At 35.6% G+C, this 72,089-nt stretch overlaps 3 protein-coding genes across 13 annotated transcripts; 2 read left to right on the top strand and 1 right to left on the bottom strand.

The window, feature by feature from the left end:
* The first annotated feature begins 31,949 nt into the window (after positions 1 to 31,949).
* On the top strand, positions 31,950 to 38,799 carry LOC110798537 (F-box protein At2g26160-like). Of its 5 annotated transcripts, none has more exons than XM_056836415.1 (3): positions 31,956 to 32,166; positions 32,738 to 32,817; positions 36,072 to 38,799. In XM_056836415.1, the coding sequence occupies exon 3, from the start codon at positions 37,431 to 37,433 to the stop codon at positions 38,658 to 38,660; it is 1,230 nt and encodes a 409-aa protein (XP_056692393.1). In that variant the 5' UTR covers positions 31,956 to 32,166; positions 32,738 to 32,817; positions 36,072 to 37,430; the 3' UTR covers positions 38,661 to 38,799. The 5 variants fall into 5 exon arrangements, with proteins under 5 accessions (XP_056692394.1, XP_056692393.1, XP_056692396.1 ...); XM_056836418.1 differs by having other exon boundaries at positions 32,723 to 32,817; XM_056836416.1 differs by having other exon boundaries at positions 31,950 to 32,166; positions 32,738 to 38,799.
* Positions 38,800 to 39,240: 441 nt separating this feature from the next.
* On the bottom strand, positions 39,241 to 50,521 carry LOC110798531 (protein FAR1-RELATED SEQUENCE 5). 3 transcript variants are annotated; one of them, XM_022003711.2, is made up of 7 exons: positions 50,373 to 50,521; positions 47,559 to 47,647; positions 46,649 to 46,762; positions 46,132 to 46,239; positions 43,637 to 44,661; positions 41,475 to 42,276; positions 39,241 to 40,660 (listed from the first exon to the last, which is right to left on the bottom strand). In XM_022003711.2, exons 2-7 carry the CDS (start codon positions 47,632 to 47,634, stop codon positions 40,488 to 40,490), a joined length of 2,298 nt encoding a protein of 765 aa, XP_021859403.1. In that variant the 5' UTR covers positions 47,635 to 47,647; positions 50,373 to 50,521; the 3' UTR covers positions 39,241 to 40,487. The 3 variants fall into 3 exon arrangements, with proteins under 3 accessions (XP_021859403.1, XP_021859405.1, XP_056692392.1); XM_022003713.2 differs by having other exon boundaries at positions 47,559 to 47,678; positions 50,373 to 50,498; XM_056836414.1 differs by lacking the exon at positions 50,373 to 50,521 and adding an exon at positions 46,875 to 47,386.
* Positions 50,522 to 56,463: 5,942 nt separating this feature from the next.
* LOC110798528 (zinc finger CCCH domain-containing protein 64) lies at positions 56,464 to 69,037 on the top strand. Of its 5 annotated transcripts, XM_022003708.2 has the most exons (10): positions 56,473 to 56,633; positions 56,752 to 57,025; positions 58,519 to 58,648; positions 58,764 to 58,883; positions 59,088 to 59,205; positions 64,469 to 64,911; positions 65,101 to 65,386; positions 66,434 to 66,527; positions 68,056 to 68,201; positions 68,641 to 69,037. In XM_022003708.2, the coding sequence occupies exons 1-10, from the start codon at positions 56,559 to 56,561 to the stop codon at positions 68,773 to 68,775; spliced, it is 1,821 nt and encodes a 606-aa protein (XP_021859400.1). In that variant the 5' UTR covers positions 56,473 to 56,558; the 3' UTR covers positions 68,776 to 69,037. The 5 variants fall into 5 exon arrangements, 3 of the variants coding, with proteins under 3 accessions (XP_021859402.1, XP_021859400.1, XP_056692391.1); XR_008927447.1 differs by lacking the exon at positions 66,434 to 66,527 and having other exon boundaries at positions 56,465 to 56,633; positions 68,641 to 68,779; XR_008927448.1 differs by lacking the exon at positions 68,641 to 69,037 and having other exon boundaries at positions 56,465 to 56,633; positions 66,438 to 66,527; positions 68,056 to 68,195.
* Positions 69,038 to 72,089: the final 3,052 nt, after the last annotated feature.

Raw genomic sequence — 72,089 nt, 5'->3', positions numbered from 1 at the left:
TTGTTCGTATCGGAAATGAATTCCGGAATCGGAAAATTTAATCGGAAGCGCATCGTACGAATAAGCATCGGACGAGGCCTGCCGGACGAGGCCCAACACGAAGCCAGGCCATCGCCCAGCAAGCCAAGCGCGCCGCACAAACAGCCACGCCAGGCCCAGCAGGCTGCGCAGCGCGCACAGCGCGCACAGCACGCGCAGCGCGCAGCGCGCGCGGGCGCTGCGTGGGCTGCTGCTCGCGCGCACGCATGGGGGGCCATCGTGGCTGCCGTGCGTGTGTGTGCAAGTGTTTGTGTTCGTGCACGTTTCCTAAAACATGCAGAGTTCGGTTAATGATTAAATTCCTAATTCTATTTGATAAATTAATTAAATTAGAGTTCTTGTAGGATTCTAGGTTTAATTAATTTGTATCTGAATAGGATTCCAATTCCCTTTCCATAACCCTATAAATATGTGGCCTGGGTTCACAATTTATAACGAGTTTTCAAAGTATTCAAAAAGTGAGTTTTTGAGAGAAAATTAAAACACACATCTTGCTCATAAAAGTGCCGAAATTTTCTAGTACCTTAAGGGCGATTCTAGTTGGTCAATCTTAAGGCGGATCCGGACGTACTGTGGACTATCTACGGAGGGACGACACTTGGAGTCCTAAAGACTTGTTCTTGTTCGGTTCGGGCGCAGCTAGGGAAGGCACGCAACAAAGAGTATGCATCTAAATTATGCTATATGATTATGTGTAAATAATATGTTGTCCTGGGTTAATGGTTGTTTCCGCATGATCTATGTAATGTCATATGTATCATAACCTAACAGTGGTATCACGAGCCCCTTATTATTTTCATAATCTAAATTGCATGAACATGGTTAAATATTACAAATTTGCAAGAATTAAAAGGGGTGATTAATTTTCGTAATTGTTAATTAATTGCAAATTGCGTTTATTTAATTATACGTACGCAGTTTTTTGGCAGTTTCTTCGTTACTCATCCGAATTGAGTGATTTTTGTGTCAATTCCGCATGTAAAAGGCATTCTAAAATTTCGACAAAAATATTTTTTTTCTTCCGAACCCAGAATTCTCAAATTCGAAGCCTAACTATGACATTTCGAAGGTTTTAGTTTTTCGAATGCAAAATTTCGTAAATTTAAGATGTTAAATTAAATATTTGCGATTCTTGTTGATAAATCTTGAATTTTTGATTGACCTACTGCATATGTTTAACAAGTTTGAATGCCTAGTCTTGTTAATTATGCAATCTAATTTGTAATTATGATTAATTTGTTGAAAATTAGAATAATTTAGAATTAATTTGATTTTCATAATTAATTGTAATTTAATTAGAAACCTATGATTAAAAACTACCATAAAAATTGTAAATTTATGATAAATTTTAAATTTTTATGACCTAGACTTGAATCCATAACAATCGGAAATCAATTGGATAATAAATTTTCGATTTTTTCGCCCTAAAATTATGAAATTAATATTATTTATTAATTTGTCATTAATTTTAAATATAAATTTTAAATTTTTATGCGATTCGTTCATAAAACTTGCACGCACGAAGCAATGGACGCTTCGTGTTACCCTTAAGGGGTGTTGTATAATGCGGGCATGCGACGACGAGCAAGGGAGCTCGTCGCCCGTGCGGCACGAATGCAATGAGCAAGGGCGTAGTGCACGAGCACAAGGCAGCAGCCCTGCCTTGTGTCGTGTGCCACGAGCAATGGACGAATGGGCATGGGCGAAGGGCGAGCCAAGGCAGTCGCGTGTGGGCAGCAAGCGAGCTGCGCCACAACGCGCGCTGCCTCGCACAAGAGCGCGCAGCCTCGCGCGCAGCGAGCGCAAGCTCGCGTGCCACGAGCGCTGCGCCCAGCATTGCTCGCGCGCACAGCGAGCGATGTCGCCCGCACAGCGAGCGATGTCGCCCGCCCAGCGAGCGATGTCGCGCGCCCAGCGAGCGATGTCGCCCGCCCAGCGAGCGATGTCGCGCGCCCAGCGAGCGATGTCGCGCGCCCAGCGAGCGATGTCGCGCGCCCAGCGAGCGATGTCGCGCGCGCACTGCGAGCGATAGCTCGCGTGCGATGAGCGCTGGCGCGCGCAGCGAGCACCAATGCGTGCGGAGGCTTGCGATGGGGGTGCAGCAGCTATGCGACGAGCGCATGGGCTGTGCGCACATGGCCAGCAATGGCTGTGTGCGTGCGGCCCATGGGCGTGCAACGCGTAGGGTGTTTGCGTTACGATTAAAGATCGTTTTGAATGTTTAATTTGAAAATTTCAGTTCACGTAATTTTAATTAATTTTAAAATTAATAATTTAAATTATTTTCTTGGATTTTAATTTTGAATATTGTAATTATAATAAATGTTATTTATTCTAATTATTTTACTAAAATTAAAATCATGAATTAATTTAAATACGACTGAAATTAAATTAAACTTTTTGGATTCAATTATAAATTGATATGAGCTTTAAATTTTAATTAAATTTGTATGTTTCCGGTTGGACTAGAAATACATTTTTATGTTTAAAATTAGTAAAGCATATAAATTTATTGGTTTAAGTGGGAGCGCTTTTAGTCATAAACTCTTGATTAGGTCTACAAATCCTTAAGGTTAAAACAACTTGATTAGAATTAATAAGGACTGAATAATTGGTAGATTATTGGTGCCCTTGATTAATTGCTGCAAATGTTTACGTGATGCATAATGTGTTTTACTAACCAGCTATGTGGGCCATTCATGATAATGAATGGGTGAATGGTATATATTGTATATGTACTGTTTTGCAGGTTATGAAGTGACTAGTATGGCCCAAATAGGATAGAAAATATGGTCTGCGTACCATTAATTTGAATGTAATTGGTCTAAAGTACCAAAGTTATTTTTCAATTCAAATATGGTCTGCGAACCATCAAATAGTTGTAATTAGTTATAGCTTATCCTATTTGAAGAAAATGGTGCCTCCCACGGAGATTTTCAAGACGGACTTTGAAGTCAAAGCTTCAAGATGAAGTCGGGCCATACTAGATCACATTTATCTTATGCATGTTTTAAGTTATTTATTGTTTTAAATATGTCTTAAAATGCATGAGATCAAAAGCTTGATTATGTTGCATGATTAAGGATTTTAGTTCACTTAAAATCTAACCAACATAGTAAGAGCCTTAAGTTCCAAACTTAAAAATTGAGTTAAAAGGTGCCATGCCAAAATATACACTTGCTTGGATATCCTTTACATCAATCTAGTAATAGTTTTCGCTCAGCGAGGTGTTACTTATTGGTCCTAAAGGGGCAAGGTACACAAATAATTGTGAGTACACGTTAGTTTTGGTGAAACTCAACGATATAAGTAAGGAGTCCTTTTATGTCGTGGCAAAATCGATAGGTTTACCTAATAAGTTCTTAGACGTACCTATCAACCAAGAGTAGTTTCTAGACTATTAGCAAAAGGCTTTTGCTTACCTAAAATGTTTTAGGATTAAGTCGACAAACTGTGCTTAGTTCTTCAATGATTTTAGGATCTTGGAATCATTTTATTCACACCTGCCGGAACAATAAAATCGAATAAAATGCTAATAACTTGTTTGAATTGCATGGTTGCTTTAATTTCAAGTTATTATTCATGATAAATGTTTAGACTTTGCATGCTTCAATGTATGTTTTAATTATTGTTTATAATTAAATATCTTGCACTGCAATAAATCCTTTTAGAAAGGTAACAGTAAATTTCCTCGATTGGTAGTGAATCCAAGAACGATTCACGGAAATGAGAGAAAGTGAGCAATTTAAAATGTACGTTTCTTATAGCGACTTTTATGGTTGTTTTCGAATATCAAAATCGAATGGCAAACCAATTGGTGCTTGTGAATTCAAAATACACTGTAGTTTTGAGATCATAAAGCATTGAGTTTAATACGCTCAGCTTTACCAATGGTTAACAACCTAATATCTTTGTCCATTTAATTCTCGAATGAGTCTAGTCCCTAGACATTCGAATAGATCGATGCTTAGAGAACTTTAGAAGCTTCTGGTAAGATCATCTAGTTGAAACAAAATATTCAACATAAATGGTAAAGAACCTTGTTGGTGACATTGGACATGTCTAACAAAGTATAAAAGTCAACACTAAAGAATTCAATTCTTAAGACTATAAGAAAGGGTACAAGAAATAGGAAAACGAGGAACAATGAAAGGAATTTACGATTCCGTTTCTACCTATAAGTTTATGTTTAAAGAGAAGTGACCTAGCAATCAAACTTCCTTGGTATCATATACCGCTTGAGGTTCTTACTTTGGTAATAACTCAAACAATGGAAGCTAGGATACACTAATGACCTACAAGTGGGAAATGAAGCATGGCAATGCTACATTAATTGTAGGGTCATCTAAGTTTGTTTTAAGTCCTTTCAAAGGCTGGAACTTAATGGCTATTTTGTTCCATAATCAGCATACCTAAATTTCTGTATCAAACACAGAAAGACTCACATTCAAAGAAAAACAAAAACAATGTTTGTTTGTTTATTTGAATGAAATGGTCAATTACAGGTTGAGTCAATATGCTTGATTAAAACAAACAACTCTTTAAAGAACTTTACTAGGTTCAAATCAACCCCTTGATTTGAGTTCCACTAATCTTTGGCATTGTTGCTTAGACCATATCAACAAGTTAACATTCATAAGCTCTATTTAGATGGACTTTTTGAAAGTTGGTTGATTTCTAGATCAACTTAAGACAAGCCAGTCTTACTTGTTGAAAGTAACAAAGAATATGAACTATTGTTAGAACGCCTAGACGATAAAGTTCAAAGCTAAAGAAAGGTTTTATGACTTTATTATTTCACATGGATTTGAGTGAATATAGGTTTATTTACTCAAATGTGATATAAGTTGAATCTGTTTGGCTAGTTCAAAGATTCAGAAGTATAAAATCCACTTGGCAAGAAATCATAAAGATCTAGGTTAGATCATGTTGATGATTACTTGAGACCAAATATGATCATCAATGATTGTGTGTTGTAATTTCACAATCTAGGTCCATAAGATATGGCATATCTTAGTTGGAATAATCGACGTCAATTAGTACTTGATTCGATTAATGATGAATCATAAAAACTTTTCCTATAATTTCTAAAACAAAATGCTCAACTACCACCAAACTAAACCAAATTCGTCAAAGCTATTGAAAAAGTAATTTCGAATATCTTTTCAATTATATATATCTAAAGAGTTGCTAAACTCAGTGGGAGCTTAGTGTTTGTTATTCAACAAACTAAGGCCCAAGTCTAGATATATGTTTCATTGTGATTTATTCAAATGAGACACAAGGGTATTGTTTCTACCACGAATTTTTGAGAACATAATGTTTGTTTGCTCGAAATAATGTCCTTTTGGAGATTCGTTTCCAAAATGACAAGTGGGAGAAAATAGACCTCGAAAATCTTCGAGGCGAACAACAAACATAAACGGACATTCCGGAGGCTTTTCGAAGTGCTTCAGAAAATCCGAACTTATTCTGTAAAGACTTTACAAGTGGCTTTAAAGAATAAACATCTCTTAGAAGACTTTACAAGTGCTTCAAGGAGAACAGAATATTCAAAGGACTTTCAAGTGGCTATTGATATTCTATTGTTTGATGTTCTATACCCAAGTAGGCATAGAATTCAAGTCACTGAAACTATGAGATTCTTCTATTAGATAGTGAAGAAACATAGAGATCAGGTCAATGAAGCTATGAGATTCTTCTATTAAATAGTGAAGAAACCTACAACTTGCAGTCAAACTATTATCATGTAGATTAATGAGTTTGTGACTTGTAAGAAAGCTATGACGAAACCCAGATTCCCTAAAATGGTTAGAGGCCATATATAGACTCAAACGTTTTAAATGGTTAGAGGCCATAAACCATACTCAATGTTTTGATGACAAAATTGAAATTTTGTTGATTTGCAAGAATAGTTTCACACCTATTGGTTGCAAGTTTGTTTTAAGGATAAAAACCATCAAACAAGAAATTGTGTTCACAACACAAAGCTAGCTAGATTAGTTGCTAAAAGGTTACAAGCAAATTCATGGCATGGATTGTGTTGAAACTGAAGGAAATAATGCCCTTGGTCCAAGTATGCATTCTATGTTAAGTCTAATAAATGCGGTTCAGTATTAATTAACAAGTTAATAATTCAGTGAGATCAAGTGAGCTGAATGCCTAGCTAGAGGCCGCTTCAGTTCAAGTGGAATTAATGATATTAATCCACAGCTTACTCTTGACTGAACCCGTAGGGTCACACAAATAGTACGTAAACGGATCAAGTATTTAATGGCATTAAATACTCCATCTATGAATATTCGGAACCGACGGATCTTGGTTTCAGTGGGAGCTAAGATCGTCACAGGCAAGAAATGAATACTCCGGAAACGATGATATTGCCGGAAACGGAAATATGGATCGTATCGGAAATATGAATATTATCCAAGTCGTAGATGTTGCCGGAAACGGAAACATGGTACGTATCGGAAAATATTGTTGGAAACGGAAATATTGTCAGAATCGGAAATATTACCGGAATCGGAAAATAATTCCGGAAACGGAAATATTAAATATTTGTTCGAAACGGAAATTAATTCCGGAATCGGAAATATTAAATATTGTTCGTATCGGAAATAGATTCCGGAAATGGAAATTTAATCGGAAGCGTATCGTACGAATTAGCATCGGACGAGGCCTGCCGGACGAAGGCCCAGCACGAAGCCAGGCCATCGCCCAGCAAGCACGCACGCCACAGCCCAGCGCGCACAAGGCCGCGCATGCGTGGGCCGCGCTGCGTGGGCTGCTGCTCGCATGCGTGGGCAGCCCTTGTGGCTGCCGTGTGTGTGTGAGTTTGAGCTCATGCGAGATTCCTGAATCTGCAAGAGTCAGTGTATGATTAAATGTCTATTCCTATTGGATAAATTGATTAAGTAGAATTCATGTAGAATTCTAATTCCAATTAATTCGCATCCTACTAGGATTACGATTCCTTTTCCATAACTCTATAAATAAAGGCCTAGGGGTCATAATTTATATACAAGTTTCAAAGTATTCAAAAGTGAGTTTTTGAGAGAAAATTCAAACACCCATCTTGCCCCAAAAGTGCCGAATTTTCTGAGTACCTTAAGGGCGATTCTAGTTGGTCAATCTTAAGGCGGATCCGGACGTGCTGTGGACTTTCTACGGAGGGACGACACTTGGAGTCCTAAAAGACTTGTTCTTGTTCGGTTCGGGCGCAGCTAGGGAAGGCACGCAACAAAGAGTATGCATCTAAACTATGCTAAATGATTATGCGTAAATAATATGTTTCCTGGGTTAATGGTTGTTTCCGCATGATTTATGTAAATGTCATATGTATCATAACCTAACAGTGGTATCACGAGCCCCTTATTATTTTCATAATCTAAATTGCATGAACATGGTTAAATATTACAAATTTGCAAGAATTAAAAGGGGTGATTAATTTTCGTAATTGTTAATTAATTGCAAATTGCGTTTATTTAATTATATGTACGCAGTTTTTCGGCAGTTTCTTCATTACTCATCCGAATTGAGTGATTTTTGTGTCAATTCCGCATGTAAAAGGCATTCTAAAATTTTGACAAAAATAGTATTTTTCCGCCGAACCCAGAATTCTCAAATTCGAAGCCTAACTATGACTTTTCGAAGGTTTTAGTTTTTCGGATGCAAAATTTCGTAAATTTAAGATGTTAAATTAAATATTTGCGATTCTTGTTGATAAATCTTGAATTTTTGATTGACCTACTGCATATGTTTAACAAGTTTGAATGCCTAGTCTTGTTAATTATGCAATCTAATTTGTAATTATGATTAATTTGTTGAAAATTAGAATAATTTAGAATTAATTTGATTTTCATAATTAATTGTAATTTAATTAGAAACCTATGATTAAAAACCACCATAAAAATTGTAAATTTACGATAAATTTTAAATTTTTATGACCTAGACTTGAATCCATATCAATCGGAAATCAATTGGATAATAAATTTTCGATTTTTTCGCCCTAAAATTATGAAATTAATATTATTTATTAATTTGTCATTAATTTTAAATATAAATTTTAAATTTTTATGCGATTCGTTCAAATAACTTGCACGCACGAAGCAATGGACGCTTCGTGTTACCCTTAAGGGGTGTTGTATAATGCGGGCATGCGACGACGAGCAAGGGAGCTCGTCGCCCGTGCGGCACGAATGCAATGAGCAAGGGCGTAGTGCACGAGCGCAAGGCAGCAGCCCTGCCTTGTGTCGTGTGCCACGAGCAATGAACGGATGGGCATGGGCGAGGGGCGAGCCAAGGCAGTCGCGTGTGGGCAGCAAGCGAGCTGCGCCACAGCGCGCGCTGCCTCGCACAACAGCGCGCAACCTCGTGCGCAGCGAGCGCAAGCTCGCGTGCCACGAGCGCTGCGCACAGCATCACTCGCGCGCACAGCGCGCGACGTCGCCCGCCCAGCGAGCGATGTCGCGCACCAGCGAGCGATGGCTCGCGCGCGCGCAGCGAGCGATCTCGCGCGCCAGCGAGCGATGGCTCGCGCGCACCAGCGAGCGATGCAGCGCCCCAGCGAGCGATGGCTCGCGCGCACCAGCGAGCGATCTCGCGCACCAGCAAGCGCGGTAACGCGCGCGCGCTGCGAGCGATAGCTCGCGTGCGGTGGGCGCTGTGCGGAGGCTTGCGTATGGGACAGCAGCAGCTATGCAACGAGCGCATGGGCTGCGCGCACATGGCCAGCAATGGCTGTGTGCGTACAGCCCATGAGCGTGCAACGCATAGGATGTTTGCGTTTCGATTAGATCGTTTTTGAATGTTTAATTTGAAAATTTCAGTTCACGTAATTTTAATTGATTTTAAAATTAATAATTTGAATTAATTTCTTGGATTTTAATTTTGAATATTATAATTATAATAAATGGCATTTATTCTAATTATTTTACTAAAATTAAAATCATAAATTAATTTAAATGCGACTGAAATTAAATTAAATTTTTGGATTCAATTATAAATTTATATGAGCTTTAAATTTTAATTAAATTTGTATGTTTCCGGTTAGACTAGAAATACAATTTTATGTTTAAAATTAGTAAAGCATATGAATTTATTGGTTTGAGTGGGAGCGCTTTTTAGTCATAAACTCTTGATTAGGTCTACAAATCCTTAAGGTTAAAACAACTCGATTAGAATTAATAAGGACTGAATAATTGGTAGATTATTGGTGACCTTGATTAATTGCTGCAAATGTTTACGTGATGCATAATGTGTTTTAACTAACCAGCTATGTGGGCCATTCATGATAATGAATGGGTGAATGGTATATATTGTATATGTACTGTTTTGCAGGTTATGAAGTGACTAGTATGGCCCAAATAGGATAGAAAATATGGTCTGCGTACCATTAATTTGAATGTAATTGGTCTAAAGCACCAAAGTTATTTTTCAATTCAAATATGGTCTGCGTACCATCAAATAGTTGTAATTAGTTATAACTTATCCTATTTGAAGAAAATGGTGCCTCCCACGGAGATTTTCAAGACGGACTTTGAAGTCAAAGCTTCAAGATGAAGTCGGGCCATACTAGATCACAAATATCTTATGCATGTTTTAAGTTATTTATTGCTTTAAATATGTCTTAAAATGCATGAGATCAAAAGCTTGATTATGTTGCATGATTAAGGATTTTAGTTCACTTAAAATCTAACCAACATAGTAAGAGCCTTAAGTTCCAAACTTAAAAATTGAGTTAAAAGGTGCCATGCCAAAATATACACTTGCTTGGATATCCTTTACATCAATCTAGTAATAGTTTTCGCTCAGCGAGGTATTACTTATTGGTCCTAAAGGGGCAAGGTACACAAATAATTGTGAGTACATGTTAGTTTTGGTGAAACTCAACGATATAAGTAAGGAGTCCTTTTATGTCGTGGCGAAATCGATAGGTTTACCTAATAAGTTCTTAGACGTGCCTATCAACCAAGAGTAGTTTCTAGACTATTAGCAAAAGGCTTTTGCTTACCTAAAATGTTTTAGAATTGAGTCGACAAACTGTGCTTAATTCTTCAATGGTTTTAGGGTCTTGGAATCATTTTATTCACACCTGCCGGAACACATAATTCGAATAAAATGCTAATAACTTGTTTGAATTGCATGGTTGCTTTAATTTCAAGTTATTATTCATGATAAATGTTTAGACTTTGCATGCTTCAATGTATGTTTTAATTATTGTTTATAATTAAATATCTTGCACTGCAATAAATCCTTTTAGAAAGGTAACAGTAAATTTCCTCGATTGGTAGTGAATCCAAGAACGATTCACGGAAAAGAGAGAAAGTGAGCAATTTAAAATGTACGTTTCTTATAGCGACTTTTATGGTTGTTTTCGAATATCAAAATCGAATGGCAAACCAATTGGTGCTTGTGAATTCAAAATACACTGTAGTTTTGAGATCATAAAGCATTGAGTTTAATACGCTCAGCTTTACCAATGGTTAACAACCTAATATCTTTGTCCATTTAATTCTCGAATGAGTCTAGTCCCTAGACATTCGAATAGATCGATGCTTAGAGAACTTTAGAAGCTTCTGGTAAGATCATCTAGTTGAAACAAAATATTCAACATAAATGGTAAAGAACCTTGTTGGTGACATTGGACATGTCTAACAAAGTATAAAAGTCAACACTAAAGAATTCAATTCTTAAGACTATAAGAAAGGGTACAAGAAATAGGAAAACAAAGGAACAAATGAAAGGAATTTACGATTCCGGTTCTACCTATAAGTTTAAAGAGAAGTGACCTAGCAATCAAACTTCCTTGGTATCATATACCGCTTGAGGTTCTTACTTCGGTAATAACTCAAACAATGGAAGCTAGGATACACTAATGACCTACAAGTGGGAAATGAAGCATGGCAATGCTACATTAGTTGTAGGGTCATCTAGTTTGTTTTAAGTCCTTTCAAGGCTGGAACTTAATGGCTATTTTGTTCCATAATCAGCATACCTAAATTTCTGCTTCAAACACAGAAAGACTCACATTCAAGAAAAACAAAAACAATGTTTGTTTGTTTATTTGAATGAAATGGTCAATTACAGGTTGAGTCAATATGCTTGATTAAAACAAACAACTCTTTAAAGAACTTTACTAGGTTCAAATCAACCCCTTGATTTGAGTTCCACTAAATCTTTGGCATTGTTGCTTAGACCATATCAACAAGTTAACATTCAAAAGCTCTATTTTAATGGACTTTTGAAAGTTGATTGATTTCTAGATCAATTTAAGACGACAAGTCTTACTTGTTGAAAGTAACAAAAGATATGAACTATTGTTAGAACGTCTAGACAATAGAGTTCAAAGCTAAAGAAAGATTTTATGACTTTATTATTTCACATGGATTTGAGTGAATATAGGTTTATTTACTCAAATGTGATATAAGTTGAATCTGTTTGGCTAGCTCAAAGATTCAGAAGTATAAAATCCACTTGGCAAGAAATCATAAAGATCTAGGTTAGATCATGTTGATGATTACTTGAGACCAAATATGATCATCAATGATTGTGTGTTGTAATTTCACAATCTAGGTCCATAAGATATGGCATATCTAAGTTGGAATGATCGAAGTCGATTAGTACTTGATTCGATCAATGATGAATCATAAAGACTTTTCCTATAATTTCTAAAAATGCTCAACTACCACCAAACTAAACCAAATTCGTCAAAGCTATTGAAAAGTAATTTCAGGATATCTTTTCAATTATATATATATCTAAAGAGTTGCTAAACTCAGTGGGAGCTTAGTGTTTGTTATTCAACAAACTAAGGCTCAAGTCTAGATATATGTTTCATTGTGATTTATTCAAATGAGACACAAGGGTATTGTTTCTACCACGAATTTTTGAGCACATAATGTTTGTTTGCTCGAAATAATGTCCTTTTGGAGATTCGTTTCCAAAATGACAAGTGGGAGAAAATAGACCTCGAAAGTTTTCGAGGCGAACAACAAACATAAACGGACATTCCGGAGGCTTTTCGAAGTGCTTCAGAAAATCCGAACTTATTCTTTAAGGACTTTAGAAGTGGCTTTAAAGAATAGATATCTCTTAGAAGACTTTACAAGTGCTTCAAGGAGAACAGAATATTCAAAGGACTTTCAAGTGGCTATTGATATTCTATTGTTTGATGTTCTATACCCAAGTAGGCATAGAATTCAAGTCACTGAAACTATGAGACTCATCTATTAGATAGTGAAGAAACATAGAGATCAGGTCAATGAAACTATGAGATTCTTCTATTAAATAGTGAAGAAACCTACAACTTGCAGTCAAACTATTATCATGTAGATTAATTAGTTTGTGACTTGTAAGAAAGCTATGACGAAACCCAGATTCCCTAAAATGGTTAGAGGCCATATATAGACTCAAATGTTTTAAATGGTTAGAGGCCATAAAACATACTCAATGTTTTGATGACAAAATTGAAATTTTGTTGATTTGCAAGAATGGGTTCACACCTATTGGTTGCAAGTTTGTTTTAAGGATAAAAACCATCAAACATGGAATTGTGTTCACACACAAAGCTAGATTAGTTGCTAAAGGTTACAAGCAAATTCATGGTGTAAATTGTGTTGAAACCTCATGCATAATCGTAATGCTCAAGTCTATAATTCAAGCAATGATTGCATATTGGTACATATAGCAATTGGATGACAAAACGTATTCCTCAATCAAATGTTGGAATAAACTATGTACATGGTATGTCATAGGATTTGTGGATCCAAATAAATGCTTGAAAAGGAAAGCTAGCTTATAAAATCTAAGTACAGATTTAAGCAAGCAATTGGGAATTGGAACTGTATTTTAAGTGAAGCTAATAAGCATTTTAGTTTCATAAAATATACATGATTCTTATAGATGTATAAGAAGTTTAGTGGGAGTACATAAAAACTTATTTGGTCCTATGTGTATCACACACATATCTCTCTATTGTGAAATAACATTCAAATGATAATGACTTAGATTTGAAATTATTCATCAATGATGGACCATGGCGAAACTTAGTACATACTGGGTATTAAGATCTATTTACAAAAATCTTATGATATTGTTTTGGATTAAGTAATGGAATTTACTAAATCAAACACGAAAGTCTCCATTGGAGATATTCGACCCATGTGAATAAATCTAAGTAAAGGATGTTTGAACTATGTATAAGCATTTACTAAGTTAAACATCAAAGAGTCTAAATGAGATTCTTAACCTATATTATATGTCAAAGAAGTTAGCTGGATTCAGTATCTGCTGAAATTGAATAAGCTAAAGTTACATGAATAGAATTCAATTGGGAATTATTCTGCAAAAGAATTTATCATGTATGATATAATATGAGGATCGCCAAAAACGTATCGTATGACTTTAGCCATGACGAACATATACCAATCTCTATTGATCTAAGTGAAGATCAACTAGATTGAGATCAAGAATACTTATGGTACTTGAAAAGGTACATAGGAATAGTTCTTGATTCAAGGAAATAAAGATATGCTAAATATTGGTGCTACACGCATAAACACTGGCAAAGGATCAAGCAAGACCCTTTGGAGTTAACCATTGACAAGGACGAGCTAAAGAGCATCGTGTTTCGAAATGGCAACATGGGTTGGAGACCATGAGTTGTTGCGTGGGAATTTAAAATAATAATTTCTATGTTCTAAGATATAGTTGGAGAGTCTTCCACATATCTATGAACTGCTTGGATAGGTAAATCCAAACAAAGCATCACTAGCAACCTATACAGTTGAAGTAAAAGTAATTATTGCCTAAGAAGCAAGAAAACAGGGTTGTTTAAAGTTCTTCACTGAACTTGGGTAGATCACCCGTCTGCTAACTTGATGGTTCTTCATTGCAAAATGAGTAAAACCACCATCGAAGTAAGAAAGACTAGATCACATAATAAACAAACTCGAAAAGATCTTATTATCATATCTCGAAGAACATTCGATGAAAATGATATTAAAGATTGGCAAAGCATGATAACTAAACCTATGCAACAAGTGAGAAGCAACACTCACATTGTAGCACTGGAAATCAAGCATAGCTTTGAATTCCATGAACTGTTTTAGAAGATGGGTTTGAGGCCCATGCTTGTAAAACATTGGGGTTGAACATTTATCATATATGAAATGTATTTTCATATTCCATTTAATCTTGGTTTAGTATTAAATGATGAGTCCCTTCAAATTTGACGATATATTCAAGATAGACTGTCAGGACCAGTCCTGTGACTAAGAAATGTCTATCAAGTGAACTTGAATGTCAAAGGTTGAAAATGGTCCCTAATCGGAGTTTTCTATAAAATTGGACGCATAGAAAACGTTAGACGATTAGAATGCAAGATGACTAGTAGTTCTGTTTCTTGAACTATGTGGACATGGCAATGTCATAATCATTTGCATAGATACTTACTTTGGGAAGACTAGTATCGGACAAGACCTATGAAACTTTACTGTAAGAGATGAAAGTCTGTCATAAGTAAATTTCATTAAATTATTAGACACTAAATCCTCAATACCTGAGTGATTTGAGATTACTTGTTTGAGAACTGGTTGCTTTGACGTTGACCAACCGTCGCACCGTAAAAGGAGGCTATAAAGGCAACGCTCAGGTAATCACCTATCAAACGAAGTCTAATCTCAAGATCGCAAGATTGGGATTGTCCTCCCATAAATCGGGATGAGATGCTTAAAAGTTGTACAAGGCCACTCGGAGAGCTAGAAACTGTGAAATGCATGGCCGTGCTCGGATGAATCATAGGCTATGATTATCTGTTTATTTGATCAGTTGAACTCTGAAACCGAGGAACACCTCTGGACATAATAAGGATGACAACTCTTACCTTATGTTCAAGAGCAAGCATCGAGCGACAAAGGAATTAGGAAATGCACACTTGTCCCTAAGGACAAGTGGGAGACTGAAGGAAATAATGCCCTTGGTCCAAGTATGCATTCTATGTTAAGTCTAATAAATGCGGTTCAGTATTAATTAACAAGTTAATAATTCAGTGAGATCAAGTGAGCTGAATGCCTAGCTAGAGGCCGCTTCAGTTCAAGTGGAATTAATGATATTAATCCACAGCTTACTCTTGACTGAACCCGTAGGGTCACACAAATAGTACGTAAACGGATCAAGTATTTAATGGCATTAAATACTCCATCTATGAATATTCGGAACCGACGGATCTTGGTTTCAGTGGGAGCTAAGATCGTCACAGGCAAGAAATGAATACTCCGGAAACGATGATATTGCCGGAAACGGAAATATGGATCGTATCGGAAATATGAATATTATCCAAGTCGTAGATGTTGCCGGAAACGGAAACATGGTACGTATCGGAAAATATTGTTGGAAACGGAAATATTGTCAGAATCGGAAATATTACCGGAATCGGAAAATAATTCCGGAAACGGAAATATTAAATATTTGTTCGAAACGGAAATTAATTCCGGAATCGGAAATATTAAATATTGTTCGTATCGGAAATAGATTCCGGAAATGGAAATTTAATCGGAAGCGTATCGTACGAATTAGCATCGGACGAGGCCTGCCGGACGAAGGCCCAGCACGAAGCCAGGCCATCGCCCAGCAAGCACGCACGCCACAGCCCAGCGCGCACAAGGCCGCGCATGCGTGGGCCGCGCTGCGTGGGCTGCTGCTCGCATGCGTGGGCAGCCCTTGTGGCTGCCGTGTGTGTGTGAGTTTGAGCTCATGCGAGATTCCTGAATCTGCAAGAGTCAGTGTATGATTAAATGTCTATTCCTATTGGATAAATTGATTAAGTAGAATTCATGTAGAATTCTAATTCCAATTAATTCGCATCCTACTAGGATTACGATTCCTTTTCCATAACTCTATAAATAAAGGCCTAGGGGTCATAATTTATATACAAGTTTCAAAGTATTCAAAAGTGAGTTTTTGAGAGAAAATTCAAACACCCATCTTGCCCCAAAAGTGCCGAATTTTCTGAGTACCTTAAGGGCGATTCTAGTTGGTCAATCTTAAGGCGGATCCGGACGTGCTGTGGACTTTCTACGGAGGGACGACACTTGGAGTCCTAAAAGACTTGTTCTTGTTCGGTTCGGGCGCAGCTAGGGAAGGCACGCAACAAAGAGTATGCATCTAAACTATGCTAAATGATTATGTGTAAATAATATGTTTCCTGGGTTAATGGTTGTTTCCGCATGATTTATGTAAATGTCATATGTATCATAACCTAACAGAAACCTCATGCATAATCATAATGCTCAAGTCTATAATTCAAGCAATGATTGCATATCGGTACATATAGCAATTGGATGACAAAACAATTCCTCAATAAAATGTTAGGAATAAATTATGTACATGATATGTCATAGGATTTGTGGATCCAAATAAATGCTTGAAAAGGAAAGCTAGCTTATGAAATTTAAGTACAGATTTAAGCAAGCAATTGGGAATTAGAAATGTATTTTAGTGAAGCTAATAAGTATTTTAGTTTCATAAAATATACATGATTCTTATAGATATATAAGAAGTTTAGTGGGAGTACATAAAAACTTAATTGGTCCTATGTGTATCACACACATATCTCTCTATTGTAAAATAACATTCAAATGCTAATGACTTAGATTTGAGATTATTCATCAATGATGGACCATGGCGAAACTTAGTACATACTGGGTATTAAGATCTATTTACAAAGATCTTATGATATTGTTTTGGATTAAGTAATGGCATTTACTAAATCAAACACGAAAGACTCCATTGGAGATATTCGAACCATATGAATAAATCTAAGTAAAGGATGTTTGAACTATGTATAAGCATTTACTAAGTTAAACATCAAAGAGTCTAAATGAGATTCTTAACCTATATTATATGTCAAAGAATTTAGCTGAATTTAGTATCTACTGAAACTAGATAAGCTAAAGTTACATGAATAGAATTCAATTGGGAAATATTCTGCAAAAGAATTTATCATGTATGATATAATATGAGGATCGCCAAAAACGTATCGTATGACTTTAGGCATGACGAACATATACCAATCTCTATTGATCTAAGTAAAGATCAACTAGATTGAGATCAAGAATACTTATGGTACTTGAAAAGGTACATATGAATAGTTCTTGATTCAAGGAAATAAAGATATGCTAAATATTGATGCTACACGCATAAACACTGGCAAAGGATCAAGCAAGATCCTTTGGAGTTAACCATTGACAAGGACGAGCTAAAGAGCATCGTGTTTCGAAATGGCAACATGGGTTGGAGACCATGAGTTGTTGCGTGGGAAATTAAAATAATAATTTCTATGTTCTAAGATATAGTTGGAGAGTCTTCCACATATCTATGAACTGCTTGGATAGGTAAATCCAAACAAAGCATCACTAGCAACCTATACAGTTGAAGTAAAAGTAATTATTTCCTAAGAAGCAATAAAACAGGGCTGTTTAAAGTTCTTCACTGAACTTGGGTAGATCACCTATCTGCTGGCTTGATGGTTCTTCATTGAAAAATGCGTAGAACCACACATGAAGCAAGAAAAACGTCTGCTAACTTGATGGTTCTTCATTGCAAAATGAGTAAAACCACCATCGAAGTAAGAAAGACTAGATCACATAATAAACAAACTCGAAAAGATCTTATCATCATATCTCAAAGAACATTCGATGAAAAGGATGTTAAGATTGGCAAAGCATGATAACTAAACCTATGCAACAAGTGAGAAACAAAACTCACATTGTAGCACTGGAAATCAAGCATAGCTTTGAATTCCATGAACTGTTTTAAAGATGGGTTTGAGACCCATGGTTATAAAACATTGGGGTTGAACATTTATCATATATGAAATGTGTTTTCATATTCCATTTAATCTTGGTTTAGTATTAAATGATGAGTCCCTTCAATTTGACGATATATTCAAGATAGACTGTCAGGACCAGTCCTGTGACTAAGAAATGTCTATCAAGTGAACTTGAATGTCAAAGGTTGAAAATGGTCCCTAATCGAAGTTTTCTATAAAATTGGACGCATAGAAAATGTTAAACGATTAGAATGCAAGATGACTAGTAGTTCTGTTTCTTGAACTATGTGGACATGGCAATGTCATAATCATTTGCATAGATACTTACTTTGGGAAGACTAGTATCGGACAAGACCTATGAAACTTTACTGTAAGAGATGAAAGTCTGTCATAAGTAAATTTCATTAAATTATTAGACACTAAATCCTCAATACCTGAGTGATTTGAGATTACTTGTTTGAGAACTGGTTGCTTTGACGTTGACCAACCGTCGCACCGTAAAAGGAGGCTATAAAGGCAACGCTCAGGTAATCACCTATCAAACGAAGTCTAATCTCAAGATCGCAAGATTGGGATTGTCCTCCCATAAATCGGGATGAGATGCTTAAAAGTTGTACAAGGCCACTCGGAGAGCTAGAAACTGTGAAATGCATGGCCGTGCTCGGATGAATCATAGGCTATGATTATCTGTTTATTTGATCAGTTGAACTCTGAAACCGAGGAACACCTCTGGACATAATAAGGATGACAACTCTTACCTTATGTTCAAGAGCAAGCATCGAGCGACAAAGGAATTAGGAAATGCACACTTGTCCCTAAGGACAAGTGGGAGACTGAAGGAAATAATGCCCTTGGTCCAAGTATGCATTCTATGTTAAGTCTAATAAATGCGGTTCAGTATTAATTAACAAGTTAATAATTCAGTGAGATCAAGTGAGCTGAATGCCTAGCTAGAGGCCGCTTCAGTTCAAGTGGAATTAATGATATTAATCCACAGCTTACTCTTGACTGAACCCGTAGGGTCACACAAATAGTACGTAAACGGATCAAGTATTTAATGGCATTAAATACTCCATCTATGAATATTCGGAACCGACGGATCTTGGTTTCAGTGGGAGCTAAGATCGTCACAGGCAAGAAATGAATACTCCGGAAACGATGATATTGCCGGAAACGGAAATATGGATCGTATCGGAAATATAAATATTATCCAAGTCGTAGATGTTGCCGGAAACGGAAACATGGTACGTATCGGAAAATATTATCGGAAATGGAAATATTGCCAGAATCGGAAATATTGCCGGAAACGGAAATATTGTCAGAATCGGAAATATTACCGGAATCGGAAAATAATTCCGGAAACGGAAATATTAAATATTTGTTCGAAACGGAAATTAATTCCGGAATCGGAAATATTAAATATTGTTCGTATCGGAAATGAATTCCGGAATCGGAAAATTTAATCGGAAGCGCATCGTACGAATAAGCATCGGACGAGGCCTGCCGGACGAGGCCCAGCACGAAGCCAGGCCATCGCCCAGCAAGCCAAGCGCGCCGCACAAACAGCCACGCCAGGCCCAGCGCAAGGCCAGGCCCAGCAGGCTGCGCAGCGCGCACAGCGCGCACAGCACGCGCAGCGCGCAGCGCGCGCGGGCGCTGCGTGGGCTGCTGCTCGCGCGCACGCATGGGGGCCCATCGTGGCTGCCGTGCGTGTGTGTGCAAGTGTTTGTGTTCGTGCACGTTTCCTAAAACATGCAGAGTTCGGTTAATGATTAAATTCCTAATTCTATTTGATAAATTAATTAAATTAGAGTTCTTGTAGGATTCTAGGTTTAATTAATTTGTATCTGAATAGGATTCCAATTCCCTTTCCATAACCCTATAAATATGTGGCCTGGGTTCACAATTTATAACGAGTTTTCAAAGTATTCAAAAAGTGAGTTTTTGAGAGAAAATTAAAACACACATCTTGCTCATAAAAGTGCCGAAATTTTCTAGTACCTTAAGGGCGATTCTAGTTGGTCAATCTTAAGGCGGATCCGGACGTACTGTGGACTATCTACGGAGGGACGACACTTGGAGTCCTAAAGACTTGTTCTTGTTCGGTTCGGGCGCAGCTAGGGAGGGCACGCAACAAAGAGTATGCATCTAAATTATGCTATATGATTATGTGTAAATAATATGTTGTCCTGGGTTAATGGTTGTTTCCGCATGATCTATGTAATGTCATATGTATCATAACCTAACAAATACATCTCCCCTAGGTGTATGATAAAAGTTGACCTCAAGAAGGCTTATGACTCTTTGGAATGGCCCTTCCTGAAGTCAATGATGCATGAATTAGGATTCCCTGACATGTTTATTAGGTGGGTGATGGAATGTTTGGGAACTGTCTCCTACTCTATTCTTGTCAATGGATTTCCTACCCTTCCTATTCCTGCAAAAAAGGGATTGAGGCAAGGGGATCCAATGTCACCCTATCTCTTTGCTCTGGGTATGGAGTATTTGTCAAGATGTTTGGCTGCCATGAGTTCACAAAAGGAATTTAACTATCATCCAAGATGTAAGAAATTGAAGATTACCCACATGATGTTTGCTGATGACCTTCTCATGTTTGCCAGGGCAGATTTGCCTTCTATTATTACTCTTTTTGGAGCTTTTACCAAGTTCTCAAAGGCTTCTGGTCTCAGTGCTAATCTCCATAAGAGTGAAGTCTATACAGCTGGTGTTTCTGATGTTGCTTCTAACCAGATTGCTACCACAATTGGCATTCAGAAAGGTGTTTTCCCCTTTAAATATTTAGGGGTACCCTTGACAACTAGGAAGTTGAGCTTCTCTGATTGTAAACCTCTTATTGAAAGAACAACTGCTAGAATTAAGAGTTGGTCTGCAAGATTCTTGTCCTATGCAGGCAGATTACAGCTGGTCAAGTCAGTTCTGTTTGGAATGCAGCTCTACTGGTGTCAAATTTTTGTAATGCCCAAGAAAGTTATGAAGACAATCCAAAGCATTTGCAGGTGCTTTCTGTGGACAGGGTCAGATATTGGCTCAAAAAAGGCCCCAGTTTCTTGGGATCACTTGTGCCTTCCCAAGAGTTGTGGTGGGTGGAATCTAAAGGACTTAACAATATGGAATAAAGCTGCTGTTCTCAAACACTGCTGGGCTTTATCTATGAAACAAGACAGACTGTGGGTGAAATGGATCCACACTTACTATGTGAAGCAGATGGATTTTTGGACCATGCCCATCCCATCTGGGCTAACTTGGTCATTAAGGAAGATCTGGCAGTATAGAGATGTTCTAATGCAAGCAGGAGGAGTGACTCAATTTGTCCATAATGACAAGTTCAAAATCAGTAAAATGTATAAGCATCTTCAGAGTGGAGCCAGTCATGTTCATTACTTGGTTGGCTTTACAAAACAGGCTTCCTACCAAAGACAGATTGATCAGCTGGGACATAGACATTAGTGGTGAATGTGAATTTTTTCTGGTACATGAAGAGAAACTGACACATTTGTTCTTTGAGTGTCAATATTCAAAGGAGATTTGGAGTAGAGTTCTTACTCAAATGGGGATGCAGAGAACAATTCAGACCTGGGATGATGAGGTTAGATGGGCAGCTGTACAGAGCAGGAGCACCAAAGAAAGAGCCAAACTGTGTAGTATTGCCTTCATTGAGACAGTCTATGCTGTGTGGATTCAGAGGAATTCTAGTGTGTTTAATGATCACTATGATCCTATAGAGTCAGTTGTAAGTAGAATTCTGTTTTGTGTGGCTTGTAGAGTTTAGCTTGTGCCTGTTGGCTTTGTGTTTAGTTGCTGTGTTCCCAGGTTGTTGGGAACTTAGAGTTGGTTTTTGTGACTAGGTGTTATCCTTACTTTGGTAATATAATCAAATTTATTTGCCAAAAAAAAAAAAAAAAAAATAGGGTGTACTTTATTTGTAAACTAATGGTTTAATTGTTTAATAATCTCTCGACCTACGCCTTTTCCCCTTCACCAATTGCAACAATCTCAAGCATCCACCATATAACAATTCCTGACTAAGGATACGTTCTATTCACTTAATTTGCACTTATTTTCTCTAAATTTATCTAATATGAACTTAATAGCTAAACTTATTAAAATTAATCATAACTTTTTTTAGTTATAAATAATACTTGACTAACCCTTATTTTTTATTAACTTATAATATCTAAACTCATTTAAATTTATCTGAACTTATTAAAACTTAATTGAACTTATTTTTCCTAAAATAAGTGAAAATAATGTTAACAAAACATAATCTAAACATGGCTCTAAGCTATAACTCATGTCTAGCTAGGCCTTGATTCGCCTTGTAAGGTACAATTAAATAATTAATGAACTTAGCCCAACGTTACCTGTTTGAACACAAACAAGATGCCTACTTTTGTCAAACTACTCTAAAAGTACCATGCCACTTCACCAATTGATTAAACAAAGCTTTAGAAAATTACAATCCAACAAACATGCAAAAAGCATGATGAAGTGCATCCTAGCTAGAGTAAGTTAATTATCTACGACAAAGACATATTTAATATTTTCATTACATTGCACGTCACGAACCATTATCACTACCGTTCTTTAGGATACTCGTAAGCACAATCAATGATCCCTATCAATCTCATTCTCAAGATCGTATCAGATTTTCAAATTTTCTACATTTTACAAAGAAATTGTATTGTAAAGAATGATTTCTTCCATTCATTTGTAAAATAGGTACAATAATAATTCCTATAATAAACTTGAGATATATTATTCGATTAGCATGGATGACATGTGCATCGTACGAGTTTAAATTTAGTATCCAACTAGTATAATACCCGTGCGATGCACGATTTACAATCTGTTATGCAAAATATTAAATTTGCATGAAATCTATTGACAATTAACCAAAATAGAGCTTGTAGATATATAATGGATTATGTAAATCAATAAGATTATGTAAATAATCTATATATGTATAGCATATATTCTAATAATGTATACTTAGTTATACTTCTAACATGGTATCAGCAGTTTAAACACAAACACGCAGCCCTAGCCCTCGCCGTAGCCACTGTCTTCTTCCTCTGCTCCGTCAAACACCATGGCTGGCGATGACCCAACTTCTTTGCCTCCTTCTACACACCCTGCCCTTACTGTAAGCAACATCAAAACCTTCATTCCCGTTATGTTGGAGCTCGAATCATCCCAATATGGGTCGTGGGCTGAACTATTTCAGATTCATGCTAGGGCTTTCCTCGTCCTCGACCACATCATTCCACCAACTGATCCGACGGCTGCACCAACGGTGGACAAGGCTCTCTGGTCTCGTATTGATGCCATTGTTCTCCAATGGATATACGGGACGATTTCTAACGACCTCCTTCACACTATCATTGAGCCTGGTTCCACTGCACAAGAAGCATGGGATCGTTTGCGAGAACTCTTCCAAAACAACAAAAACTCGCGAGCGGTTCACTTGGAGCACAAGTTCTCGACGATTGCTATGGCCGACTTCCCTAATGCCACGGCCTACTGTCAGCAACTCAAAATGCTTGCTGATCAACTAGCCAACGTTGGCGCCCCGGTATCCAACCACCGCATGGTCCTCCGCCTTGTCGCCGGTCTCCCGGGTGAGTATCGTAATGTTGCATCTCAAATTCAGCACAAAGATCCTCTTCCTTTATTTCCTGTTGCTCGTTCTATGTTGTTATTGGAAGAAGATACTTTAAACGCTAGTGCCGCCATCGAGGCCTCCGCGATGGTGGCTGCCACAAATGATACCCATGACCACCGTGATAATGGTAACAATAATTATCACGGTGGCCGTGGGAATCGCAACAATTACAGGGGGAAAAAGGGAGGTGGCCGTGGTGGCGGTCGCGGAAATTCAGACCACCGTGGGCATGGTGGTCGTGGCAAGGGAGGCGGTGTCCGTGGTGGTGGCCACGGTGGCCACGGTGGGACGCCCAACCAACCACAGCAACAAGGTTGGGCTCAGCCACAACAACTCTTCTTTCCATGGATGCAACATTGGGCCCCTCCATGCCCATATCCAACCAACCATTGGGCTCGTCCATCAGGCCCAGCTAATCAGCAGGCTGGTATTCTTGGCCCAAGGCCAGCACAGGCTTTCACTGCGGCAGGGCCTTCTTATTGCCCAACGGACATCGATCATGCAATGCACACTATGTCTCTTCACCAACCCGATCCTAGTTGGTACATGGACACCGGTGCCACTTCCCACATGACGTCCAATCAAGGTACTCTCTCATCTTATTTTAATTTGAGCACAAAACGTAATATAATTGTTGGTAATGGTCATTCGATTCCGATTCGTGGTTATGGTAATGCATCATTTTCTCCTCCTAACCCGTCTTTGTCTTTAAATAATGTCCTACATGCTCCTCAACTCATCAAAAACTTAGTTTCCGTTCGTAAATTTACTAATGATAACTCGGTTTCTGTTGAATTTGATCCGTTTGGGTTTTCTGTGAAGGACTATCAGACGGGGACGCATCTAATGAGATGTGATAGCACCGGCGATCTATATCCCATCACCACCTCTATCAAAAATCATGTCAACACCCCTTCCGTTTTCGCTGCTCTTTCACCCACCTTGTGGCATGACCGGTTAGGGCATCCGGGTGCTCCTATTTTAGCTTCTTTACGCAATAATAAGTTTATTCGATGTAATAAACCTCTTTCTAATTCTGTTTGTCATTCATGTGTGTTGGGAAAACATGTTCGGTTGCCTTTTGATGCATCTACTTCTTCTACTTGTTTGCCATTTGATATTATTCACAGTGACCTTTGGACTTCACCTATCTTGAGTTCCTCAGGCCATCGTTATTATATGCTCGTCCTAGATGATTATTCTAAATTTTTATGGACATTTCCGATTTCAAACAAATCTCACGTGTTTTCTAAATTTTTAGAATTTCGAGCATATATTCGAAAACAATTTGAACGAGACATAAAAACTTTACAATGTGATAATGGGAAGGAATATGTCAATAATCAATTCAAGAAGTTTTGTGAATTAAATGGCTTATCTTTTCGGTTTTCATGCCCTCACACCTCATCTCAAAATGGAAAAGCTGGAAGAAAAATACGTTCCATTAATAATATTATGCGCACTCTTCTCATTCATGCATCCTTACCCCCAACATTTTGGCATCATGCATTACAAATGGCAACATATCTTCTTAATATACTTCCGACTAAGCTATTGGCATATCAATCTCCGGTCAAGATTCTATATAACAAAGATCCCACTTATTCCCATCTTAAGGTGTTCGGGTGTTTATGTTATCCCCTATTCCCATCCACATCAATTAATAAATTACAACCCCGCTCTACACCTTGTGTTTTTTTGGGTTATCCTACTAATCACCGCGGTTATAAGTGTTACGACTTGTCAAATAGTAAAATCATTATTAGCAGACATGTAATATTTGATGAACAAACATTTCCATTTGCAAGTTTAAACACTCCAAAGCCTAGTGATTATGAATTTTTGACTGATGGTTTAGTTGCCCCAAACATGCAGGCCCATTTCCCTCAGCCCACACCTTTGCCAGCTGACCCCATGATTGGGCAGAATAGGTTGATGGATTCTCATAGGCCTGTTCAATCAGCTATGGGCCGCCAACTACCTACCCAACATGGCTGCTCACCGGCCCAACCAACCCCTCCTCCCTGTTCCTCTCCTCAGCGAAATGGGCCTCCCTCCCCAGCAGCCCACACACTTTCCCCTATTCAGTCCACTACTCCAAGACTATCACCACCCTCCCATCCACATCACGTATCTCCCAGCGGCCCAAATTCGGCGGCCCAACCCCAATCAATGCCATCTTCTATTCATCAGGCCCCCTCTTCCCAAGTCTCACCTCAAATGACTACTAGAGCCCAACATGGAATTTTTAAGCCAAAGAAACTTTTTAATCTCCATACTACGGTTAGTCGGTCTCCTCTTCCTCGTAACCCGGTGGATGCCTTATCTGACCCGAATTGGAAACTGGCCATGCTTGATGAATTTGATGCTCTAATTAAAAATAAGACATGGGAGTTAGTACCCCGTCCCTCAAATGTTAATATTATTCGTTGCATGTGGATTTTCTCTCACAAAGAAAAGTCTAATGGTGATTTTGAGAGGCATAAAGCCCGTCTTGTTGGTGATGGCAGGTCTCAACAGGTTGGAATTGATTGTGGTGACACCTTTAGCCCGGTTGTCAAACCGGCTACGATACGGACCGTTCTTAGTATTGCTTTATCTAAGAATTGGCCAATCCATCAGTTGGACGTGAAGAATGCGTTCTTGCATGGTGAGCTTAAGGAAACAGTCTACATGCATCAGCCGGTTGGTTTCCGTGACCCAACCCATCCAGATTATGTATGCTTGTTGAAGAAGTCTTTATATGGACTTAAACAGGCTCCACGAGCTTGGTACCAACGATTTGCAGATTTTGTTTCCACTATTGGCTTCTCCCATAGCACTTCAGATCACTCATTATTTGTTTATTGTCGTGGTAACGACATGGCTTATTTGTTGTTGTATGTGGATGATATTATTTTGACTGCCTCATCTGACTCATTAAAGCAGTCTATTATGTCTCTTCTCAGTTCGGAATTTGCCATGAAGGACTTAGGTCCTCTAAGTTATTTTCTAGGTATTGCTGTCGCCCGTCATGCAGGTGGTCTATTCCTATCTCAAGGGAAATATGCGGAGGAAATACTTGATCGAGCAAATATGTCCTCATGTCGTCCATCTGCAACTCCCGTTGACACCAAGGCTAAATTGGGGGCGGATTCGGGCCCACCGGTTTCTGACCCATCTCATTATCGCAGTCTAGCCGGTGCATTGCAATATCTCACTTTTACTCGACCGGACATTTCTTATGCAGTTCAACAGATTTTCCTTCATATGCATGACCCACGAGAGGGTCACATGCTTGCGCTAAAGCGCATTGTGCGATACATACAGGGGACTCTCTCCTTTGGTTTGCATTTGTACCCCTCATCTGTTTCTAGCCTTGTTTCATACACAGATGCTGATTGGGGTGGATGCCCCGACACCAGACGATCAACATCCGGTTATTGTGTCTTTATGGGTGACAACTTGATTTCCTGGTCTTCAAAACGGCAACCCACACTTTCTCGATCAAGTGCCGAAGCTGAGTATAGGGGGGTTGCCAATGTTGTTTCAGAGTCATGTTGGATACGCAACTTGCTTTTGGAGCTACATTGTCCGGTTCAAAAAGCTACATTGGTATATTGTGACAACATTAGTGCAATATATCTTTCAGGTAATCCAGTTCAACATCAACGTACTAAGCACATTGAGATGGATATTCATTTTGTCCGTGAAAAGGTTGCACGCGGTCATGTTCGTGTTTTACATGTCCCTTCCCGTTATCAGATTGCTGACATTTTTACAAAAGGGCTTCCGCGCGTTCTCTTTGATGACTTTAGGGACAGTCTCAGCTTCAACTGCGGGGGTGTAATGGATTATGTAAATCAATAAGATTATGTAAATAATCTATATATGTATAGCATATATTCTAATAATGTATAGGATATTAGTAGAGAATAATCAGCCCCATAATTAACGCATGATTAGCGAGAATTATGGCTGTGATATGGCTGTAGAATATTGCTAAAGATTACGCATATACATTGTATATACAAAAGGTCTTGCGCGCACAAGGTGCACAATAAATTTATTGTACACCAATATAACTTTTACTCATTTTCTTGTAACTTTAACCTAGTTTTGATTAACTTTTATATTAGTAAAAAAAAGTTGATAGATAAACATTTAAAGGGTTATATGATTAATTTTATACATTATTAGAAATTTTGAAGAAATAAGTTTTATTAAAAATGAAAAAAAATTCACTAAAAAATAGATAACTTTTACATATATAAGCTTGACTTTTAAGCAATTTGAGTTAACTTTTACTCTAGTGTACAATATTTATTGTACAACCTTTGTAAATAAGAATTTGTGTTGTATATATATGGCCTATCAATGAAGAAGAAAGATACGGAGTTATACTTCTAACAATATATTCTAATTAAATCAATTATAGCTAGATTTGTTATTGTCGTATTTCATATCTTATTTATTAAAAAAATAAAAATGAAACAAATAAGGGTATGTAGATAAAATTACTTTCATTCTCACTCATCACCTGTGTGAACATAAAGTTATTCTCATATACCTTTTATTTCTATAGTTTATTCTCATATACACTTTATTACTATAGTTATTCTCATCTACTCACCAAATACTCGCCCTACCATTTACATCATTATCCGATCATTTAACACTTACACACATCATGTACTTTATCAGATGACTTTTAGTTAAGGTGTGGCGGGTGCGGAGGATTGTCCCTCCACACCCGTATCCACCTAAAATCTCATTCTTATCCCTGCCACCCACAATATGTGTGCTACCCATCTATAAAATAAAATTCATTCTCGCTCCATCACCCACCTGTTTATCCAAACCCATCATATACCCTTTTTTTTTTTTTGGTAGTTTTCAATTTTAAAACTCTATTTTAGAGTATTTTCCAATTTGGTTGTCTTATTAGTGTAGTTGAATAAATAAATAAAAGGTTGTAATATGTAGGTTAGTTGTTAAAAATACTACTCACGATCAATTAGATGAAAGATATGCGAGTAATCACGCGGGTCTAATTTAAAATTCATCATTGCATTGTCACCTGAGGCATATACTTTTTCTATCCGCATCACCCACCAAATTAAGCTTTCCTCCACCCCTTCCCACTTGGGGCGTTGCATAAAGGCCTCCCCAAAACCCGCCCCACTAACAATGTAGCATACCTATATTTGGTCAATATTACATGACGTTACCTTTTCGGTTAACTATCTAATACACTAACTCCAACCCTTTTGATTGTCCCATGACCAAAATTTACTTCATTAAGAATTGAGTGTAACAAATGCACATGAGTTGATAAAGTGGTCAACGACATAAGAGATAGAGAGAGAGAGAGCAAGTGGAAAAACTATTCGTTTAATGTATGGAGTAATCTCAAACGGATATACCAAAGATGAATATGATGCAAATAAAGGGACTGAAGGACTACTGAATAAAAGAATTGTGAAAGAGTTGGGAAGTGATCTTTTTAAGATAACTTTTTCCGTTTCTATGTACTGAATAAAAGAATTGTGAAAGAATTGTGAAAGAGTTGTACACTTTTTCACCCTTAATTAAGAAGGAATCAAACTTCTTTAATATAAGGGTAAAATTGAAAAGAGGTTCCATTATTTTATTTGGTGTTTGAGAGATTATAATTAATAAATAGATTAAAGTGAGGGTGAAATGTCAAATCATACAAAATAGTTTTCCATTTATAGTGTGTTGCAATTTTTCCGTCTTAGGGAAGTGTTGCAAATAAAAAATAAACAGATAAAATGTTTTTTTTAAATAATGTTTGATATTCTTTTCTTATAAGTACTACGTAGTCGGGGTACGTATAATATTGTGATAGTCATATTATAAGTACTGCGAAGTCGGAGTACGTATAATCTAATAATAGTCATATTATAATTTCGCCAATATATTACGAAATGTATATAGAATGCACTCTCTCTGTATTATTTTCCATATTATCTTTGTGGTATATAGACAACAGAAGTCAATAAAATCTTTAAATTAAATAGTTTCTTTAACTTAGTAAATAGATATTATTTTACTGTATATTCAATAATATAGATTGTGTGATCTATATATACTAATACAAATGGTATACATTTAGGCAATAAAAATGAAAAGTAAAATTAAAAATAACATGTGTTAGCACCACATTATATTGAGGCACCCTCTCTTTTAGTATAGCATAAAGATAGATAGATAGATCCGTAGTACATTATAATATCTTGTATTATGTACCATATTTCCAAATTTAATGATATTAATATTTAGATTAAAATAAATAAATTAGACAAGAAACATGTCATCTTTACAGGTAGTATCCTGAAAACTTATAAGTATATTTTATGCTATAGTGTGTAGAATATTCATTTTAAATGGTAATTTATTCAGTGCACCATATTTACATAACATTTACATAAACACGGGAATAAAATATTTACTTGTGCATATTTTTTTACATTTTCTATTTTTATTTAGTATTTTTAGAATGTTTATTATTAAAAGAATCTTTAAGATTAATATTGGCAAACAATAATATATATTCTCTAACGCATATCTTTCCTTAAATAAGACAACTTAAATTTAGATTAATAATTTTAATTACTTTATTAATTTATAAGAGAAGCGAATCATGTAGTGACATTTGTCATCACCACATTAATTTCCTCTCTTTTATTAGTATAATACTTCCTCCGTTCCTAAATAGTTGCACCGTTTTGACTTTCACGTTTGCCAACGCATAACTTTGACCATCAATACTTATAAGTATGTATTAGTAAAAATTATAAAAAGTTGATATATTTAAAATATATATTAACACCTAATAATACTTTGTATAATAATTTTTAATTTTATTTATTAGTAGAAAAGTGAGGTCAAAGCAAGACAAGTGAATAGTGTCAAAAGTCAAAACGGTGCAACTATTTAGGAACGGAGGAAGTATATAGATACGTCTTTGTATGTAAACTCTTGTTTATTATTTAATGTTTTAATCACATAGGCAGGTTTGTATTTTTGGCTTCTCTCTCCTCCTTTTTCAACTACGTATCTAGTACCCATCCCCCATGGTGCAATAACTATGAAACGGAGGAAGTAGAACTTTTAAATATAAATTACTCTCTCCATAGTTTTTTTAGGAGTTACATGTTGAACGACACAAATATTAAGGAAAATTAGTTAAATTTGATAAAAATAATGATATATGTAGGGTAATAAAGTTAGAATTTAAAGTATGATATATTTAAGGACAAATTGTCTTTTACCACCTAAAAACTAAAACTTGTATTTTACCTCCTAAAAGATGTAAAACTTGTTTTTTACCAACTTAAAACGAAAATATAGATCAAACATTTACGTGTATGTGTGACTACCTAATTCAAATTCCCTCTAACTTTTTACATTCCCTGTGTGATTTTCTTTAACTCTTTCACCCTTCTCTCTTCACTTCCATTGAATTTTGTCAATTTTGTGAATTAATGCTCGTGAAAAATTATGTAAATTCATGGAGGTTAAGGAAGCGGGGGTAAAAAAAATTCAATACATGATTGTGGTTATTGTGACCCCCACATTACATTTTCAACTCCCGCGGGAGATTAGTCACTCGTTGAAGGCGGTGGGAACTCCTTGTAGTAGAACCAAAAAAAAACTTTACATTTTCAACTGTTTTTTCATTTTTTAGGTGATAAAATACAAGTTTTAAATTTCTTTTAGGTAGTAAAATCATAATTTTTCAATTTTTTTCAGGTGATAAAAAAATAATTTATGCTATACTCCATCCATATTTATTTAAGAGATACACTTGGCCGGGCACGGGTATTAAGAAAAAGAATTGAATGAAATAAAGTACTCCCTCTGTCCCTTAATACTCGCACCTTTTTGACTTTTTGCACTATTCATATAATTCACTTTGACCCAATTTTATTTCTACTATATGAAAACAAATGTTAGTATATAATATATGTTGGCTTCATCTTAATATATATTTTCAAAATATTAATATTTTATAAGTTTTTATAATATGTAGTTAAAGATATTGGTGGTCAAAGTTTTACATTGGCAAGCGTGTCTAGTCGAAACGGTGCGAGTATTAAGGGACGGAGGGAGTAATAAAACAAGTGGGGTTGAGTAGATATTTTAATAAGAAAAACTAGTGGGGACCATGTCATTTTCAGGGAGTGGAGGTGGGGATGGAATGAAGATATATTATTTAATTAGATGGTGGGGTTGACAAATTACTAAAAATGACAAGTGTATATTTTAAATAAATACGACCGAAAAAAATAAGTGTATCCCTTAAATAAATACAAAGGTAATATTTTACTAATATTTTTTTAGAATCCTAATTATGTCAAGTTTCCTAATTTATAAGTCGTAAGTTGTAAGTTGTAAGTTGTAAGTTGTAAGTTGTAACCCATATAAATCATAAGGGATAAAGTTTCGTAATCCTATTCTATAAACACTCTTATCTTCCCTCTTTTCTTAGTCTGCAAATTGCTGCATATTTTGAACAGGATTTCACGAAGAATTGGGGCAAAACTACCAAGAAGTAGCTGCAGATAACATTCCATTCGATCTCAATTTTCACTCCTCTAATTACCTGGTATTTCTCTCTCCTCGTAAGTCGATTGATTAATTGGTTTGATAGCTTGGTTAATTCTTCTTTGATGAATTGTTTGATATCTTGCTTAATTTTTATTATCTGGTTAATTAATCGATTGATCATACCCTAATTCTTTTAAGATTAATTGGTTGATAGTTAATTCTTCATATCTTGGTTAATTTTATTACCTGATTAATTAATCGATTGATCAAACCCTAATTCTTTTAAGATTAATTGATTGATAGCTTGGGTAATTCTTCATATATTGCTTATCTGATTAATTAATTGATTGATCATAGCCTAATTCTTTTAAGATTAATTGATTGATTGGTCATAGATTTATATAGCTTAATTAATTGATTGATTGATTTTTTAGATTAAATAGAGTATTGGTTGGAAACTTGGAAACCTTTTTGTATTCCGTAATGCCCATTATACCCTCGGCATCCTTATGCTATATAATGTACATATGATGTGAATGTGAAATAAGATGATAACTGCGTGTTTCTCTCTTCCCTTCTCTCCCTTTCTATCTACTTTTATAACACGTTATCAGCACCATTGCAAACAGCTGACGGAAATCAAAGAGATTGAACAAGGGAAAAAAATAACAAAGAGTACCATCCCTCAATCACAATCATCTATATCCATGTAAGTTTGTTCTTTGTGTCAATTGGTTTACATGTTACGGAGAACACGAATTTGTTTTGATGATATAGGTGATAACTGTGATAAATCTGCAAATGATGAATATGGTTAACTGTGTAAGTGCGTTTTACTTGTTTTTTTTTTTGTTCTTCATTAATGGCCACACACATGTTTCCTTGATTTTGGTAACTAACTTTTTCATTGGTTTTATTATTCTATTTTTGTGTATATATGATTGCATCAAATTTTAATCTTTCTTTGATAATATAATTATGTTATAGACCACACATGATTTTATTGTTTTGGGGTCGTTAATGGAGTTCGGCCTTATAATTAATGGAGTTTCATTTTGTGCATTGGCAATAATTTATTTGGGTGCGCAATATTACCATGCTATATAATTACTTGTTTTGCATTTAATGGAGTTTAGCAAAAGTTTTGTGGATTAAGATCCCATCATGTTAATGTTTATTTTATTTTACCCAATTTATTGTTGGTAATAACTCCGATATGCCGAGGAAGAAGCCCTGGATTGTTTCTGGATTTTGTAACTGATTTTGTTTTGGCAATATCAAGAAGGATGTTCGTACTTTGTTTCATATGATGCTCTATAACGGTAAATTGTCAGAACCTCTAAATAAATAGCGTATATGCTCATTTTGATACGGATTTATTCGTATATGACATAAATTTCAAGTGTTTATGTTACATGCGTAGATATATTAGTTGTTGTTTTGTACAACTATTTGAATATGGTTGATTGCTTGATCACCTTTTATGGAAGAAATAACTAGACATTATGTTATAAAAGTCTAAGAATGTCTCTCATATATAATGATAATAGATTATGAAGAGATATGTTTTGTGGGTAGGCAAAATTGCTCCCACAATAGTTAAGAATGGAATACATGCAAAAATCAGGGGAAGATAGCTTTTAACTTTACAAAATAGTTATATAAGAATTAAAATGATGCATGATGGTAAAAGTGGTACACGTGTTGTTCATATTTCATTAATTCTTTTTATGAATACGAGTACAAGTTTATGATATTATTATACCATCCTGAAGATGAAGAATGATGAATATGTGTCTTGAAATTGATATGTACCACAATTACAATGAATACTCCAGAAGAGTGTAAGCTATCTTTCCATAAGTTTTGTTAAATTGTCTTGCCATTACAAATGAGACACCAGTTTGTGTCGTTATATCACATCACAATACGTTCAAATTATAGTATTTTATAGTTAAAGTGATCACTTTGGGAAGATAACCAGCAGTTATCGAATGAAATATTTTATATGATATTATATACGTACGATGTGATAATTCAGGCCATCCGGGTTTAAGAACACCCGTCGTGAGACATTCCCTCATATGTTGTATATATATTCAAAGGCAAGACATAATGATGAGGTTGAGGTGTACTTCAATCAAATATTTATAATGAAGATTGAGAAAATAAATACAAGAGATATTAATTACTTTGAAAACTTGTATAATGATATGATAGGTGACTTGAAGTTCACCATGATAGTAAGTGACCCGAAGTTCACCATAATGATAGTAGGTGACTTGAAGATCACCAAGAAGTTTACAAGTGTTTTGTAATTGATTTAAGTATCATAAATCTCTTGATTGGGGCAATCATGCGTCAGCACAAAATGAGAAAATATGAAAAGAATACAACTGCATATTGCATCTACTCCCCATAATCAATGTTAATCTCCAGAAGAGAACGAAAGTATGAAACATTTATTAAAATACACGCTGAAAAGTGTATTATTAGTTGGTGAAAGATCTTATGCCCCATAATATATTGAAAATATTTTCCCAACTTAGGGAGAGACGAGCTAGAATAAGTTGGTAAAATTGAAAGATAATATATTGATCCCCATATGAGTAAGTGTAAATGCCAACTGTATGTCCTCGAAGTATGTTTGGACATAAATATCTATGACTTGATTATGTTAAATTGTTACATGTTCAGATGCATAAATGTGTATAATGGTCATAGTGCTCGATGTTACTATAATGATCTTGCCAATATTCATTTAAATCTCTGCACCTGAAGTGTAAATTATATATACGGTTCCAGAATAGTGATGAGATACAGAATTATTTATATGAAAGGGCAAGACAATGCAGTTGATGATATTATTGAAAAAGAAAAAAAACACTAATATATAGTGTATGAAATACCCTTGAAGTGGTAGATATCTGAACTATAATAGATGGCCCATGAAAAAGATGAATGGTACCTATTGAATAAGTATTCAGATATCATTGATGAATAGAATGCAAAGTATATGTTGAAGAATTTTGATAATACCGGTATATATATGATGGAACCAAAATATAATGCATATGCAAGAAATAATGGATTTTGAATAGGGGATTGTAAATCTATGTCTATTTCGATGTAGACATCATTATGATGATCAAATGAGCTCATGGACCTGAAGTCCAACAAATTATGAATTTAAATATCTACAATGTACAGTGTTTTGCATTTTGAGTCTTACATTCATTACTTGTGTAGTTAATATGTAAATGCATCATTCATCATACATTTAGTTTGTTTTGTGTTTTATCAAAATTGATTTTCATCTATCCAGTTATATATGTTTCAAAACTATTATGATGTCATATATGAATATGCATCCAAATAATGGTAAGACGGATTTGCAACTTTATGAATATTATAAGAGGAGTTTCTTGCTCCAATGGGCGAATAGTTGCGAAAGAAGTATATATATAATGTTGATTTAATAACATGTTATGAATCATTCAAATAAGAAAAGTTCCTGAAGAACTTATACATGATGTTCTTAAACGCCCTTTAAGTTTTACATATGAATGTCATAACATTGATAAAATATTATCTAAACTCTTGAAGAGTGGTTTTGAAATGTCGTCTCAACCAGTAGTTTGAGTACTTGAGAATTATGAAATATACATATTAGTTTATTCACGGAAGAATTCTTGTACAAATATGAGTTGATTCAAAATTTTAAGATAAGAGCTTACATTGAGTTTTATTTTATGGTCCAGACGAATCATAAATTATATTATACCCTAAGTTGGACAGTGATATTATAATTTATCATATATTGTCATGAAAGTATGACTAGAGAAATTTTGATCAACATTGATGATTACTACTACTTATGACCTCCAGAAGAAGGTTTATATATGTCCAATATTTAAGGATACATTTTGTAATATTATATACAAGAAAATATATTTATTTCAGGTATTATTTTCAAAAGTTTGGTGATATAAATACTCACCTAGTGCATACAAGTGAAGATTTGAAAATTCAAGTCAAATGGTGGAGAATCAAATTTCAAGGAGCTACATGTTGATCCATTTGAAAAGTTATCAACAATATTATATTCATTGAACTTGGAGATCTCAAGTGATGTATTAATCAGGGGGAGAAAATACGCGTTGCACTTTTTTTCCCTTAATTATGGTTTTGTCCCATTGGGTTTTTCCTGGTAAGGTTTTTAATGAGGCAACATTCCAAGCGTATTATGATGAGTGTTGTACTCTTTTTTCCTTCACTAAGATTTTATCCCACAGGGTTTTCTTAGAAAGGTTTTTAATGAGGCATCATCTCATGTACATTATAGTTCCATTGTATTGTTTTAGATAATGGACATCCAAGGGGGAGTGTTATAAATATAATGTATTGTGGATGCCCATTATACCCTCGGCATCCTTATCCTATATAATGTACGTATGTGTACATATGATGTGAATGTGAAATAAGATGATAACCGCCTATTTCTCTCTTCCCTTCTCTCCCTTTCTATCTACTTTTATAACACTCTTTTGATTAATGTGATTTTAACCTGTGGTTAGAAAGAAAGATCAATGAATTAAATATATTTGTATTTATGATTTAATGGTTAGAGAAAGATCAATGAATTAAACATATTTGTTTTCATGATTTAAAATAGATTGACAATATTTAGTTGCTCATTAATAATTCCAAAATTTGAATTTTTTCATTGTAATTATCGGCTTATTGAGTGTTTGATATCTTTCTTAATTTTATTATCTAATCAATTTTTAAAATTTTCATTGTAAGACTTCGTGTGAAGTAAGATGACAGAAGTTGCTTACCTAGTCCACTCTCATGTGAGTTCTAACTTGTCATGCTCAAACAAACAACAATGCTCACTTCTTAAAAAGTTAAACTACACGAGAATTGCAAATATACGGGAAATATATAACTTTCGAAGGGGACTAGGTAAGAAACTTTCTCAAATTCCGTGGAATAAAAAGAAATTGGTTGGAAATTTCAATTCCTATGCTCATGTCAACCAACCAATCTCTTTTACCTTTTAACTTCCTAGGAAATTGACTGGCTACGGGTTCACGATTCGCTACCTAATTTGTTAAATTAGACCAAAAATAGACAATGTTTATGTTATAATTCGTTTTTTTTGGTTTGCGGTTCGTGGGATGATTGAAGAATTAAGCGACACTGGTTCTAGGTCTAACATTTTTTTGTGATTGCAATTGTGATTGAAGAATTAGGTGACACTGGTTCAAGGTCTTAACATTTTATTGTGATTGCAATTGTGATTGAAGTGCAGGATACATGGGTGATTGTGATTGGTCTCCGCTACCTGTTGATATCCTTGGAGAAATATTGTTGAAGCTAGAGTCTCCTCAAGACATTATCTATTTTTCTATGGTATGTAGTTCATGGCATTACGCGTATTCTTACTATAAAAAGAAGTGGAACAAGAGTATGCCATGGTTAATGTTGCCAGAGAACACGAAAGATAACCCTAACTTCCTTAGGAAAATATTTTGTGCAAATAACCAAAGATGTTACCAATTAAAACCCCCTCAAACTTTTGGGGCTAGATGTTGGGGTTCCTATTGTGGTTGGATTGTGACTCTTGATTTTAACCAAGACTTGCATATGTTTAACCCACTAACCACAACTCGTATTCCCCTACCTCACCTATCAACCATGCCCGGTTATGATGAATTTTTTTGGGATGAAGATTTTTTTGAGATAAACGATACGAAATTTGATGTGTTAAGAGGTATTTTCTTGCAAAAGGTGCTTGTTATTCAAGCTAATGATAAAGGAGGAGGAGGAGGAGGAGGAGATGATTATATTCTTATAACAATTCCTGGCCAACCTAATGGAATCATAAGTTATGCAAAGTCTGGTGATCTAGAATGGACTTCGGTTATAACTAAGGGGATAAATAAAGGAGCATGTGTTCTTGATGTTGTGCGTTGGGGTTCACAAATGATATTTTTGTATTGGGACGGAGGAACTGGATATTGCGACATCAATAAACTTGATCATTCAAATTTAGAGCCAGCGACATTAATGGAATATCTACCTCCACCCACAAATTCTCTTAAAAATAGAGCACTAGAAAAAGTTTACTTGTTGGTGTCATTTGGTGATCTTCTAATAGTCCGCCGACTCAAACAGATGATTAATTATGATGATGATGAAATTGGGGATCCCGATTATTTTTCTTATCAAACAATGGACTTTGAGGTATACAAACTCAAGTTAGGCACCAAAAATTGGAAGCGTGTTAATGAGTCAGATGATGTTGCATTATTTGTTGGGGACAATACTTGTATGTCTGTTCGTGCATCAAACTTTAGTAATTGCAAGAACAATTGTATTTACTTCACCGATGATGAGTGGCAATTTTGGAATTCGTCGGACGTTAAGAGAGGGCATGATATGGGACTTTTCAACATAACAAACAAGAAGATCGAAACCATTAATGAAGGTGATGACATACGTTCTATTTTTTGCACTGATTTATGGTTTATACCTATGTTTTAGTGGGTTTTTATTTTCATTTTTTTTATTAAGTATTGTATCATCAAAACTTTTTAGTTTTTATGCAACTTTGATAAATGCCATAATATAAAACGGTATTTTGTTGCATGGAGTCTTGAAATTAGACATCTTTCGTACTCGTATTTCCCTATTGCAGATTTCAGTGCATGTTATTTGGTTAATTGTAAACAAAAAGGGTATAGTTTTATTTTGATTGAATTTTACTAAAGGAGTAAAGGTGGTCAAATAACGTAGACTTAAAACTAAAGTTGGTTGTGGGTTGGGTCGGTCCAAGGCCCGGCCTTGCACAAAAAAGTCCAGCCCGATACGACCACGAAGTTGTGAGCCGGGCCTGGGCCGCAATTTTTTTGGAAAAAGCACGACGAGACACGGCATAACAAAACACGCTAAGTTTAATATAAATATGCTTAGGCACGACAGACCAATCCTACCCGGCATGAAAGCCCGTGGGCCTGGGACATGTTATGAACTTTCCAGCCCGGTACGACACGGCCCATCTTTACTTAAAACGACAAAAGTTAGCCCGTCGAGCACTTCTTTAGTTCTGATTTGGGCAATTAAATTTGAGAATAATAATAATAATATTGACGACCAAATCAAATCAGTGATGGAATTTTACAACCTAGCTAACAGTTCTATACAACAACTGATTCACAATGAAGATTACATGTCAGGCCCAGCCCGCCCCATTTAACTTTGCCCCGGGCCAGCCCTAACCCGGTCCATTGAACATGTCTATTCAAGTATAAAATAAAGCATAATTCTCAAAGCTAGTCTCTACAATAAAAACTAGGGTGGAATTTACAACTGATGCTATTAGGAAAGTTCAAATCTGCTGCAACTAGCAATATAAAATCTAACAGCTCACTCACCTCTGAATCTCTGATTATGTAGCAGCATACTAATATACTAATTCCAGGTTCTGTATAACTGAACAAAGCCGTCTATACTCTTAAAATCGCGAAACCTAAACAGCATCTCACATATCTCCAAATCGCAGTATCGGTCAAGGTCTCATCTGAATACACCAACATTTGCTGAGATTGAGATGTGACGAACAAAGCAACCTCTAACAACATAAAGAAGGGATCCTACTAAACCAGCACCAATCACAGGTTAGTTAGTTCAGCTACGCAGGTGTATGCTTGAGCCACTCCCGAGCATTTCGCAGCTTATGGGGCTCGACCCTGTGACCTCCAGGTCACAAGGTGAGTTTCGCACCAACTCCACCAACTTATGTTGGTTTTCAAATTGGCAATAATGAGATAAAATGATACACTCTGACCCATGAAACATCACATGTGACCCATATTGAAAAAGGGACCTCACACCTGAAGAGAAGTGTTCAGATCGACCCATGGAACATCATGTGTGAGAGTCACACATTAATAAAAGAGGAGAGTTAACCACTTAATAAGGCCAAGAGACGACTCCCCTTATTGCCACATGGTTTTAAGGTGGAACCTCCTTAGGACTTGTTAAGTGGACTCTCTTTCTTGATGACAGGTGCGCCCCCAGCCTGACCACGCCCGTATTTAACATAAACTTTAGAAGCATTATTTAAATTCTTTGTTGCATATGTATGTATACCTCAGACCACAGAACAAATTTCAGACAGATGCTCTATCTGCATCCAAGTGTATAGCAAGTCATTGCTTTTACACAACTGCACCCTTTACCTCTATTTCTCAACAACTGCATTGCCTAAGTAACCAACCAGTCACATTCTAGTTCATTGATTATAGATTTATAGAGATGAAAGCATTCTCTTTACCTCCATAGTCATCATCAGTGTTTGGATCATCTGTATTAAAGATTTTGTTTGAGAGCGTTGTGCATGTCATTTAACCCATTTTCGCATACTTTCCTTGCATGTTCGTCGAATTGGCATGTGGTCAGGAGATTGTAGAAACTACGAGCCATTGAGTGACTCCATGGTGTCTGCAGCTCTTTCTCGCCCTCAAGAGTTGATGCATCGTCATCTTTATGATATGAAGATCATAACAATTAGTATTAGATAACATTAATATAATTACAATCTACTAAAAAAATAGGAAAATTTGTTTTTTGCCACATAAAAAAATTGGAAATTAGTTTTTTACCGGCTAAAAAACTAAAACTTGTATTTTACCACATAAAAAAAAATTAAAACTTGTATTTTACCACCTGAAAATGGGAAAATAGATGAACACGTTGTGTGGGGGCCACAATAACGATAATATTTCTGATATTTTATCTTCTTTCATGATTTCATGTATTTAACTCCCTTCTCTTCTCTTGCTTCATTCTCTTCCAAGAATTCACATAATTTTTCCTACCACTAATTCACAAAATTGACAAAATTCAATGGCAGTAAAGAGAGGAGGGTGAATGAGTTAAAAAAAATCGCAGAGGGAATGTAATATATTGAAGGGAAATTGAATTAGTGCGTCTCACATAACAGTTTTATCTATTTTCTCGTTTTCAGGTGGCAAAAAACAAGTTATAGTTTTTTTTTGTAGGTGGTAAAAAACAAATTTTGAATTTTTATAGGTGGTAAAAAACAAATTTTGAATTTTTATAGGTGGTAAAAGACAATTTATCCAAAAGAATAACACAACTCTTAAATAGTGACATTATTCTTGCAAAATATAAGTTGCTCTAAAAAGTGATACGGCTAGGGTAAGGTTATTATCTACAGCAGCTGAAAAATAAACCAGCAAAATCTTTTTCAATTCACATGACCTAGTTAGAAAGTGACACGCAAAGAACCAAAAACCGACACATTAATTTAACTCCAAATATTAGAGTAGTTACCTTTGTTTTTAGTCCAAATCTCAGACTTTGTCAACTTCGTCCAACGTTTCATAATGTATTTTTCTGGGATCTCGAAAATGCAATGCATGTGCATAACTCTCAAAATATGATAGCATAGTAATCCACATTCTCGATAACTCATGCACGTACAAGAAAGTTCGAGCAATTGATCATCATATCGAACGTTGTGACTTTGTGTGAAGTCTTCATTAAGAGATACTTCATAAATCTTGGAACTCCCTTGATTAGCAGCTACCACTCGTATGTAACTACCCATTGCCATATCAAACTCTTTTTGAAAGTCATCAAACAAATCCAGTGTATATACTTCAGCTGCGTGTTTTAAGAGTTTGCACCGTGATTCGCTTGCAGGGTGTCTTTCAGTTGTACATTTGAAATTGTCACTTTCCTCCATGCTACGCCAACTTTTCACTGTATCCTCAAATATGCGGTAAAACTCAAATAAGCTCGTTGTCTCACTAGATCTGAACGATATAGCTTTCCTTATCACTTCTACTTTCTGTGAAGACAAAACTCGAGCTGAAAAGAAGTCTTTGCTTAGAGCTGTACACCACTTATCCCTCAAATCGTATAACCGTGAGAACCAAAAACTTTCTTCAAGGCCATACGTGCTGATCATCTCAGTCCAGCATTTTAAAAACTCTTCTTCATTGTCACATCCAGTCAAGCACTTATTGAAGTCATCCTTGAAAGTAGGATTGCTTTTGAGCATATCAAAATGTGATATGAAATTTGTTTGGAGATGCCATATACATAAACGAAGTCTTGCAGTTGGGAATACCTAAACAAGGAGGATAATATTAATCTTCTAGCATAGTTTAATTTGACATAACTTTTCTGTAAAGTGATAGAAGGCAACACATACGTTGTTAAAGAATTAAGAGTATAAAGTAACTATTTAAGATGTGACATACATTATCTTCAAAAAGTAACATGAATATATGTGGTTTCTAGAGCAAAGAAAGTTCAGTAATATGTGGTTTCTAAAGCAGTAAGACCGTGTAGCTAAGATGTGTTTCCTATCCAGAAGGTGACCCTATTAAGGTTGATAAAACAAAATATACATGGCTGACGTAGCTGAAGCTGTAATAAACCATACAAATTAGGTAGTATTCAACACCGGTTATAAAGTGACATGCTGAAGCTAAAAGGTGATTTGTAGTTAACTGAGTTATTTGCTCACTACAGGTACAAACAGCGGAACACTGGCATTCTGCTAGAAAACATTCTTAAACTGCATATTATATGAAAAATATATAAAACCAAACCCTTTGCACCCCCCGAGCTAGACCATGGGTTCATTAACACCGCCACAACAGACCACTGAGCCACCACAACCCCACCAGGTTTCTTCTCCCATCCCCTTGCCAGCTCACCCAACCAACACCACCTCCACTCTAATTTCTTTCTCAGAGCAACTACAATGGTAAGCTAATTATCAAATTCGTTTGTCATGCCACCTAAAATTGTAAACTAATTTATATTCTAGCTAATTTGTACCCCAATGCAAGTTAATTTACCACACTAGCTTGATATTTAATGGGTCCACTTTTACATATATTTTAATTTTATTTTAATTATAACTCATTTTCCAATTGGACATTATTCCTCAAGCAAATCAGCTTGGCCAAGCTAATTTATCAAAATCACTCTAATGGTTAAGCTAGTAGCTTGAAACTTTTGCAAATTAGAAGGAAGTCCCTAGCTACAACCATTAGAGTTGCTCTCAACTCTCCCCCCTCCCCCAGCCCACCCAAACACGTACCAGTGGTCACCACTGCATGGGAGCACCCCACATAAGGGAAAGAGGGAGGCAAGGGAAGGTGGAATCAGGACGGAGGGTGGCTTCAACAACAAAAAGAAGAGGGGCGAAGAGGAGCTTCTAGAGAGGGAAGGTGAATGGGAGGAAGGTGTTTTTAGCAGAACCTCCTTATTTTAAGGGGTTAACAAACTCTAATTCAAAACACACAAACTAAAACAATATAATCACGCTTCACAGAGACATAAATAAATTTTGCATAAAAAAAAGACAAGTAAATAATACGAGTGTTTAATATGCCATTTTAAGTTATAAAGTGACATACTCAAAATAATAAGAGCCAAAAATAAATTAAAAACTGAGAATGATTTAATTTCATTACCTTTGCAACTGCATTGGTCACCGGTAGGTTTTGGTCGGTGAATATGGACTTCGGTACAAGTCCACTCATAGAATTCTTGAAGGTTTCCAATAACCACTCAAACGTCTCCGTCTTCTCATCGGAAATAAAGGCACAAGCAAACATTGTGGTTTTCCAATGCTTGTTTATTCCAACAAATGGGGCACATATCAAACTATATCTATTTATTCTGTACGTCGTGTCAAATATTAATACATCCCTATATGCCATGTAGTCTTCTACCATCATTGAATCACGCCAAAATATGCTCACAATCTGATTGTCATCGTTGACTTTTACCCTATAGAAGAATGAACTATCATCTCTTGTTCTTTGTTGCATGACATCTAATACATTTTGCATGTCACCACCCTTTGTGTTCTTCATCTTTAACATTGAAACAAATTTCAGATAGTCAGTCTTTGTGTCACCATCAAGTTCTTTACCCCTATCTTCCATGCATAGGTACTTGCAGCAATCCATTTGCTTACTACCTGAAGCTACCATTGTTTCAATAACTTTGCCTACACATTTTGAGGTAGATAATTTTGATCTTAGACAATGACATTCTTCCTGTTTAACAAAGTCATGGTTATGGATTATGTTATGATCAGTAACAACGAATTTGCCTTCCTTAGTCATCTTAAACCGTATATATGCTTTGCAATCTGTACGTGTCTCATTGACCACTCTAACTTTCCTTTTCCTTTGGCTGGCAATAGATTCTGATCCTTCTGTGGTGGGGATCCCAATAACGCTCTTCGTTCGCACTTCTTTTCTGCCTTTGCCTCTTAAACCAGCCTTTGAACAAACAAAGTACTTTTCAAAAATGACACTATTATTACCTCTTCTCCGTGAAGTCCCCTTCCTAACACTAAATCCGAGAGCTCTTGCATGTGCCTTGTATAAATTTAGTGCATCATTGAGATCTAAAACTTCACGTCCAAGTAAACATTCACCAATACCCTGGTCATTATCATATGTATAATCTTCTTCTTGCAGGTTTTCTGTAAAGAAGTGAAACAAATCTTTGTGAACTCAAAAAACATAAGTTTGACAAAAAAAATGATATGACTGTCCTTAATTTAATGAACTCAAAGTCTTAGCAGTAGTATCAACAAGGAAAGCTTCGAAGATGACACTACAAGTCTTTAAAATGACATTTGTTTTGGAAAAGGTGACACTGGATGGAAAAATCTTGACAGGAGAACTAGCAAAAGTGTTTGAGACCCTTATAAGTTAAACGGAATCGAGGGAATTCATACCATTACCTTTCTTATTTTTAATATAAAGAAAATATTCTTTTAGAGTGACGGTGTATTAATAAAATGTACCAAGCACATTATTAATTTTAAAACTGAGTAACCGAGTAAGGGACTAGAAGTCTTAAAAGTGAAATGAAATTGTAAAATTAAAATCTCCAAGTACCTATTAAGATAAGCGCCTAGAGCAGTATTCTTCCTTCATTAGGTGACATATCTTATAAAAGAACGGGGCATACAAATGTTATTTACTTCGATGAAATCATTAATCTAAAAATGACCCTCGAATCCTTGAAAGTGAAGCATAATAGGCAAAATTATAATCTCTGACTCTCTGAGTACCTATTTAAGAACGTGATATACAAAATGTGTCTTGTATGAATTGTAATATTAATATGTTATTTATTTAAAGGTGACGCTGGATGAGTAGAGTGACATTTATTAGTCTAAAGAGTGATACCACAAACCTCTAAAAGTGAAATGAAAATGGAAAATGAAAATGTCTAAGTACTTATTTGAGGAAGCAATATACTCCCTTGGTTCTATTTTATCTTCCTACTTTAAGTACGTTTTTTTTTCTTCCTACATTTGTTGTGTGAGTTTGCGCCTTTACTCCTTTTATGGCCAAATAGATTTCTCTCTTTTATCCTCCTTTACCCAACACAAGGGTCCAAATATACTATTTGATAAACCCGTGTGACCGTGTCTCTAAACAACTATTTCTCTCCTACAAAACAGTTCAAGAAGGGATTCATTTTCCTCTAACTCTCTTTTTTTCTTGGTATTTGTTGCTACATTTAATAGGAAGATAAAAACAAAAGAACAAAAGGAGTACTATTTGTCAAAAATGAATCCGTTCTGTGTTTGAGTGAACATCTTCCATTTTGGGTTGTCCCAACTCCCATGTTTAGGTTAACATCTAAGTTCTTTCTCTCTACTTTTATTCTGAGTGGGACTCAAAGTCAGTGAACCACTCACCTACTTTTGTCTCTCTATACTCTACTTTATGTCTTTATCATTCTTTTTAATCTTCAATTCTCCACGTAAAAGTAATTGGGAACTGAGACTGAGAGAGTAACTAAAAGTTGTCAAGATTTTTGCAAAAATGATACTCATATTCCCCAAAATTGAAAGAAAAGCTGACAGTTTTGAAGTTCATAAAATGACACAAATGTTACAAAAAGTGAAAGATAAGGGCTTAAACTCTATTCTTACCATTGTCATTACCATCAGGTGAATGTTGAATATTAGTTGTGGTAGAATCTCTTTCATCTTCTCCCGTAAGACATAAATGGGTATCATCATAACTAAAAGATGTTTCCCCTGCAACAAGATAATTGATTGTCAATATTAAAGTCAAATTCTGTATCTCCTTTTGAATGATTCTGAAATGTAACCCTCCATTCTTTTTTTTCTCTTCATACTCTAATTTTTACGCCAACCAAAGTGAGAGGAGAAAAGTGCCCACATGGGGCTACTTTGTTAGAGAATAGAGAGAAATAGAGAGATGTAAAGAGTATAAAGGTAGGGGAAAAAGAAATGTAGGAATAACAAAACAGAACGGAGGGAGTAATAATTTGTAAGGAGAAATCATAAATTTTAAATAGTTCTTATTCCTACATCAATTTTTATGTTCTGTTTAAATATCCACAATGATTTTAAGTTCATAAAATGACATAAGAATTTGTAAAATGTGACAAATAAGGGCTTGAAAGTTGAAATGTATTCTTACCATTGTCATTACCATCAGATGACTGTTGATCATTGATCGACATAGGATCTCTTTCAAGATTTTCATCTTCTTCAATATAACACAACTGGGTATCAGAATTAAAAGAAGTTTCACCTGCATCGAGATTATTTATTTTAAAAATAAAAGTCAGATTTTGAGCCTCATTTTGAATGTGTGTGAAATTTAGTAATCTAAAGGAGAAATCATTCATTTTCAACAAACGTACTTGTTTCTAGGGTTTTGCTATGTCTTGTACCAAGCATCCACAGTTTTTAATGTTTTTGAGATTGAAACTAGGTTTCAGGAAGTGAGCTTTTTTTAGGTTTCTCCCATTTTGTCCGAATTGATCTGTCACTAAATTAATATGCATAGTGTACTGTTCGAGGGGATGACATGCTATCAAAATGGCAGCTTACAGCACAAGCTCGCTAAAATCCTGAAGGGGAACGTGACAGTGCAATAAATTCTGACACGGGTGAAGAGGCAACCAATAAACAACGCAAGCTCGGTTGGGAATGTGAAGTACCCGAGGACAGAGGAACTTGGAAAAAGAGATCCCTCGGCTCCTCTTTCTCTGTTTGGTAACGAGTTGTTACTTATTATGCAAGTGATCAACTTTATTAGTATAAAACTCCCTATCATGGATTTGGAGTTCTTTATACTTGTCCTTATACCTCCCATATCTCCATAATTAATTACTCCGTAAACAGTACACGTTCATTCTAATAGCAAATTTATCTGCAAGGTACATGTCAACGAGTCACTTCTCTTGAGGGTACAACTGTACAAATAGACTCCTAAAGGTCAACGGAAGCTACAGGCTATAGCATAATATATGACAAATAGAATCTTAAGAAACATAGATAATCAACATTATCAAATGAAACGGGAGTATTAATTTATTGAATACCTTGTGATGGTTCAACTTCCTCCGGATGTTGTATCCTCCTCTCTATAAGCATTTTCTTTTGGGTCTTCTTTTCCATAGTTGTTCAAAGTCTTGCAAAAATAGATACAAGGTAGAATACATCTATATGTCAAAAGTAGCAAGTGAATTAATGAACAGGAACAATAAGTTATTCTCTCTGTCACTCAGAAAGAGTATGGAGACAAGCATTCCTATATGCGGAAAACTCAAAAGCACAGCACCTCCACTCAAATCACGAAATATTCATGTCGTAATAAATAATACTCCCTCCGTCCCGGAATACTTGACCTGTTTTCCTTATCGGGCCGTCCCTTAATACTTGACCTGTTTCTAAAAATGTAAATATTCTAACAATGTTATATTATTTCTAACTCCACCCCTATTAACCCACCTACCCCCTACTCCATACAAAAAATAATTAAAAATTCAACCCCTACTCTCCCCCAACCCCACCTCTTAACCCACCTCCCACTAACTACATTAAAATAATACCCCACTATCAACTACTACCTATTAAATTAAATAAGCCAATTCAAGTTCCTTAAACTCTGTGCCAGTCAAACCGGGTCGAGTATTCCGGGACGGAGGGAGTAACACGCTTATGATGAAGAAAAATAGGACTGTCAACAAGGATTCGACTGATAAGTACAGCATGCATTAAAAAAAAAAACAGAAGGAGCATATATCACCATGATAGCATGCCGGTATATACAGCCATAATTTATAACTACTCTTGCCGATGGATAGTAGTCAACAATCCACATTGCCACGCTAGCAGATTTAAAACATTTTACCTATCATGGTAATTTTCAGGGGAACAGTTCAATAGAGTTCTTGTTTCACTGGGTACAAAAAGAATATCAACGTCATCAAGCCCTATTCAGTTCACGTTTATAAAAATAATATTCAGTTTTAATAAGTACAAACAAGTTTTGATCATTAAAAATCAGATTCAATAAGTTAAAAAGTAGTTTAATTAAAGTAAAGTTCATTTCGATAAAGTAAAAATCATAACCTCGCAACATTACACTAGTAAATCAATAAGAATCAGTTTTAATGAGTAAAAATCAGTTTCAATAAGCATAACTAAGGTTCAGTCAATAAAAATTAGTATAAGAAGAAAATATTTTTAGTGCTGTAAAAGTCAGGTGAAGTGAACGAGCATGGCCAGAGGAAATCTTTGATAAGGACTTTAAATTCATAGGGTGTTAATTTTAAAGGCACTTCATATATTGAATAGTTTTCATTATGCTCAATGATATTCAACAAGTTATAGTACATTTTCATGCATTAGCTCAAATGTTAGTCATGCAAAAATAATTGTTGACGTCTAAAGTGAAAATAGGGGGTCTAAAACTAAACTAAACTACATCGGGTTTTGATATCTCCGTGAATGCGCATTTTATCAGCATACGGACCAAAAAGACATTTCCTTTTGAATAAGACCAAAACTTACTGTCAAACCTACTATATGAGATTACAACTCCAGTGTAGCAACTGGTGAGCTCAAATCATAAATCAATGCAAGATGACTTAATATTTACGTGTTTGCCATAATTTCTAGAGTCAAAGTAGGCAAGGCTAGCCCCCAAATAAATTTAGATCAACAACTTTTTCCTACGTTCTTTAATTCATATACTACTTAACATCATAGGGCCCTTTATGGAGTTAGCTTGACAGAGTAACCCTTTACAACCAAACCCCTAGATCTTAAACTCGCCAAAAAAGATCCTACAAGTTTGTCCAGGTTATCTTCCTCGAGAAGATCACGCAAATGCTAACACAAAAAGATATGAAGCCAAAATGCAGCAGTAATTATGAGCTAGTACATTACTCGTAGTCTTCATTTTACCTTAAGTACCCATGTCGGACCCTCAACACTCTGACATAGATATGGACACTCCAACACTGCAATTTTTAGACTTTAAATCATGGAAATTTTTCACAATTTAGCCGAGTTGGACACCTGTACACGTACCCGTATCTGACACTAGTACGCGAGTCCAAGTTACATAGATTATAAGAACCTCGTGAAAAGATGGCCAAGGCACTAACTAGTTACAAAGCTATGGTCTCTTTGCAAGAACATATGCGAACATTGATCCTTTTCGTTTTCCTAGTGGAGTAATTCTTTTATGTTACCCAGTAAAAACTCACTTACTCAGTATAACCTCTACTTACGATTGTAATTCAGTGTTCAAGGCCAAAATTCTCAATTACAATTTCTCTGCTCGATGTTTAAACAATCCACTAGTTCGTTTGAGGCCAGACCCTTAAATTTGCATATCAAAATCAGAAATGTAACATCAACAAGTTCTGTAATAGCAATATGCAAAGCGAATGATTCAACCAATTCAAACCCCAAAGTACCATTAAACTAGTTCGTTTGAGTCTAGACCCTTAAATTTCCATATTAAAATCAGAAATTCAACCTCTACAAGTTCTGAAATAGCAATCTGCGAAACGAAAATGATTCAACAAATTCAAACCCCAAAGTACCATTAAACCATACACGTCCCTAAACCCTGAATTCTCAGATGATTTCCAGAAAATCCGTCAAACGGGTATAATTTCATGACGCAATGAAAAAAATTAACAATTAGAATCGCCAATTATAAACAACAAAACTCACATTGATAAAAAAAAAATCAAGTCGTCCGCATTTAATTCCAGCTAAAATTGAAAAGAATAATCACTAGACAGGCCAAATAATCCCCAAAAACAATGAAATTAATCTCAAATTCAGGAAAAATGGACAATAAAAGAGAATAAGAAGGATAATTTAGAGAAGTTTACCTAATTTTGCAGAATGATGAAGAGGGACAGGTTGATCATTGTAGACGTAAGCTTGAATTGGATTGTATTAGAGATCAAATTGACGAATAGAAGAAGAGGAATTTCTAACATATGATTGAATGTTGCGCGAAATCTAATCTAATCTAATATACAAAGGAGGCATATTTGATGAAAGATTAGAGCGCTACCTAGGATTACTAATGGTTTCGGCCAATGAAAAATAAGATTTCTAATTTCTTTTTGAATTAAAAAAAATCAAGTTCCACGTAGATATTTTAATTAATTAATTATTAATATATACAACTCCATCGAAAATCAAACACTCTAATAATTAATAAATAATCGATTGCCATGTAGATAATTAATTAGGTGCTACATAGATATTTTAATTAATAAATTAATTACTAATATATACAACTCCATCTAAAATCAAACACTCTAATAATTTAAAAATAAATCTAAAATAAAATTCATCCGAAATCAAACAATAATCTAAATTAAAATAAATAAATTTCAATTTAAAATCAAACATTAATCCAATATTAGAGAGCCACGTAGAAAAATCTAATGGCTTCGGCCAATGGAGGAATATTTGCTGAAATATTAGAGCGCCACCTAGGATTACTAATGGTTTCGGCCAATTAATGAAAAATAATATTTCTAATTTCTTTTTGAATTTAAAAATCAAGTGACACGTAGATAATTAATTAGGTGACACGTAGATAATTAATTAGGTGCCACGTAGATATTTTTATTAATTAATTACTAATATATACAACTCCATCGAAAATCAAACACTATAATAATTAAAAAATAATCGATTTCCACGTAGATAATTAATTAGGTGCCACGTAGATATTTTAATTAATTAATTATTAATATATACAACTCCCTCTAAAATCAAACACTCTAATAATTAAAAAATAAATCTAAATAAAATCATCCAAAATCAAACAATAATCTAAAATAAAATAAATAAAATTCATTTTAAAATCAAACAATAATCTAAAATAAAATAAATAAAATTCAACTTAAAATCAAACCTTAATACAATAGTAGAGCGCCACATAGAAAAATCTAATGGTTTTCCGCCAATGAAAAATAAGATTTCAAAATTAATTTTGAATTAAAAAAGTCGAGTGCCACGTAAAGAAATGATTAACTTTCACGTAAATATTTTTTATTAATTATTTATTAATATTACGCATATACATTTTCATCCAAAAACAAACACTTTCATAATAAAAAAAAATCTAAAATGAAATTCAATGCAAAATCAAAAACTAATCTAATCTAATATATAAAAGTAGTATATACATAGGATTTTTATTTAAACATAACAATTTAATAGAATCCGTGCATCGCCACCTAATGGTTTAATATACATATATAAAGGAGGCATATTTGATAAAAGATTAGAGTGCCACCTAGGATTACTAATGGTTTCGGCCAATGAAAAATAAGATTTCTAATTTCTTTTTGAATTAAAAAAAATCAAGTTCCACGTAGATATTTTAATTAATTAATTATTAATATATACAACTCCATCGAAAATCAAACACTCTAATAATTAATAAATAATCGATTGCCATGTAGATAATTAATTAGGTGCTACATAGATATTTTAATTAATAAATTAATTACTAATATATACAACTCCATCTAAAATCAAACACTCTAATAATTTAAAAATAAATCTAAAATAAAATTCATCCGAAATCAAACAATAATCTAAATTAAAATAAATAAATTTCAATTTAAAATCAAACATTAATCCAATATTAGAGAGCCACGTAGAAAAATCTAATGGCTTCGGCCAATGGAGGAATATTTGCTGAAATATTAGAGCGCCACCTAGGATTACTAATGGTTTCGGCCAATTAATGAAAAATAATATTTCTAATTTCTTTTTGAATTTAAAAAATCAAGTGACACGTAGATAATTAATTAGGTGACACGTAGATAATTAATTAGGTGCCACGTAGATATTTTTATTAATTAATTACTAATATATACAACTCCATCGAAAATCAAACACTATAATAATTAAAAAATAATCGATTTCCACGTAGATAATTAATTAGGTGCCACGTAGATATTTTAATTAATTAATTACTAATATATACAACTCCCTCTAAAATCAAACACTCTAATAATTAAAAAATAAATCTAAATAAAATCATCCAAAATCAAACAATAATCTAAAATAAAATAAATAAAATTCATTTTAAAATCAAACAATAATCTAAAATAAAATAAATAAAATTCAACTTAAAATCAAACCTTAATACAATAGTAGAGCGCCACATAGAAAAATCTAATGTTTTTCCGCCAATGAAAAATAAGATTTCAAAATTAATTTTGAATTAAAAAAGTCGAGTGCCACGTAAAGAAATGATTAACTTTCACGTAAATATTTTTTATTAATTATTTATTAATATTACGCATATACATTTTCATCCAAAAACAAACACTTTCATAATAAAAAAAAATCTAAAATGAAATTCAATGCAAAATCAAAAACTAATCTAATCTAATATATAAAAGTAGTATATACATAGGATTTTTATTTAAACATAACAATTTAATAGAATTCGTGCCTCGCACGGGCTAAAATCTAGTTTGAAGAATAATTTGTGGAGATTGTAAGATTAGGGGAGAATGAAGAGAGAAACATTCAAAGGGTTTTAATTCTGGAGAAACAGAAACGTTTTATTTGATTTAAAATATTAGGATAAATTGTTTTTCTACAAAATATGGTTTATGCACCCAGTGCACAATGCTCACTGTGCACCCTGTTTTTAAATGAACATATAGTTCAAATACAAAGAACATATTGTTCATACTCAAAGAACATATAGCCAATGAACATATAGTTCAAATGCATAGAACATGTAGTTTAAATATTTCACTAGTACATGTACATTGAAATCATTCTAAATGTTCATTAGATTTTCAATAAATGTTCAACAGGGTGCACCATGAGCACTGTGCACCCGGGTGTATAATCCAAATTGCGGTTTTTCTACCACATGCGAAAAATAAAAATAAAAATGTTTCTTTTATCATGGATAAATACTTTTTTACCATTTTAATAAAATTGAAAAATTGTTTTTAACCACCTAAAAATTAAAACTTGTACTTTATCACTTACAAGAAATTTAAATTTATTTTTTACCACCTGAAAAATAGAAAAATATATGAAAATGTTATAAAGGGAAACAATAACGGTAATATTTCTTATATGTTATATTCTTCCACGATTTCATGTATTTAACTATCTTCTCTTCCCCAACTTTCTTATATTCTTCCATAATTTTTCACCATCATTAATTCAAAAAATTGCTAAAATTTAATGGAAGTAAAGTGAGAAAGGTGAAAGAGTTAAAGAGAATCACACAAGGAGTGTAAAAATTTGGTGGGAAATTAAAGTAGGTAGCCATACATAAGTTTTTCATCTACTTTTTCGCTTTCAGAGGTAAAAAACAAGTTTTAATTTTTTTTTAAAGGTAATTTTTTATGTGGTAAAAAAAAAAATTCCGATTTTTTTAGGTGGTAAAAAACAATTTGCCCTTTTATCATCTACTCCGTAAAAAACTAAAACTTGTATTTTACCATCTAAAATAAGTTGTAAAAATTTTTACCACCTGAATACGGAAAAATAGTTTCAACGGTTATGTGACCAACTAGTTCAATTTCCCTCTAAATTTTTACACTTCCTCTACAATTCTTCTTTAACTACTTTCTGCTCCACTATTTACGTCATTTAGTGTTTTTCAATTTTGTGAATTGAAAGGGGAAAAATTTATGAATATTGAAGGAAGTAGGGGGAAAAAAGGGATTTAAGTAAATGAAATAGTGGAAAAAGAGAAATATCATGAATATTAACGTTATTGTGAAATCGTGGAAGAAGATAAGGAATTTAAATAAATGAAATTGTGGAATAAGAGAATGGAGTTAAATAAATGAAAACGTGGAAGAAACGAGCCTTTTGTTTACTTGGTATGTTAATGCATAAATAAAGACTTGAGGATTTATGTCATAATGTGGTTATTAGAAGTTAAATTGAATTAAGGACTAAAATCTAATTATAACTTACATAAATTATAACTTACATAAATTATAACTTAATCATGAAACATTATCACAAAAACAAGGATTTGAGAGAGAGTGTGTTAGGTGATTGTTGTAGAGATTATTCTGACCACCACAATGAGGTATGAGGGTTTGCATTTATAGCTTTTTGGGAAAAGTACTAGTTAGTGCCCCGGGCATGTCCCGGATAGTAGAAAAATGAATTAATTAGATTCTTATATAACTCGTTTTGAGTCTAATTAAATTTGTTACATTATAATATATTTTGCTTTGAGTATGCTTTAATAAATTTTAACATGTAAGGATTACTAACTCGTAAAAGTAATGACTAATTAGTGATGTGATAGAGACTATTAATAAATGTTTCAGATCATTTTTCTCATTGTATTAACTTAATATAATTGTGCATGTACAAGAAACAACAAAATGAATTATGGCGTACTGGTAAAAATGTGTGACTAGAAAATGAGAGGTCACAGGTTCGAAACCTATAACTAATTATATGAGATGCACAACATGTCAAAGATGCCGTTGCGGAATGTCCTAGATAATAGGAAGCGACATGTGGCGAGATGACATTCCTTGCCTTGGAGTTTTAATAATAGTATAGGTTTTGTCACTTTTTACTCTAAAATCAAAGCATATCTCTTGGCGATCTTTTGCTAGATCATGCTCTTTTAGTGGGCCTTGGGCCTAAGAGAGTTTGTACTCATACAAATAGGGAAATAGTATGAGGATTGATTTTTCATAGTGACACGTGTCAAATAGCTATAGGTTGTTGTGTCACGTCATAAGTTAACAAGAAGTAAGACACATGTCCATTGACCTTCACACGTGTAACTCGATTATTGGTCCACTGTGGACTTATCTTTTTGTCCACATCAAAAATTAATGACTTTCTTCTTCCATAATTGATGACACCAACAAAGAATCAAATTGTGACCAAAATAAATTGGACACCCATTACAAATATTTGGGCATTGTCGGTCAAAGGGTTTGATCATCGATGAATTAAAAGAGTAGAAAATACGTGTTTATTTGATGACCTAAAAATTTTGGGTCAACCATTGGTTATACTCTTAAAATTTAATTTATTTACGGTCTTCAAGATGGTTATGACCCAACCCGACCAAGGCATTACCCGACCCGACGAAAAAAACCTCAGCCCGACACAAGCATGAAGCCGTGGGCCATATATTTTTTGAAAAAAGCACGACAATGCTCGTTACTACTTGATCCAGCTACACAAATTTAGTAAAATTAGGCTTAGACTACGGCCCGTGAACACGAGCTCCACTTTTAAATTTTCGGCCTGGTCTAATGCTGAGCGGGGATGGCATGTTTGGGTAGAGCATATTACTTGCACCCGGGTAAAGATGGTTGTGGGCCGGGCCACCCGAAGACCGACCCAACACGAAAAAGCCCGACCTGGCTCGAGCACGAAAAAAGCACGGCACGACACGTGCACGAAGTCGTGGGCCATGGGTCGGGAAAAACCAGACCTGGCCCGAGCACGAAAAAAGCACGGCACGACACGGGCGCGAAGTCGTGGGCCATGGGCCGTGGGCCGGACATGGACCTTAATTTATTGGAAAAAGCACTACAAGACACGACTCGACCCGACACGACAAAGCACGCTAACTTTTGTAAAATTAGCCGTGGGCACGACGGGTTGGCTCGGTCCGACACGAAAGCCCGTGGCTTGGGCCGGACCTTGTTTTGAACTTTTCGTCCAGACACAACAAGCTGCAACACGGGTCCGTGTAGGCCCGACCTGGCTCGACCCGAAGGCCGTCTCAGTCCAAAGCCCGACCCCGCTCGGTGCACGACCATCTTTACACCCGGGAAAAAGAGTGCCTCCTCACATATTCTCTTTACATCTAAGGATAAAATGTGATGGGAGCCACTAATTAATATGAAAATACCCATAAATGCACGATACACCCGAGTATATCCAATAATTTTTATGATTTGGGCCCGTTCATACCCGAAACGCGGCCCGGCACACCGCCACCTTTACGGTCATTCGAATAACGATTGAAGCTCACATATCACAGAGACTGATTTTGAACGACACAGACATAACCATCAATGGCTTCTCCCCGGATTCTTCTCGCCGGCGACGTCAATGGCCTCCTCTCTCAGCTCTTCAAACGCGTACTCTCGGTAACCCCACCTCTCTCTCTTTCTCTCTCTTCATCGTCCTCAACCCAATGTAAAACTTCAACAGGTACTTAAATCAATTTGAAAAACTTCTTTCTGAAAAAAATCCCCTCAATTTCAGGTGAACAAATCAGCAGGTCCCTTCGATGCTTTGCTATGTGTGGGACAATTCTTCCCGGAATCAACAGAGAAACTGGAGGAGTTCATGGATTACATAGAAGGCCGCCGTGAGATTCCTATACCCACTTATTTTATCGGCGATTACGGTGTCGCCGCCCCTAAGGTTCTTTCCGCCGCCGTTAAAGAACCTGGAAATCTAGGGTTTAAGTTGGATGGGTTAAGGGTTTGTCATAATTTGTATTGGTTGAAAGGCGGCGGCAAATTCACTCTTTCTGGTTTGTATTTCTTTCAATTTTGTTTAATTTTTGTTAATTAATTTACTTGTAACCTTAGTGATTTACATTTTCCAATTTGATGAGATGAAATGAGCTGTGAATATAAGTTAGGATTTGATGGGTTTAAGTTGGATGGGTTAAGGGTTTGTCATAATTTGTATTCACTCTTTTTGGTTTGTATTTGTTTAATTTTTGTTAATTAATTTATTATAACCTTAGTTATTTACATTTTTTCCAATTTGACGAGCTGAAATGAGCTAATATAAGAAGTTTGGATTTGATGTAGGTTTTGGAATTATGTGAATTGACTTTGTTAAGTGGGTTGAGGTGCTTTGAAGCATAAAGATTGGTATTGTATGTTATGAGGAAATGCATTAGTGGGAATGGTAATAGAGGAATGCATCTATAACGGGAACTTTAATGGATCGGATCAATATAGTATCATACAGTCTTATGCGGAATCAAATTTTCTACTTGTGGGTGTTGGTAATAAGTTGAAGCAACGAGTACACTTGTGCTTGAAATTTTATTGACTTCTTGTTAAAAGGGAATGGTTAAAGATGCAATATATTTGAATGTCTTAGATCATAGTGTCAATAAAAGTAGCATATGAGCACTTATTTTGGTGATTTCCGTTCAATGTTCTTTAATACCTTGAAGAAACTTGGGATATAAACAATCAAGAAAACAAATGGTTTCTCTGTGGCATCTATTACCTAGGATGCTTATGAAAGCATATCTACACTTTGCGCTAGAGTAACTGAGTGAGGAATTTAATTGTGACCCTATACACGATCACACTAACCCGTGAACCTCAAATAAAATGGCCAGTAAGTGCTAGGAATTATTGTAAGTTTTTTAGGCATTATTTTATATAATACAAATGCAAGTGTGTGCACATGTGATGGCTATTTGGTATTTTGGTATGGATAAGCCGGAGGCAGTTTCTTTTTTTTACGGCTGATGTGTAGTATTTAATTTGTCTGTATTCCTGGGACCTTTGCCTTCCATTTTTTTTTTTATCTGAAGAATTTTAGCTCCCTACGCCTCATGTAGTTGTAGGTAGTAAATGCATTTAATAGGAGCTAGGAACAACAAATAATCATGATGCGCACATATGATGCTTCTAGTGACAGCTAAAAGTAACTTTCAGTGATTATGAATTTGTGATTGTCCTATATTGTTATATTCTTGAGGAGTTGAGGTTATTATTATATTTTTGTTTCGGAGTTTGTAAATTTCCCATGGTTATTCTAATCATCTTCAGGATTTTAGAAAGTGTGTTAAGATTATAATTAGAGAAACAACCCAATCTTAGTTTGTGCCAGTTGTATGGCTGCCTATCTAACACATAGTTTCTGCCTCTGTATCTGAGTAGCTGAATTTAATCATTAGTCACAATTTTGAAATCATATTATTGCATTGTGATTCATCTTTTGCAAGTTAAAAACTTTTCTTTTCTTATCATGCTAATTTACTTTGTTGCTAATTAGGGTTATCTGTGGCATACCTATCTGGTAGGCAATCACCAAGTGGACAACTTTTTGGAACATATAGTCAGGATGATGTGGATGCGTTGCGGGCATTAGCTGAGGAACCTGGAATAGTTGATTTGTTTCTAACATATCCTTTATTTTAGTTGTTTTACTGTTTATTTTCTACTTCTTTTCTTTCTTAAGTGTTATACTCATCAGTACTCCTGGTGCTTGTTTATTTTGAGTTTCTTAACTAGTTAAACTAATGAATGGCCTAGTGGGGTTACAAATAGGGTTGCAGCCAATGACATACCACCTGGGATATCTGATTCACCAGGAAGCGATTCCACTATTGCAGAAATGGTAGCAGAGCTTAAGCCTCGGTAAGTAATGATCATATTTTCATAAAGTTTCTACCCATTCATGCTTTGAAATGTTTGTTTTTTACTCTCAGTTTACCCAGACGAAATCGTAATTTATTGGATATGTTGATAGGGTTGTTGCTGTTTGAATTAACGTTCTCTTTCTCTCTCTATCTCCTGCAACTCGCCCTGTGTGTTCTCTAATTTTGGGTTTCAACATGATAGCTATCACATTGCAGGTTCAAAGGGTGTGTTTTATGCTCGTGAACCATACTCTAACATTGATGCTGTGCATGTGACTCGATTCTTTGGCCTTGCTCCTGTAGGAAATAAAGAGAAACAGGTTCAATTTCTTTCATCAGCTTTTATATACTCTGTACGTCGCAAGTCATATTTATTGCCATAGTATGTGATTGTACTTTTTGTAGATAGCTTCTTCTGTTTAGATCAGTCATTATCCCTAAACATCGAAACTAAGACTGTCTTTTCCCTAGCTGCTTCAATTTTACCCAATAATCCTGGTTTTTAGCCCTGCTGCATCTTACATGATGGATCACAGACTGAAGTTCCTGATCCCAGCCATCAGCCTGTCTACTAAAACCCATATATCTCAACGCATTGATCCATACCTCAGCAGCATTTTGACATCTAAAAATCAAATGTTCCATAGTTTCGGTATGTTGCTAGAACACAAGTCGGTTCATGATGAATGCCATTTTTGCAAAGCCTATGACTAGTGGCTGACCTACACTGAATAGCTAGCCACCCTATGAAAATGCATTTGGGATGAGCTGCATTATTGCATATAAGCTGCCTCACTCCACTTCACAATATCCCCTTAGAGCCTTGTACACTGGTCTAATAGAAAAATACTCATTGCATTGCAGATCATATAAACACAATTTGGTACCTGCTGCAAATATCTAATGCTGCCAGGATCTTCTTGCTCATCCAGGACACATGAGTAGGAATCTGTATTTGCAGCACCTATCTTGACATAATATGTGTGAATCCACCTAATTCAGATCCTATCTATCTTGTTTGTAACATTCTGTAAAAAATTTACATATAGCAGCTTGGTTCCAATGTTATTATGCAAGTTATATTCCAACCTCCTGCTGCCTTTGGTTAGCACATTTTGTCCCAAGCAACAAAAACTTTCTCAGAATGGCTCTTAAAACCTCTTCGCTTCCTTTCCATGAGGTAGAAGATGGTCGTTCCGTTGTCGTTCCGTTATCGCTTTGGGTCAATTGGAAACAACCTCTCTGCAATTGCAGGGGTAAGGTTGCGTACACCCGACCCCCCTTTACCCTGCTTCTTGCGGGAGCCTCTTTGATGCAATGGGGTAATAATAATGATGATGAACAAAAACTTTCTCAGAAATTACAGCACCACCTGTCCATACAATTGTTCGGCAAGCTCAGGATAATAATGTCATGTATTTCCTAGTAAAGCCTTTTACTAGTTCATGACTCAGGATTATGTTATCAACGATAACCCTCCCCTTTACAAATGCTGATCGGTTTTCATAAATCAAAAATCAAATCAGGAAGAACTTATTGCAATCTTGAAGGGAGAGTTTTAGAAATGATTTTGTATAGTGCAACATGCAATTTTTCTGAACTCCTTTACTTTACTAGCATTAGCAATATTCGGTATAAGAGTCACATAGGTGCAATTTACCTGAGAAGGCACGTATTTGAAGAAATCCTGAATGCCTGTTGTAATACTAGAGCCAATTGTTGACCAGGTCTTCTGAAATACATGACATTATATCTGTCCACTCGCGGCCATGCTGAAAATTGCTTCTTTTACCTCCTTTGCTGTAACAAGGGTGCTTTATTAAGCTTGCTGCTATATTGTCAATATAGAACCACTTTCGTTAACAGTCCTGTCCACCATAGGAAGTCTCACTGCTGCAGAACTCCATAAACCCTTGTAGAACTCAATCACCTCCAACTTGATAAGATCTCAAGTCAGAATCCTACTACCATCCTCTCTGATCACGATTTTGATAGCATTTTGACCGATTCTCTCCTATGTATATGCACAGAAGTATTTCATGTTTGCATCCCGCAACTGAATCCATGTTGCCCTTTATTTCTGTTGCCAAATGCACTCTTCTCCAACTCGAGTAATTCAGCCTGAAGTTCCTCCCTAATTGCACAAGTCTTCATTCTTCAAGTGAGCTCTCTTTAAATAATTTTTCAGGTGTTCAGAAGAGGGATGTTATGTTGTTTGTATCTCCACTCTTCTGCAACAATCTCCTTGAATTTCTCATGTTCCACCAGATTGAGAAAACTAAAATGCACACTCCTCTGATAATATCGAGTATAAAAAATGAGACCAGTTGGAGAGTTATCGGAAATAGATCTATCAATCATGGAGAAAATTATATTCGGTCCTTGATTATTGCTCCATGTGTAATATGCCCCCACTATTTTCCCGTGGTGAAGCTCTTACTCACCAGAGTCGTCAAATTATTTATTTTTGGCTAGATGCAACCTGTCCTCATTTAAGAGTACAAAATTAAAGTCACCACATACGACCAAAGGCTCACGGCTCACCATTGTTGGTTTGTTACTCTCCATCTGTGATATGAAAGTCATACCTCTACTCGCGTCAGTTGTATTAAAACCATACACCACTGGTACTCTTGTACTTTTACCAGTAAGAGTATCATTCACTTTAGTACAAATTCCTTGAGCACGAGATTCCTCTATTGCTATATCCACCTTATTTGGATTATAAGCCACCCAAATCTACCATTTTCAGCAAAATTGTAGTTATTAATAACACTCCAACCCCTGAACAACTATTGAGCTATCTTCTTACTCTCTCTGTCTTTAATTTTAGTTTCAAGCAAGCCACAACAATCAACCTTACTCTTAGACAAAAGGGTTTTAACCTCCTTTCCCAAAGGGCTCATTTAATATTGCTTTACAATTTATTGTATAGATATCATTTTTATATGAATATTCATGTAGTTCAAAGCTATTTGTGCATTTTTAATATTTTGTTTCATGCCTTTGAGACAAGAGTTGTAAAGGGATGTTTTTTCTTGACACATAGAACTAGATATGAGAACGACCAGTCGACCATATCATCTCTACTGAAGCTATTTTCAAATGAGGTTACGTTTCGTTCACATGAAATAAATGGTCTTGTATGAATCTTTTTAGGTCTTCTGTTCTGGTTGAAATGATATTTTTTGTTTATGATACAAACTGTCCTCTAATAATAGTAGCAATAAGAGTAGGAAAGTGAGACATTTTCTTAATAATAAAATAATTTAGAGGGGAAATTGATTTTGATCAATCCAACTTTTGTGCGGTTTGCTTAAAACAATCTCAGTTTTTAAGTAACTAGGAATAATCTTTAGGGCGCATCTTCTCAAAATGGTTCTTGTGGTATAATGTGTAGTTTTTCTTTTCTATGTTTATACTCTTCCAAATTCCAAGCCTCGTGCTCAACCAACCACCGTCCCCATTGAAACCGTCCACCAAACTACCACCGCCAGCCTCACTCTCACTGCCACCTTCACTATAATCGACCACCACTAACATCTAAACCAACTACTACCTACAAAAGAACAAGAATAGGGAGGAAGATAGTGGACGCAATGAATATTTCGTTGAGGACCCGGAGACGGAGGGATTGAAATGGGTAAAGGGAGGAGGAGGAGAGAGAAAGGGTGTCAGTGGGGCTGGATAGGAAGGAAGAGGAGAGAGAAATGGGGTCGGGGCTAGACTCTAGAGGAGGAGAAGGCAAAAATTGGGTCGGCGCTAGAGGGGAGGAGGACGAGGAGGAGAGAAAAAGGGGGTTAGGATTAGAGGGAATACATTGTATTCATTGAACGGATGTATTATTGTGATAATTAAGAAAGTCAAATTCATGTAGTTTGTCTTTAGTCTATGTTACGGAAACTTTGTTCATAAACCAAGAGGAAAATCATTTAGCTTGACAATATCTCAAATTAATACATCCTTTGGTAGAAGTCTAGAGAGGTTGGTTTTTTGAAAGAAAGTAATTAGAAAATAGTTTCAATAAAATTATTCTACATATATAGTAAGGCAAATTATGCGCCGGTTAGAAGGCTTGAAGACTGGTAAACTTATAGAATTGTGAGGTATAGGGGAAGACCAAAACTAATTTGGAAGAGGGTGATATCAATTTATTGAGGATTTTGGAAAATGCGGCGTTAGATAGGGCAGAGTGGAGAGAGATAATATATGCCGACAATTCAACATGACTTCTTTTTTCTTTTTCGATTTTCCTTTGTTTTTTTCTCTTATTTTTACTTTTTATTTATTTTTTATTTTATATCTTTGTGCCTCTTTTGTTTTCTTGTTCCCTATTTTTCGTGCCTCATTACCCTCACCTTCACTTTCTCAAATTTGCATTTTACTCTCTTTAACATAACCATTTACTTTTCTTCTATGTTACTCAGACACGGGTGTCGGTGTCGTGTCCGACAAGGTGTCGGAGTGTCTGACACTCTGATTCAAATAATTGCAGACACTCCGACACGGTCAAAGGAGTGTCTTGACTTATTTTTTAGACACGGCTCGCATATAAAGTGTCGGATAATAAAAGCGACACTTCTTATAAAATACAAAAATAAATGAAAATCGTGAGGTACAAAGTTTATTCGCCAAAAATAAAAGAGATAGTTTTAAAAAAGGTTACTGTAAGTTACAAAGAATTTTAAAAAATAAACAAAATAAAAAAAAATGAAAAGTTGAATAATAAGGGTGTGCCAAATTAATGGAAAAGATTCCTCAGAAAGAAGTAAATGCATGTGGGTTTGTTCCACGTGGCCCACCCTCTACCACACCCTTGTTTACTTTTGAAAAAGGTTACAGAAAAAAAAGGAAAAGAGAAAAGCAAGCAGTTCTTTTGCTTTCTTTCTCACTTCCATTTTTATGCCTTTTCCCTTCAGCAACACCCAAAAAAACGACGGGAAGGCAACTCGGCCATGGTGATTCTCAAGAAATTATCAATGAAAACGAAAATTGAAGATTTCATTAAGCTCGTTTTTCCTTCTACAACAAAAGCCCCAACCTATTTTTTCTTCTCTTCCCTTCCCTGACCATCAATTGTTAGATTTAGGGTTTCGAATTCTTCAAGATCCAAGTTTTAGTTCCGGGTAAGATTAATTTTATCACCTAAATCTTCATCTTAAATGGGAAAATTTGAATCTTTTTACTCCTTTTCTTCTCTCCTTCCGATTCCGACACTGCAATTCGGACCCTTTTCCGACACCGGTGTCGACACCTCCCCGTACACGTGTCGAGTGTCGTGTCGCGGGTCGGGTCGTGTCGACACCGACACCCACCGTCCGGCGGAGTGTCGGAGTAACATAGCTTTTCTTGCTTCACGTTTCATAGACGATTCCTTATGACGGTTCATGTTAGTCGTCCTCATTAAGGAGCGTCAGACATCCTATTACAGTCATATTTTTTCTATGAACTCAGATTTTTTTATTGGTTCTTTTGTTGTCAGCCCTTTTACATAGCAGAAACAAATCCATTTATAGAGAGAAGGTCAGTTTGTTGTTTGGTTACCTCACCATTCTAATTTTTCTTTTTTTCTTTTGGTTGCAGAAATTTATGCATGCAATTTCTCCAACTCCAGCATCGATAATGTCAGCAGCTGAAATAAGCACAAAACCTCCTAATACGACTTTATCCCCATACACAGTTGTTGATAATACACCTAAAACAGAGACTACCAAAAGACCAGGGGATAGTGCTCTTGAAGAACAATATTGGCGGTATGATGTGAAAAAACAAAAGAAAGGGGATGGAAATACAGAAAGGCTCTGTTTTAAATATTTGTCTTCCGGTTCATGCCCACGGGAGGAAAATTGTCATTTTCGGCATGATGAAGAGGCAAGAGAGCAATATATGGGAGGTGTGTGTTTTGATTTTCTTAATAAGGGAAAATGTGAGAGAGGTCCAGAGTGTCAATTTAAGCATAGCTTGGTTGAAGAAGGTGAAAGTAATGCAAACAAGAGATTCAGATCTCATAGTGCAACTACTAACAGGTAGGTGTATCATATGAACTTCAGCATTCTTCTATGTCTGTTGCACTTGTTGTCACTAATTTCTATGAGGACGCTGTGATGTGTTGAAGATAATGTTTTTATTTCAGTGCGACTTCTTCCTAATGTCCACTCAATATCTCCTGCTTTTATGTTCTAGACCGAGGCTTATACATGATCATATAATGTCAGGTCAAAAGAATGCTGGTTTTGCTTGTCAAGCCCCAGTGTGGAGTCTCATCTAATTATAACTGTTGGGGAAAACTTATACTGTGCATTGGCAAAAGGCCCACTGGTTGACGATCATGTGCTGTTATTACCAGTAGAGCATTCTCCAAGTACTTTATCCCTACCTCCAGATAGTCAAAGTGAGCTTTATAGATATCAGAGCAGTCTTCGGAAGTACAGCAAAACCCAAAGGAAAGAATTCATTTTCTTTGAATTGATATCTAAACGAGGAACTCATGCTAATCTCCAGGTGAGACTGTCTTCAATGTTTGTTTTTTGCTTAGTATCTATATGCATGAAAGTTTGATTGGTGACAATGACGATCTCCTACGACGATTCATGTTAGCCGACCCCAAATCATCTTGGGACTAAGGCTTTGTTGTTGTTGTTGTTGTTGTTGTTGTTGTTGTTGTATCTATATGCATGAAAAGATATTTTGCCATCATATTATGTTCTTCCTTTGTTCATTCGAACGTGTTTATGTTGTAATCCTTTTCAGACTTCCACAGCGCCTATTTCTTACCCTTAGGTTGCTGGATTTTAGTGACACCATTAAGGCAGTCAAATTGAATGAAGAAAGAGGGTCAAATATATTGTCTGAAGTAGTAGTCCTTGAAGCCAAGCATCATGGTACTAAAACCATCTTAATCCTTTTGAATGTGTAATGGGGCTAAAGATTTCTCCGGTGTTGACCTTGCTTATCATACCGTGGGAAAGAACGAAAGATAAAGAGAAAAATATCTAGTTAATGATTTTAAATAGTGACTGATCCCAACTTCTGTGTGACAATGTCTTGATGTTGTTAACTTGTTGTTCCAAACTTAGTGATTGAAACTGAATTTGCTAAATTGATCTTCGATTTAAATCAATTGTAATGTGCAATGGACTGATAAGGCGTAGGGGCACTTTAGGAAATAGATTGGTGTTGTTAGTAGCTTGAAGAAGATAGTTTGTTAGAGTAGAAGCTTTAAAAATAATGTAAGTCATGGAAAGGGAAAGTCGTGTTTGAATATCGATGAGTGTTTTATTGAGCGTTTTAAGAGTTCATTGGGAGAGAATCAAGCCTCTCGAAAGCTTGGATATCACTTACATTTGCTGTAATTTCAGTTTATTAATTAAATCTTCTTCTTCCTTAATTTTCTGCTATAGATGGTGCTCAAGCTATGTTAATTCATAGGACAATGTGAAAAGCACTACACAGTTTACAGCTGGATGCTGATGGTATGATGTGATTTTAAAGATTTTACAGTTTGAGTCAGTAGTTTTTAACGCGCTATACTCGATGTCTTTTGTGTAGGCAGTTCCTATACCACAAACCAAAGCAACGTCCGTAAAGAATATATTCAACTTAGCCGCTAAAAAGCTGGGTTTTGAATTTGAGACGATTAAAGGTACTTTATCCTTGGTTTGCTGATGTGCTAGATTCTGCTCTTTTTTGGTGCTTTGACTGTCTGTCATGCTATGAGTAGAAAATGAAAACAGAAATGATCATCTTGTTCACTAAACTTAAACTTATCTGAAATTTGTTTTAGCTGTAATTGTAAATTGAACTTGGGAGCCTCATTTTTCCTGATTTGAACTTATTTTTCCCGAAGTTATCTTATCTGAATTATTTTTCCCCAACTGAACTGTTTTCAATTTATCTGAACGTATTTTTCCTCATCTGAACTTATTTCTACCTATCTCTGAAACCAGTGGAAATAAGGTGAACATAAAAGTGTCTTGGATACATTTCTCTGCAAAAATTTGAGATTTATGTCCATGTCAGTTAGAGTGTCAGTCTATTGCTTATTTTTTTTACTATGGCAATAATGGCATACTTAATCCTATGCTCAGGACATGCAGTAGATGTTTGTTGCATGCATGTGGGGGTGGTACGAGAAAATTCAAAAACAGCGGAGGAATAAGGGGTAAGGTGGGGGACATGAACTGAGTTGAACTTCTCACAGAACCGGAGTCAATATTATTCACAGCTTACTTGAGCTCGACATGGTTAATGCTCGACATGGATGGGCTCATGTTCGACTCAAACCCGAGCTCAACTCCAACGACTAAAGAATTGAGTGAAACTATCCTCAAATTCAATTAAAAAAACTCGTGACCAGAAATTTGCTAATTTATGTAATATTCATTCCTTCTGTATTTGTTTGCACCAAATCTAAATGCCATATTATTGAGTGAAGAAAGCCGGTAAGTAGATGCGGGACCTAACTTATGGCAAATAAGTCCCAATTCCTCGTCTGAGTTTTCAACTTTTAGGTCTAAAGTCTAATTGTACCTTCGAAATTTTCAGGAAAAAGGGAAAAAATATATGCATTTACTCTGTTTTCTCTTTCATTGACCACCCTCGTTCCGAATTCACCTTCACTTTTTGAATTTTAAGGTCTTGAGTTGTACAGTTGAAAAATATCAGAAAAAGGGTGAAATACAAGATTGAATATAGCTGCTTTCCTGTTATTGAAACACCATTATTTCTGAATTCACCTCAACTCTCTCACTCTTGCCTCTTCCTCAATTAAATTCACCAAAACCTCTCTTGTAATCTTGAAGTCTGGCCCACCATCACCATACCATTACCATTATCTCAATTCTCAGTATTGTTGGGGAATAAGAAGCTTTACAAATCACCTTTTACGTCATTTATATTTTTGGTGGGTATTTGTGAATTCCTATTTCAAAATTTTGGCATCTGTGGTGTAGGTTGCTCAAAATTTTGTTTTTTATTGCAATTTAACAGAGAGGGGAGGTAAGGGGTCCCTGCTTAACATCTAAGGTCTTACCCTATTGCTGAAATTACCTGCATCAGTGGCTGCATCGATTATGTACTGTATGGTATTGGAGTTGTTGGGGGTCTACCCCATATTTTCTTCTGCATTAGGCTAATCATCAGTGGTTTCCTTTTGTTTTTCAATGATGTAGGTGACGGTATTTCTGAACCAAGAGAATTATTGAGAGCAAGGTTTGACGGAAATTCTGGTTTCTTCTACGTGGAGCTAAATGATGGCACTATACTAGGACATACTATAGATGAGAATGAAAATTTTCCTGTTCAATTTGGTCGTGAGGTAATGCTAATTGACAAGTTTAAATAATGTATCCGCTTAATTTCAATATTTGTTACTTTTTCTGCCCCACAATGTTTTTGTGCATTTGTTTGCGTGGTTGGTTACTTACTTCTCACCGTCTACAGTAGCCATGGTACTCCCTCCGTCCCTATTTGTTTGGCACATATACTATTTTAGTCCGTCCCTTAAAGATTGCCCCGTTTCCTTATATAGTAACATGTCCTCACCATTTACTCCACTTGCATAGACTCATAAAAGTATAAAAGACAAAGATACCCCCATTTCCTTACAAAATTTTGTCCAAACTCTTAATAAAAGCACATTTTTCCTATGGGGCAAACAATTAGGGACAGAGGGAGTAGCTATTAGCATTGTTGACTTATAAATGGTGAAAATGGATGTGTGTGGGAGACCTAATCCCTGTCGTGATGTTTGTTAGGTTATGGCTGGCTTACTCAAAATGCCGGATAGGGCTGACTGGAGGAACTGTATGCTTAGCAAAGATGAAGAGGTGAAAGTAGTGGAAGATTTCAAATCTCAGTTCAAGAACTTTGATCCCAATAAGGATGTCTGATTCTGGAGGCTTAGAATGCGATCCCAATGATGATAGCTGGCTTTGGAGGGTTGGAAAGCTAAGGGCTAGTTCGGTATCGTTGTTTGTTTCCAGTTTTCTGTTTTTTTTACAAAATATGAAAACCATCAAAAAGTTGTTTCCAGTCTTTTGTTGTCAGTTTTCAAATAGGTATGAGTATTTTTAGTTCATTAAAACTGAAAAACCAAAAACTAACAGTGATACCGAACAAGTTAGAAATTCGATTTTAGATCTCATTGGCTTTTGCGCTGCGTATCATCAAAGGTACTTACTTCAGATTAAAGGGAGCTTTGTTGTTCGCGCCAATATGTTTATGATTTATCCCTTATTTTATATGTGGATCTTTTACAGGAGTGGTGTTTTTACTGTTTGCAGCTTGAACCAAGATTAGCTCTGATTAATTACATGCTTGGTGATCTTACGACTTCCCGGGTACTATCTTAGTGGTATATCTGCACTGTCAAAGTTGCCCCATTTACTTTCAGAAACTTGCAGACTTGCAGTAGATTTTAGGGAAATTCTCTTTGGTAGCAATGAACTTTGTCATATTCTCAATGGTAGCAAAGTTTTTGCCAAATCCTCCCATATAGCATTGCTTCTATAATTTTTCTCTGTAGTAGCATTTTTATTTTATTTTTATAATTACCACTTAATAATTAAATAAAATAAAATTAACCTGTTCGTAATCCCATTTTAAAAAAAATTGCAGCGATTTTGGTCAAACAAAAACAGAAACTCCATTAAGTGGTTTTCATGGTTTCGGTTTGGAAAATGTCCCAGTCCGGCGATACGGAGTACTTCCCTTCTATGTCCTTTTAGGTTTGCTCTCTAATTTTTTTGACACTCTGTCTCTCAATTCATTATGGGCAGTTAATTGCTAATGAGAAGATTCAAGATTTCAACTTTGTCCCCCCTAATTCTCTATCCCCTTACATTTGTCCATTTTGTAGTATAATATTTTTTTTTCTCTATTCAATTAGTGTGAATTTGGAGATTCTTGGCAGAATATGTAGTCAAAGTGCCAATTAAAATGAACTAAAACAATTCAATATATTGCTCTTAATTGTTTTTAGGAATAGACAAGATACGCAGGACATGGATGGAAGCTGTTAAAGTAAGACTCAATTGTTTTTAGGAGAAGTTTAATGTAGTGTTACATTAGCTTCGAAACTACTAATGTTACAAAATATTGATTATTTTATAATTAGGTGGTAATTACAAAAATAATGCTACCATAGAGAAAATTTTAAAAAGTAAGGCTATTTAAGAGGATTTGGTAAATATTTTGCTACCATTGAGAATTTGCAATAGTTCATGGCTATCAAAGAGAATTTCCCTAGATTTTATGTACTTTCTACACAGGTTTGCTCCTTGTTCACCATTAAATTACCTAGTAGAAATGTGTACAATTACCCTTTGTATAAGAGGCATTGATAATGAAGCTATTTCTGGAAAATGTCCTACCCAATGGCATGTTTGGTTCGTTCTAAAGATGCTAGTGGGCTGGGCTTTGGGTGACCCATGGGCCGCAGACCTTAATGGGCCCGGTCGCGCCAAAAAACAGGGCCCAGGCCCATGTATCGGTTTGGAACGGGCCTCGGCTTGTCCCATCTTTAGTTCTTTCCTGCGACATTTCATCCATTAGACTGTTAGGAGGTAGGGGAAAAAAGTCATTTGGATCTAGTTTAGTTCGACTGCATTCTATTTTGGTCATACTTGGCCACTTGGGTGATTAGTAATTTGGTTCAGTTTTGGGTCAACTTAGGTCATTTTGTTTGAATAACATTCTGTCGGGAAATTCATTTGTTCTTTTGGTTGTGGGATGTAATGGACTAAATAAAAATGGCTCTTAATACCTCTTCGCTTCATTTCCATGAAGTAGAAGATAGTCGTCTCGTTGTCGTCTCGTTGTCGCTTTTGGGTCAATTGGAAACAACCTCTCTGCAATTGCAGGGGTAAAGTTGCGTATGTCCGACTCCCCCTTCCCCCGTTTTTTGCGGGAGCCTCTTTGAGGCAATGGCATAATGAGTCGGAAAATCATCATGTTTTGGTTTTGGGTAATTTTAAGGCAAGATGTAGTCATAAAAATGACAACATTATTCGAGTTTTGTTAGTCACGTTGTTTACTCAAAATTGGCTTATGTTAGTTGGATCGTGTACAGTTACTTTACGAGTTTTAGTGTCCGTGGGGTGCAGTCAGGATATATGCCTCCCAGTTCCGTCTAGGCGTCTATGCATAGTTAAAGATGGTTGTGGGTTGGGCCGACACGAGCACGAATTCATGGGATGGGCTTGGGTCACCTTATATTTGGAAAAAGCACGATAGATTATGATACGATAAATATGCTAAAATTTAGTAAAATTAGGCTTAGACACGATGACCTGAAACGACCTACAAGGGCCTATGGACCCGGATCCTATTTTGAATATTCTGGACTAGCCCGATGCAGAATGGACTTTGGTGTGGGCCAGGCCCGTTCAGGCCATGAAACGTGGGCTTGGCCCTCGGCTTGACCATGACCCGCCCAACATCCATCTTTAATCTTTATGCATAGGATGTGCGCACTTTATGGGGCTTGCTCCTCTCCTCTGCCAAAAGAAATACTACTCCCTCCGTCCCTTAATACTTGAACCATTTTGACTTTTTGCACTATTCACATAATTTACTTTGACCCTATTTTATTTTTAGTATATGAAAACAAATGATAGTATATAATATATTGTTTGCTTCATCTTAATATATATTTTTAAAATATTAATATTTTATAAGTTTTTATAATATGTAAATAAAAATATTTAATGGTTAAAGTTGTGCATTGACAAACGTGTCCAGTCAAAATGGTGCGAGTGTTAAGGGACGAATGGAGTATTATTTACACAAAAGAATGATATTTCTTATCATGTGAAGGAATGGTGAAGATGTGTGAGCCATCGGAAAAGACTGAATCACCAATCAAAAGAAATGTTGACAAAAGAAATGTCTCTTTTTTTCATGGATATTCTTTATTCACATGAATGGTTGTTGTTGGTTTTTTGCAAGCAAACTTAAAGCAAAAGTTGAATCTAAACTAGACACAACAAAACATAAAGGTAGTTGAAATTGATTCTCGTGAACATGTAGTTACACAAACTTTGATTAAGATAAAAGTAGGGCAAAACCCTAATTTAGATGTTGAAAGGGTTGCACATTTAATATGGTGTATGATACACTTTAAGAATAAAAATTATGCGTATTTCTTTTGTTGATAAAAGAGAGGGGCAATCCTCAAAGAAGGCTAAAGCTAAAGAAGAAAATT

Source organism: Spinacia oleracea, chromosome 2, assembly GCF_020520425.1.
Source record: "Spinacia oleracea cultivar Varoflay chromosome 2, BTI_SOV_V1, whole genome shotgun sequence".
NCBI classification, from domain to species: Eukaryota; Viridiplantae; Streptophyta; class Magnoliopsida; order Caryophyllales; family Amaranthaceae; genus Spinacia; species Spinacia oleracea.
The sequence above is the reverse complement of the archived record's forward strand: the minus strand, read 5'-3'. Positions and strand labels throughout refer to the sequence as shown.

Coding starts and splice junctions, on each gene's coding strand:
- LOC110798537 (XM_056836416.1), top strand. CDS start 37,431: ATGGGTGATTGTGATTGGTCTCCGCTACCTGTTGATATCCTTGGAGAA.
- LOC110798531 (XM_022003711.2), bottom strand. CDS start 47,634: ATGGAAAAGAAGACCCAAAAGAAAATGCTTATAGAGAGGAGGATACAA. Junction 46,763..47,558: donor GGAAGTTGAACCATCACAAG/GTATTCAATAAA, acceptor ATCTCGATGCAG/GTGAAACTTCTTTTAATTCT. Junction 46,240..46,648: donor ATCTGATGGTAATGACAATG/GTAAGAATACAT, acceptor ATCTTGTTGCAG/GGGAAACATCTTTTAGTTAT.
- LOC110798528 (XM_022003708.2), top strand. CDS start 56,559: ATGGCTTCTCCCCGGATTCTTCTCGCCGGCGACGTCAATGGCCTCCTC. Junction 58,884..59,087: donor GTAGCAGAGCTTAAGCCTCG/GTAAGTAATGAT, acceptor TCAACATGATAG/CTATCACATTGCAGGTTCAA. Junction 59,206..64,468: donor TAGGAAATAAAGAGAAACAG/GTTCAATTTCTT, acceptor TTTTGGTTGCAG/AAATTTATGCATGCAATTTC.